Genomic DNA, 72,089 nt, shown 5'->3' with positions numbered 1-72,089 from the left:
AATATGAAAGCAGTAAAGTGACTGTGTGCATACAATTTAAAATAAACTGCATCTTTGCTTATGCTTAAATAAAACATTAGTGCCTTTATGAGTCTGAATTTCATAAACATGCTCATATATTCTTCTTCGAAGTTTGTGCTCAGTCTTACCGACATAAAATGCCTGACAATACTGACATATGACTAAGTAGACAAGGCCACTGGACTCACAATTACTGCATTCCTTACCCATGATCACTGTATTCCTACTTTCCAGATAAATACTCTCCTTATTTGATATATAACTACATGTTGTACTATTCTGCCCTATTTCTTTCTCTAATAAGCTTTTCAGACTCAATGAGTTTCTAAAAAACACTTTTAATTTGTTCTTAGATAACTTTTCGAGATCTGTAAGTGCAACAAAGCTATTCCATTCAGTGTCTAAGATAGACCTGATCAAATTAGAACTTCTGTTGTACTCTTATTGCCAAGGCATTTCCATATGAATCCTGTTTAACCTGATTCCCATCCTCGTGATTCTGGAGGCTAATACCCAAGATAGGCTTGAATTTGTCCAATCTCCTTTCGCATACCTCCTTTTCTACCTGATCAGTCAGCCAAGTAGGATATTTCCTAGCTGTAAAGAACTGCGTTAATAAAACCATCTCTTTAAAAAATTCCTCATTGTTTGACGTCACTCTACTCGATCTTATATATTGCCCTCTAATGATGTCACTGATCTCGAGCTATCTAAGCTGAAATTTCACGTTTATTACCATTTGTTTACTAAGTAAATTATACATAACCGAAAACCGATTGGATCAGACCAAGTTAACCTGGAAAGAATTTAAAAATGTAGCCCTCATATACATAACCTCACACAAATTGTATACAGGTCACATTAACAAGCAAAGGTATTATCAGAATTACTGGAAACATTTATTTGATCTCATTTTGGGACATTAAGTAAAGAATGAAGATCACAGTAAATTTTGTTTTTCACTGTAGATCCAGTACTACAGGATAAGAGTTGGATCTGCTAATCTGTGTCTCTGATTTTAAAAGATGCCAGCAGAAAAGGCCTTTTAGGGACCCAAATAAGTTCCTGTGGTAGGAAGTAGCAGCATTGTATTTGTATATACGTATATAGGTATAGAAAGATTGTTCATTTTTTTCTTATTTCTTTTTCTTTTCTTTGTATTTTTCATAATAATAAGGAAGATTCTGACTCATGTCATACTTCTGTAAATATACGGACATGTTTGCTTTCAACTAAACAAGGTACAATTTATTTCTGATTTTAAAAATAAAAATATATTTGAGAAAAAAAAGAGAGCATTTAAGAACAGGATTTACCAGCATCAATATGACATACATAGGATGAAAATATGCACTTAGTAAGCATGTAAAAGCACACCCTAGGCATTATTTTAAATATTGTATTATTGATATGTTGACATAGGTCCAAGTGATGATTATGTAGAGTACAAAGAATTTAAATGGCAGATTAAATGTAATGTCATGGAACTACCAGGTTTAAATGACAATGTTTCCCTAGCCAGATTGTTGAGGCTGAAGTCTGCCAATTATTTGTAATTATTTTTAGGAAGTTTAACCTTCATACATGGATGTGAATAATCATTACCACAACAAAAGTATGTAAGGTGTTCTGTTTTATGATAGATGTATTTCTGTCAGTATAGTTATGTGTTTATGTTAGTTTTTTATTTATTTTTTCTTATTGTCACTTTGATTTATAATGTGCCTATATATATATATATATATATATATATATATATATATATATATATATATATATATATATATATATATATATATATAGATGTTAAGAAAATGTATAACTGCAATGTGCAAGCCTAGATGCATTTAGGGTTAAAAAAGAAATTAATACATTTATTGTGTTTGCTCTGTGTGAAACATGTGCAGCTGTAGGAAACCTAGATAAAAGAACAATTGACGCTTGAAAGTTTACCATGGTCAGCAAAATGTGTATTTAGGCCAGGGTTATATCTTAACTCTAGACAAATGTGTCATATCAAGAACTGAACAGCTGAAATAATGTATGAAACAAAGAAGGGCTGAAATTAGCCCAAGGCCAGGTTGTTTTTCTCAAACATGTTTTTGCAAGACAGCAATTTCTTGACCATGTCGGCAATAAAACTAGCAATGTCTTCCTTCCTGACCATGAAATCAATAAATCTAACAATGTCTTTCTTTCTGACCACGTCAGCAGATAAACTAACAATATGTTCTTGTGTACATGCAGAGAACTGTATAAGAATAGCATGTTGAACCATGGAAAATCAGACAAACCTTGTACCTACATGCTTTGTCTCCTTGCTGCAAGTAATAAAGGTGCTTGGTTTGAACCTTACGTGCTTTGATCTTAATGTTTTCTTTGACAGATTGGTCCTTCGAGCCGGAACCCTCTCTTCACCATGGATCAGACGGCCAGGTGGACGAAACCGTACGGGGAAGAAACCAAATTGGTTCTTCTACAGTATAAAGACCTCCAACTGAATTGTTTTGAAAAGAGGCCAGTCACCTTCTGATCTGTGACTGAAGGACAGGTTTTCCAAATCAGCGATCAATCATGTGGGCTCAGGTAAGGTGAATCTACTTACTCTGTTTCAAGATCAGGGATTAGATGTGTATTGTTTCTGTTAGATTGTATTTTCTTACAGTCAGGGATAGAAAAAAGTACAGTCTTGTCATAGATCAGGTGAAACAGATCAGTAGGCTTTAGACAGTCATTCTGAAGAGACTATAACAAAATCCGTGGTACACGTAAAAATTTGAAGGTATCAGATAATATTTTCTGTACAGATTACGTAGTAAACAAAAATAAGGAAAAATGGGTAATAATTGTACAAAGACACCCGGAAATTCACCACTAACGGAAGATGCAAAATACATGCAGTCGCAGCGGGCAGACGTTAGATATTTTTTCAAAATGGGTTATTAAATATGACTTTGACGGGAAATTAGAAAAATCCTCACTTATCAAACTTATCAAACAACTCAAAACTGATTCTAAAGGTCAAGTAAAAAGGCAACGACAGGTAGGAATTCCCTAGGCACACAGGTGGCTAGAGGAAGCAAACCGTAGAGACCAGAGGAACAAAAAGATTCAAAGGCAATGTTTTTAGATAAGGAAGACAATAATTTGGTAATGGCATTAGCACCTCCGCCTCCCCCTCCTTCACCAGAATACGGAGCAAGTAGACGGGTTGAACCACCCCATCATATCCTACACTCACTGAAGACAGGGATAGCTTAAAACTGAAATTAACTAAAGATAGGGATCCCATTGGAACTAGGTCCCAGACAAAAGCAAATAATCAGGAAGAAGGCTCCGAGTTATGGCAGGTAGCTAGGGATATACGACCTGCAGAAGAAGAAATATGCCCACTCATAGAAGTTCCGAATCCTCAGGCAGGACAGGAAGATCAAACTCCAACTATCCTAGTATATAGACCGTGGACTCCGGAAGATATCCGGAAAGCTACAGAGGGGATTCCCCATCCAAAACTTAATTTCAGAAAATTTTCAGAAGATTTACAAGGAATGAGGCTGAGTTATAACTTGAATGGGGAAGAGATAGAAAAAGTAGTTTGACAGATTGTAGGACTAGATTGGTACATGATTTGTGGCAACTGGAATCCTTGTGACGCTGCACAAAAACCCCTCCCACATAGCAGCGCAGAATTAGACACTAGAGTGAAGGGACTTACAGACCGTATCTCTGAGAAATGGAAACCTAGGGCAGACTGGACTTGCATTAATCAATGTGTCCAGCAGGAGGGTGAATCAGTTGACGAATACTTTGCTAGACTGTTAGAATGTTTTAACAACCACTGTGGAATGCAGATTCCTGAAGATCAAAAACAAGATTCCCCATATGAACAGCAGCTGAATAATGCATTTCTAAAAGGTAGTAGTGCACCTATAAGCAGTTTCATTACAAAGCACACAGTCGATCATCGAACGAGCAGATTACACTCACTACTTGAATATGCTAGACATGCTGAAAGGCATTTTCATAGTAAAAAGAAGAAGAAAACTCAGGTATTTTCCGTAGAAGACAGAGCAGAAGTTTATGTAGTGCACACCGGGAAAAAGGGCAGAAAAAACACAGAGGGAGGTATGCAGTCTGATCAGCGATCAGAAGACTTTGAAGGATGTAAGAAAAGGGGAGAATGTTTTAAATGTGGTAAAAAGGGACATTTAGCAAGGGATTGCAGGAAAAATAAGAAGGTTGGAACAGAGGACAAGGAAGGTGAGGAATGACTATATGATAGCCAGGAATCACTAGAAGAAGCCGGTACAGAAAGGACAAACAAGGATGTGAAAAGGGAAATAGAGGAAGTACAGGAAATTAATGACAATACAGAAGAAGATGAAATACTAGACTTGGCTTTATTGAGCTTGGAGCTCTATTTAGCAGATACAAAACCAGAAATTACACTTTTGGTAGAAGGCAGTGAGGTTAAATTTTTGTGTGATTCAGGGGCATCACAGACCCTGATACACCCCTCCAAATTACCAAACGATTCAGAGTCATCTGATTACATATTGGTCAAAGCAGCAAATGGGCAGCTATACTGGGAGCCCCTCTCCCGTAATATCATCGTAACAGATCCTGTTTCAGGATTGACACAGAAAAGTAAAATTGTAGTTTCTGCAAAATGCCCAGTAAATCTCTTGGGCAGAGATCTCATGCAGTTATTTGGCATAGCGGTGGTTCCAACTATGTAGGATATGGAAGCGCAGTGACAAACTGACACCCTAATGGTTCACTCAGGGAGTGAAACATTTTATTGGTACAGTCAGGACCAAATTATGACTGGTCCAGGGACTGTGACCAAAGAACTGATGAACGTAGCCGTCAGTAAGTTTCCCTCCCAGGACATTGATAAACAGCACCTGCTGCCTTGCACCCTGTATTTTTGTAACACACCAGGGCCTGATAAGGAGTATGAAAAAGAGTTATTTAAGCATCGTACAAACAGGTTGGTACTGAGAAACTTGTACTGGGACACAGAAGGGAATAGCGTAGCAAGCTGTTCGCTGCCCCAGGAGTTTTTGACACATTATAAATCCAATCGACTACCACATGTAAGCTTAACCAAGAATAAAAACATACGATGGGCAGACCTAGGGGAGAAAGTTACAAGATGGGAAAAACAAACGGAACTGGAGTTGTCAGGACAAGGAATACAAGTACAGAAATTGAACTGGGTGACTCAAACTAACCCAGCTGTACATTTGCAGTCTCGCAGAGACAGCTGATGGATACTCCTACTAACAGAAGAAGAAAAAGCCTTACGAGATATACCAGAGACCCTCTGGTCAGCAGGGAAATCAGATGTAGGACTTATCCATACTGCAGGTCCAGTTAGTATTACACCTAAATCAGCGTTTAGACCACAAAAAAGACAGTATCCCTTAAGAAAGGATGCAGAGGCAGGAATAAAGCCCATTATAGCAGCATTACTCAAGAGAGGGGTGCTAGTAGAATCCCATGATTTTCCGTGTATTACACCTTTATTTCCATTCAAAAAAGCCAATGGAGAGTGGCGTATGGTTCAGGATTTGCAAGCTGTAAATGACGCAGTAATACCAAGGGCACCTATGGTGCCAGATCCACACACCTTGTTGAATGACGTAACACCTCAACAAGAATATTTCTCTGTGGTAGATATTAGTAATGCATTCTTTTCAATACCAATACACCCAGACAGCCAGTATTGGTTTTCATTCATGTTTCAGGGGAAAAGATACACATACACCCGATTACCACAGGGACATTGTGAGAGCCCTACTATATTTTCACAAGAAATGTCAAGTAATCTGGCAGGATTTAGCCCACCAAGGGGTAGTCAGATCTTACTTTATGTTGATGACATCCTATTAGCAGCCCCCACCCTGCAGGATTGCAGGGAAGACACAGTAGCACTTTTACGATTTCTAGCTGCTGAAGGACACAAAGTAAATAAGAACAAACTGCAACTTTGGAAAAAACAGGTAAAGTACCTGGGATATGTAATATCCAAGGGAGGTAGAACTTTAGATAAGGACAGGAAGGTGGCAATTTTGCAGGCACCAAAGCCCACCACCAAGAAGGAAATGATGTCCTTCTTGGGAATGACTAATTTTTGTCGGAGCTGGATTCCAAACTATGCTTTGGAATCTGTGCCTTTAACTGACCTTATTTACAAGACACCTATGGCAGCGCAGGACTTGCTACAGTGGACAATGGAGGCAGAATCTGCTTTCTGTAAGCTGAAGCAATTAATAGCCTCCTCACTAGTTTTGGGAATGCCAAACTATCATAAACGTTTTTTCCAGACTAGATTGCAAACAGGGTTATATGACATCAGTACTAACACAACAACATGGGGATAAGCAACGACCCGTAACTTACTATTCATCACAATTAGACCCAGAAGCATGATTCTTGCCACACTGTGTACAGGCAGTAGTTACGGCAGCAATGGCAGTGCAGGCTTCGGCTTCAGTAGTCTTATTTCACCCACTCACTCTAAGGGTACCTCATGCAGTCGCGATTATTTTATTACAAGAAAAAGTAGCATATCTCTCTCCTGCTAGGCATCTCTCCTGCATGACCAACCTCATATGACAATTGAACGATGTACGACTTTAAACCCTTCTACCCTGCTCCCAGCTCCTGCAGACAGAACACCACACTGCTGCCTGCAAATAATCAAGCAGAAGATATTACCTAGGAAAGACCTCACAGATGTCCCCATGGATAATGCTGAGGTGACATACTACATGGATGGCTCATGCAAAAGGGGCCCTGCAGGACAGAACCTAGTAGGATATGCAGTAGTCTCTGATACTGAAGTCATAGAAGCAAAATCTTTACCGTTTCGTTTATCTGCACAGGCAGCAGAATTGATTGCTCTGACACAAGCATGCACCTTAGCAAAGAATAAGTGTGTAAACATCTTCACTGATAGTCAGTACGCTTTTTCCCACTGTACATGTATTTGCAAACAGTAGAAGAACCGTGGAATGACAACATCTTCTGGCAAACATATAAATTATGCGCAGCTTATTTTAGATCTCTTAGAATCCATCCATTCAATTGCCTCAAAGGGTAGCTATTTGCAAATGTACAGCTCATACTAAGCAACAGGACATCATTTCAAAAGGTAATGCGAGAGCTGATGCAGCTGCAAAACAGGCAGCTGCAGAGGTATTATTTCTAGATAAGGAATTACAACCATCTGAAGCCTTGAATCTAGATATGTTAAAAACGATGCAGACACTCACTATGCAAGTAGAAAAACAGCGATGGATAAGACGAGGAGCAATCCTCGAGAAAGGGCTGTACACCTCTAAGGAGGGAAAACCAATATTACCCTCTAACTTGTTCCGCTATGCGGCATTGTTGAGCCATGGGCAGTGCCATGTCTCAACAGGGGGGATGGTACAGCTGGTGAACCAGGTGTTCACAACTTATGGATTTACAAACTATTCTAAAAAATTTGTTTAACGTGTAAAATCTGTAACAAACACCATGCACAGGGGGCAATGAAGCCTAAGCAAGGGAGTTTTCCCACACCACCATATCCATTCCATACTATCTGTATGGATTTTATAGAACTAAACAAATGTGAAAACAAGAAGTACTGCCTTGTCATTATAGATATGTTCTCCAGATGGGTGGAAGCTTTTCCAACCAAAAATCCAGATGCAGCTCCAGTAGCAAAGGTACTTGTTAAGGAAATCAATCCCAGGTTTGGCATTCCGGAGAGAATATATAGTGAAAACGGTACACACTTTGTAAATCAAACCATAAAGCAGCTGAGTAAGTTTTTTGGTATTTCTCTCAAAAATCATTGTGCATATCATCCGCAGTCTGCAGGGCTGGTTGAAAGGCATAATGGCATATTGAAAAGCAAACTAAGGAAATTGATAGCCGAAATGGAAAAAAACTTGGCTATACTGTTTACCTTTAGCATTGTTGAGCATGAGAACTGTCTGTACAGCAAAAGGACTGACTTCTTTTGAAAAGCTGTATGGAAGAGATTATTACACACCCCAATGGAAACCTCTCATTTCATCAGACCAGGAAGCTGATTTTACACTAGCTGAATATATGAAAAAGTTGTTAGGTTTTAAACATCTGTTGCAGTTTAATTCTGTTTCAGGTCAGAAGCAAGCCGAAGCCTCAGAAGTGACAGTGGCGCCAGGAGACTGGGCGTGGATTAAAATTGTGAAAAGAAAGAACTGGGCGTCACCGAAGTGGGAAGGTCCCTACCAGGTACTTCTGTCAACACCAACTGCAGTTAAAATCGCAGAGCGGGCTTCGTGGATCCATCTGACACACTGCAAGCTAGTAAAAGACTTTAAGCTGGGTAAAGATCTTACCTCTCCACCGGGACCCTAAGCACAAAGTCTGGCTACAAAGGGGGGTCAGATCAATAGGAACTGGCTCATCTCAACCCCAGTAAAGCAACCATTGGTGCTGAAGGTCCTATTAGGGAAGAGAGTAAGATCAGTGGAACCCAGAATGAAGACTGATTTCCATCCTTTAGGGAAGAATGGAGAAAATAAGGGCAATATGGAGCGACTATTCCCTCAGAAATATTGCACGACCATCCTATTGGCCATCATGGTAACAGTAATCTTTTTGTTATGGCTATTTCTCTTCCCTGCTACACAAGTAGAGCTAAGTAAACGTGCAGAGTGGCACCCAAACTTCAATACTTACCAGGCAATCAAATATGTGTATGCTGAAACCTTCAGTGTTTCGAATTGCTGGATCTGCACAGCTTTACCAACAGCATATGGGGATTACTGTTAACTTCGGTTCCCCTAGGAGCTAATAAGACCTGGGAAAACCTAATTCATGACACATCGAATGTTACATCAGTAGACAAAATAGCATTGCAATTGTCCATTCGTCAAATGGGAACTGTGTGTTTTTGTAAGAAGGATACAGTCAGGGTAGGATGGAGCCATTGCAATGTGACAGTTTCTTATAGATGCTACACCAAACCTCTTAACACCGGATCTTATTGTAATACAAACTATGATTCGTTTTTCGAATTGATGCATAAAACAATTGAGGAAGTAAAACGTGATCCTGTTCTATACAAACAACTGAATATAATTGACAAAAAAATGTTTCATGCAGGACAAATGTATGTTTATAAGAAAGTTACCACTAAAGTAGAAGACTGTTACTTTATATGTGGAAGAAAAGCATATAAATGTCTACCTGAAAACTGGTCCGGTAGCTGTTTTTTGGGGTACCTGGTTCCGGCCATACGACACACAGCAGTTTTACCTCAAGGAAAAATTCAGAATGCCTGAGAAATTAAGAAACCTACTAATCCAGTGGGACAAATCAATGCACCTTGGAAATACCATCATGACTTAGGCCCTGGAAATAATAAAGGACTATTGCACATGGATCTGGGTGATGACGTCATATCGTGGGCAGGCATATTGCCAGCATATGGAGCAACAAAATTGATCTGGGAGCTGAGAAAGCTGTATAAACTTCTTGAAATAATGAGTAATGCAACCTTTTCTGCCCTAGAATTGATAACCGATGAACTGACAGTCATGAGAACAGCGGTGCTTCAAAATCGCATGGCTCTTGGCTTCACCCTAGCGGCGAAAGGAGGTACGTGTGCTTTAATCTAGGAGGAGTGCTGTTCATACATTCCTGACAACAAACATGAGATGGACAATCATCTTGAAGTAATTCGGCAGGTGTCGGCCATGACCAAACCAGGACCAAACCCATTAATGGACATTTCCAAAAATGGTTTGGGGGTTGGGGCAGCATCCTGATGAACATTCTGATTGCCATCTGTGTAGGAATAGCCTTGCTAATGGTGTGTGGTTGTTGCTGCATCCCCTGTATGAAAGAACTAGTTAAGAAAGTAGTAGATGTTTCAGTTTCAGAAACTTTATACCAAGATACTGAACTTGAAGGATTACTCAAAACTGAAAAAATGCTTTCACAGGCCTAAACAAAATGACTCTCTAACTGCAAATCCTAAGTGGGAAATGGTTATGAGAAAAATAATTGTTTATGCTTGTTTTGAAGGTAGAATAAAGTATTAAAAGGGGGAAATGTTAAGAAAATGTATAACTGCAATGTTCAAGCCTAGATGTATTTAGGGTTAAAAAATAAATTAATAAATTTATTCTGCTTGCTCTGTGTGAAACATGCAGTTGTAGGAAACCTAGATAAAAGAACAATTGACGCTTGAAAGTTTACCATGGTCAGCAGAATGTGTATTTAGGCCAGGGTTATATCTTGACTCTGGACAAATGTGTCATATCAAGAACTGAACAACTGGAATAATGTATGAAACAAAGAAGGGCTGAAATTAGCCCAAGGCCAGGTTGTTTTTCTCAAACATGTTTTTGCAAGACAGCAATTTCCTGACCATGTCAGCAATAACTCTAACAATGTCTTCCTTCCTGACCATGACATCAATAAATCTAACAATGTCTTTCTTTCTGACCACGTCAGCAGATAAACTAACAATATTTTCTTGTGTACATGCAGAAAACTGTATAAGAATAGCATGCTAAACCATGGAAAATCAGACAAATCTTGTATCTACATGCTTTGTCTCTTTGCTGCAACTAATAAAGGTGCTTTGTTTGAACCGTATGTGCTTTGATCTTAATGTTTTCTTTGACATATATATATATATATATATATATATATATATATATATATATATATGTATTTACACCCACTTGTGAATTTCTGTATATTAACATGGCTGTAATGTTTAGAATATAGGTTGGGGGTTCATTCATGATTTTAAAAAGTTAAAAACAAACTGTGTAGGAATTGCTGTTCAAGTATTCATACTTTGTCAGTTATATTCTGTTAGCTAAACTTGTCCAATTTTTTGGATAACTATTATTATTAATTGAATAATAGTTTCCTGTTAGCCAAATAAAACAAGCCAATACAGTCAGTGGGTCAGAATACATTAAAATGCAATCATTTTTTAAATTTTAAGAATGAGTTTATACTAGGTGTCATTTGCTTTTTATGTCAAAAATATTTTATACATAATTAAAAGATATTGAAATAACTACATCTTTCAGTTTATAAGTATTAATTTTAACTGTAAAACAGTACAAGTATCTGCTTGATTTTGTCACCGTTCTTCCTCATCTGGAGAATTTTATAGGACAATTGAAGATCTGATCTTCCTTTGCGGACAGTTCTTGTTGCAGTAATTTTCACAGAAGCTAAACTTGAGTAGAGACTCTTCAACTCCTTGCCTTCAAATGTCTAAGAAATATCTATTTTCTAGTGAGAGCAGTAGCTTTGGCTCTTGTGCATGATGGTAGCTCTGTTCTCTGGGATAGATGGAAAACAGATATACTGCCCCATATGTTGTAGCATTGCATTGAGAAATTAGTGACAGATTCTTGAGACTGAGGCCTGTGACACCTCCAATGTGTCTCTTGTGAGTCTCTAAAAAGTATCTGTAGTTAGTATACATAATGCCACACATAACTTGGTTTCCACTGGCATGGGTTCTCTATGATTACCACAGGGCCTCAGGTGAGAGAAGCAGATATTGATTTGCTGTATGGTAGCCCTGTCCACCCTGTAGAGGTCTATTATTTCTATCTCATGAAGTTCATGATGGTGAAGCGTTGTTTAAACACTCTATGCTTTATAAACAGAGGTCTGGTAGCAGCAGCTTTTATTAAAGCCTGTTTCACATACAGATTTATGATGCAGCAGCAACCCTTACGATTTTCAAAGTGAATTTGTGGCTGCATTCCAACAAGTCTTGGAAATTCAAGGCTAAAGGGAGTGTGGCATGCAGGTGCTCATTTTATACATTTATTTATTTATTTAGTTACATTTGTTTACCGGGTATGTCCAACTGGTGGATGGCCCATTTTGAGCAGAAGCCCGGGAAGAAAAGCTCCACAGAATTATGCTATATATAAGCAGATGTTAAAAGTAATAAGCATACAATAAAAATATGCTATAATATACAATAATTACAGTGATCAATGTTTTGTCAGCACAAATCATTGATCACTGAATTGCTCTTATGTGATGATTTACTTCATTAGCATATAATGTGCTCTTTATTCCCTTATTAGCATATCCATCTGTTAACCCTTGTTTTGCACTTGGTCATGACGTGTAGCGCTGTTTACAAAAATGCTAACAGTTCACTCGTTACTGTTCATCACGCAAACAGGCTTAGTGCAAAGAGTAGGCATTCATGAATCCCAGCCTCTATCTTGGTCTCCCATGATGATAAAATGCAAACATTGTAAAAGTCAGGGGTGTATCAAGTTATGCTGTATATGGCACACCCTACACTTTTTAACATGCTTCACTTATTTATGTATTTATTTTGTTGAGTTCTGGGACTGGGATACAATAGGCTTAAATGTTACAAAGATAAAACCTGAACAAGTTTAATATTTTTCCTTTACTTAAATTTTGATCATCTGTCACATTTAAACTGCTTAAATAATGGTTAATGTCAGTAATGCAACACTAATTATGCTACAATAAAACTGTTGCACTGGCAATGTCCATGCAAGTTATTTCACTCTTGAAAGGCTACATTTAGGAAGCTAGAGAACATTTCCAAAAATCTTGCTTACCCCCATAGTTACAGGTCCACTTGGAAAACTATATTACCCTGTCTTCTTTTGGACAAATATTTATTGGACAACATGCACACATTACCCTTCAAATTAATAGAAACAATTCTAAAAGGCTTGCTCTCATTAACAGACTTGTGCTGAGAACAAGTCTTTCGAAATCTTGCCCTGGTAGCAAGCCTGCTTTATAGATTATACTGAAGTAAGTCACTTTCACTGAGAACAAGTCTTTTGGACTCAAGACTGGCTTACTATGGACTAAGTCAGTTACACTGAGAGTAAGTCCTTTTGGAATCTGACCTCATGTGCTCTTTTTCAAATTGGTTCATAGGTAGTTGTTAGGGATATTGTCAAAAAGAGCATCAAGGATCCAGGCCTAATTTCATTTAGCACTGAGGAAATCAGTCTGTGGAACATGGTAACCAGCTCATTAGCACTGAGGATATCAATCCATGGAACATGGTAACCAGCTCATTAGCACTGAGGATATCAATCCGTGGAACATGGTAACCAGCTCATTAGCACTGAGGAAATCAATCCGTGGAACACGATAAGCAGCTCATTAGCACTGAGGAAATCAATCCATGGAACACGGTAAGCAGCTCGTTAGCACTGAGGAAATCAATCCGTGGAACATGGTAACCAGCTCATTAGCACTGAGGATATCAATCCATGGAACATGGTAACCAGCTCATTAGCACTGAGGAAATCAATCCGTGGAACATGGTAACCAGCTCATTAGCACTGAGGAAATCAATCCGTGGAACATGGTAACCAGCTCATTAGCACTGAGGAAATCAATCCATGGAACATGGTAAGCAGCTCGTTAGCACTGAGGAAATCAATCCGTGGAACATGGTAACCAGCTCATTAGCACTGAGGAAATCAATCCGTGGAACATGGTAACCAGCTCATTAGCACTGAGGAAATCAATCCGTGGAACATGGTAACCAGCTCATTAGCACTGAGGAAATCAATCCGTGGAACATGGTAACCAGCTCATTAGCACTGAGGAAATCAGTCTGTGGAACATGGTAACCAGCTCATTAGCACTGAGGAAATCAATCCATGGAACATGGTAAGCAGCTCGTTAGCACTGAGGAAATCAATCCGTGGAACATGGTAACCAGCTCATTAGCACTGAGGAAATCAATCCATGGAACATGGTAAACAGCTCGTTAGCACTGAGGAAATCAATCCATGGAACATGGTAAACAGCTCGTTAGCACTGAGGAAATCAATCCGTGGAACACAGTAAGCAGCTTATTAGCACTGAGGAATTCAATCTGTGGAACACGGTGAGCAGCACATTAGCACTTCATAGCCTTAAGCCTCTGTTTTAACTGCCAGATTAATGAAAAATTGCCGAACTAGATAAAAAATTCAAAACATTTAAATATGGAACTGATTAATTATTTAAATAAAAAAGACATTTTGAAAAGGCCATATGAACTGGAAAATTGATCAGAATTAATGATCAACTAACCAAATTGGAAAATTGTCTGAATGTATTAAGTAAAACTATTTTAAAACACACTTAGATGAACCTTTTTAAACAAGTTCATACATCAGATTACCATTATTATCTCAAATAAATATTAGAAAACAGGTATTAGAAACCATACAAAATAGATGCTATCATGAGTCACTCATAAACTTACAAATATTGCTGATCAAAAAAAATTCTCTTATAACATTTTTCCGTTAAGTACAATTAATGTAGTTCAAAATACTTTCCCAAATACTAGCTTGAAACCCTAATGTTATTCAATCCCAATGGAAAAACAAGTGCTTTGTATAAATGGATGTTATACATTAACTGGGAAACTTGTCACATTACTACATGCTACACAACAGTCAGGGACAGCAGTTTACCATATGTGAAAAAGGTCAAATTCCATTTTGCAAATTTGGAACTGCAGTGTTTTATCCATTGGCAGAAGACAATTCTCCAGCTTTAAGCCTCTCAGTTTACTTCATTTTTATTCATAGATTATATTTTTGACTTCCACTCATCACCTTCATGATTCCGAAGGCCTTTTTTCCTAGCAAAAGCATATACACAGTATGTATCTACAATAAGACCACAAAGACATTTTATTATGCATATGCATTAAAAAAAGATCCACCGACCTGAGCAAGAAAGCAATTTATCTAGCAAATTATAAAATAATAACAGTTTATGTTTGTTGGGCTAATCATACCGCATAAAAAATATGGAGCATTGCAGGAATAGCAGCTTCTACCACATTAAAAATGGAGGTTGGACTGAAGACACAAAAATGTCTGGAAGTAATGCTCAGAGGAGTTGATAGGGGCTACAGTTAAACTATTCCAGGTACCATAAAGTGTGCTCTTCAAATTTTCCCTTAGAACTAAAGACATGCTTCTGGAGCATTTCTCCTCGGGCCTCCACTGAAAACAGGATCTGTGGAACCTAGTCGGACATTCCCGGTCAACAAATGTTAAAATAAAAAAAAAATAAAAAATAAAAAATAAGAACTAGCTGGTTTCTCAGTAGTATCACTAAAATCTGAACCCCTGTGACTAGCACTTGCTCTAGATTGAACCTGCTGGAAAGCACTAGGAAGCCTGAAACTGATACAAGCACTGAACTCTCCTTGTCAATAAAGAGAAATTAATTGTAGGCACTGAACAGCCTATAATTGCAAAATACCTTGCAAAGCTAAGGGAAAACAGCTCTTGTACTTTACAAAAAAAGCACTTAAACAGGCATGTCCAAAGGTCAGCTTCCGGTGATTTCTCCTGTCCACCTGGTGAATCTGGGCATACTGGGGCAATGCGGCAACTGCCTTATGTACACAGACAACCCTCTCCTCCTACCACCCAACACTACAACCTGCGAGAGATGCACTTACATAGTCAGACTGGAAGCAAAGCTCTCTCCGGCCAAGATTGTGCTAGACAGTCAAGAAGAGAAGGTTAACACCTGCACTACATCTCAAGCAACTCATAGCCCTTCAAAACCCACACCATCAACAACCACATATAGCAATGCTAAACCCACATATAACATTAACATTAACCTGGCCAAGTAACAAGGACCTCTGAAGCTGAAATGCAAACACCACACACAACCAAAGTGACACATAGCTCACAACACCAGTGTGCCACCCAACAACAGCCCCTAAGGCAAGACAATGTACCCAACACTTTAGTCATAGGTGACTCTATAGTCAGGCACACTGATGTCCCACTCACCAAGCTGAACAAGGAAAAAATTACAGTCAGCTGCATGTCAGGTGCCAGGATCCGCTACATAACGCATGCACTGAAGTCACTCCACAACAAGTACAAATATGACTCTGTTATTGTCCATGTTGGAGTGCATGATTTGAGACTTACCTCCCTAGACTACATGAAAAGAGACATGGAAGAGCTCTTGGATCATGTGGCCCAAGCAGGTATGACCCTAGCCCTGAGTAGCATCCTGCCTTCGCCCAGAATGATACCACAGTATAAGGACAAAATTATTGACTTCAACAATTGGCTAAGATTCTGGTGTCATTCAAAGGGGATACAATATCTGTCTGCCTGGGAAGACATGACCAACAGACCATGATGCTTTGCCAGAGATGGTCTGCACCTGTCACCCCTGGGATTCAGGTTACTGGCTAAAGCTCTTGCCACCCCTATAGTGCCTTTTTTACGCAATGTTCAAAGGACAAAACCACCACTGTAACAGATACAAGCATGCAATATCTGAAGGTAATGCTACTCAATGCTAGAAGTCTAAACCTCAAAATGCACTCTCTCGAGGCACTCCTAAAATTGGAGAACATCGATATCTGTGCAGTAACTGAGACCTGGTTCAAGGATCCAGAGAGCACCCCTGTAATACCAGGCTACACCTCTTACCACACTTTTTGGCCACAAAACCAAGACCAAAACATTAAAGGTGGAGGAGTGTCCATATTCACCAAGGATATTCACACCTCCAGGCTAGCTGCCCAACATAATGCATCTAAAATTCTCCAGGTGCAACTAACACTAGGTAAGACTGCAATCCAAATTGTAGTTTTCTACAGATCCCCCACCATGCCCCAATATTCTCACTACACCTTTCTAAACATACTAGAAAATATTAAGATACAACCAAACACCCTAATACTGGGTGATTTAAACTACCCTGCCATTAACTGGGAAAACTACTCGGGTACCAACACCTTTTACCAACTGTTCTTGGAATTCATAAATTCCAATGCCCTGGATCAACTAATCCATTGTCCCACCAGGGGCTCCAATATCTTAGACCTGGTCATTACCAACATGGGAGATAGATGCTCCAGACCAATGGTCACGCCCTCATTGGTCAGGTCTGACCATAAGCAAATCACCCTTGACATCCACATCCCACCCCCCAGCCCCCAGTAAGGAAACCTCCGTAAAAAACTTCTACAAAGCCAGCTTCATGCTACTGAAGTCAGAATTAACAAACTTCATGACACCCATGCAGACGGGATCTGAAACTTTGACTGCTGAATCCTACACTAAGGCACTGTATGAGCACATCCACTCTTCCATGAATCATGCCATCCCATATAGAACCAAGATGCTCTCCTCCAAAAAAAGGAAATCAATCTGGTGGTCCCCTGCTATAAACAAACTATACAACAGAAGGAATAAACTGTTGCAGAAAAAAGGAAAATCCCAGGATGCAAAAAACTCCCTCACCAGCCTCAGTAAGAAGCTGAGATCCCTTATAAAATCCTCAAAAGCTAGTTACAAAAATAAAATTGCCAAAGATTCCAAGGACAACCACAAGGCATTCTATAGTTATGTCAAGAATCTAAATGGCAATGCACAGATCTGCTCTGAGCTATAACAGAATGGCATTAAATATACTGATCCTAAGGACACTGCCAATATCCTGGCAGATCGATTTAGTGCCAACTTCACCCCCCTCTCACCCCCTAAAGGGCCCATCTCAATACCAAAAGATTGCCAAATTACAGTACTCACGTCCACACAGGTAGAAACTGCACTCTCCAAAGTTAAGAATACAGCATCCATGAGGCCAGATGACATCCCGGGCTGTGTACTACATTAACTACAAAATGAACTGGCACCTCACCTAAGTGTCATGTTTAATCATAGCCTCACCTCAGGCTTCATGCCCACTGAGTGGCACACAGCTACAGTTATCCCACTCCACAAGGGAGGATCCACCTTGGATCCCGGGAACTACTGTCCCATCAGTCTAACAAGCCTGATCTGCAAGGGCATGGAACGCATTATCATGGAACTTATAAACAAAGACATTGGCAACGTTCAAACACTGGACCACACCCAGCTTGGGTTTGTGAAGGGCCTGTCTTGTCTTCTGAACCTGATTGACTTCTTTGAATCAGTCTCCATAGTTCTGGACAAAGGTAAGGTGGTCCACACAGCCTATCTGGACCTCGTCAAGGCCTTCGACACCATTACCCACTCTGGAATCATAGACAAACTTACTAAGCTGGGCATAAATCCCTACATCACTTGATGGGTTACCAACTGGCTTACTGACAGAACCCAGACTGTAAAAGTAGCTGACTCCAAATCCAGCTCCAGACAAGTGACAAGTGGAGTAGCTCAGGGTTCAGTCCTGGGACCACTCTTGTTTGACATCTACTTCTCTGAAGTACAGGACAACACTAAGGGACTCTGGCTAACAAAGTTCGCAGATGACTGCAAACTGGGGGCCATTATTGAATCCCCAAATTATGTGGATATTCTACAAAAGGGCCTTACAGAAACAGATGCCTGGTGTCAGAGCCATGGGCACAAGCTTAATGCCAAGAAATGTATAGTTAACCCCTTTGGAAAAAAAACATGTACCCATGAATTACCACATAGGTTGCAGTACACTAAACATCGAAAGTGTGATGATAGACTTAGGGACACAGGTGAACAGTGGTCTCATTTTCGATAACCACATCGCCACAACAGTCAGGAAATCCTTCTGTGTGGCACACCTCATCACTAAGGGCTTTTCATCCAGAAAAGAGGAGGTCATTGTCCCACTGTACTCAGCCCTCATTAGACCCATTTTAGAGTATACCAGCCCATTTGGTATGTACCTAACAAGATATCTGCAACAGCTGGAAAGGCTGCAGAAAAACCTCACTAAAAGAATCACAGGCCTAAAGCAGATGCCATATGCTGACCATCTAAAAAAAACTCTAGCTATACTCTGTGGCATATCGCCTACTCAGAGGCGATCTCTGCTTAACATACAAGGCCATGTCAAATCCTGAGTTGTTGGACATGCTCCACTTAAAGAAATCCCAATCCCTCAGTGCCACATGCTCCAGGGATTTAAACTTTGTCATCACAATGAACAAAACATGCTGGAGGGATAGGTTCCTGACCCAGAGACTCCCCAGACTCTGGAATAGACTGCTCATACATGTCAAGCAGAGTGCCTCCTTGGCCCTCTTCAAAAGGAACCTTGATGATTGGATGGGAGATAGGTAATTTACCCCAGGGTTCATGTCAGTGGCCCTGCTAGACAGGGGTCCAGGGAAGTAAATACTGTGGTAAGAAATATCCAGGGAATTGTTATGGCTAGGCTTGTATAGGCCCTAGTACTTATAGCCTAGTTCCAACCTATGAACCTATGAACAACATTGCTGGCATAGTGATATGACAACTCATTTTATTCTTCTGTCTTATCCTTACAACTGTAGAACTGCTGGAAGGCAACACTAAACAGCCCTGACAAGATGATAGTGGGCTGCATTAGTAGTTGTGATCATGAATTGCACATTTATAATGACTTGTGCTTTGCTTCACTAAATAATGCATAAGGACACTTTCTGGCCAAGGAGGCTGTCAAAGGTTTAATCAATAAGCTCCCTTTAGGTTAAAATATTCACTACAAGGCAGATACCACAATGGCTTTTCTGTTCAGCAGAGGCTATCAGTAGCCCAGCAGGGAGACACTGTATAAAACAGCTCTTCCAGAAGGCCCTGCCGCTGAGAAACAGTAAGTAGCGTATTCAGGAAAGAGTTGATATTGGTTCTACATTAAATGTCATGTAAATGTTAGTGCCAAACTAATATGAGAAATGAGATCCATCAGAACTGCAGCTGCTATTTTAGAATATTAAGCTTAGAGCTTCACTTAACTTACTGGATTTCATGAAGGACTTATGAGTATAGGCAAGTTATATAATGTGGTACAAAGCTATAAAACAGTCTTACACTGAGCATATGCTTAGAGTACTTACTTTGAATCCCAAAGCAAATACTTTTGAGTCAAGTGACCTTTATGATCATAACGGACGAGCCTTAAATATTGTGAGTAACCACCATACCACAGACAAAATAATTTATAAGTTGTATTTGTCAGGCAAAAACTGTGAACATGTAATTCAAAACAAATGTGCTTATGATGAGATGTAACAGTGTCTTTTATGTAATGAACATATCATTGCTCTTACCTGTAACAGAAAAAAAAATCTTTTATGCCCAAAAAAGCTGGACATGTAAAGAATATTTTAACTTCTGAATCTGTAATATGTCACCACACAATTAATACTCTAGACATTAGACAGGGGAAGTAAACTGATTAATACCTGCATGAAAGATAAATTCCTTGTGGCATACCCTTCTTACCTGTACTTTATACAGGGAAGCTGTTTTTAACCAATATACAAATATCAACAGAACTACACTAAAATGCAAATACATTTTAAGGCATATAGAACAGGTGCAAAGTATAGGTTCATAGGTTCATAGGTTCATACTAGGCTATCTGCCCGAGGGCATTTACAAGCCTAGCCCATAGTTTTGTGGCTTACGCCACCCCTTTAGTATGGGGAACTATACCCATTATTTTGCTGTGCCTCTGTCGAGCAGTGACACTGAGGTAATCCCTGGGGTATATCTGCAATCTCCCATCCATTGGTCAAGATTTCTCTTGAACAAGGCCAGCGAGGTGCTCTGCCTCACATATACCGGGATTTTATTCCACAGCATAGGGAGTCTTTGGGTGATGAATCTATCCCTCCAGCACGTCCTATTAATAGCCGTGTCGAGGTTTAAGTCTCCCGCCCTTGTGGCTCTGACGGATCTAGATTTTTTAAGGTGCAGCATATTCATTAAATCTGGGTTTGACATGGCCTTGTATGTTAGGCAAAGGTCACCTCTGAGCAAGCGGTGGCGACTGAATAGAGCTGGAGTTCTTTCAGTCGGGCAGCATAGGACAGATGTTTGAGACCCTTTATCCTTTTGGTGAAGAACTTTTGTGGCCTCTCCAGCTGCTGCAAGTGTCGGGTCAGATACATTCCGAATGGGGCATTGTACTCAATCATTGGTCTGATGAGTGATGAGTATAGGGAGACTATGACCTCCCTTGATCTAGATGAGAATCCTTCATGATAAGGTGGGCAATGTAGAAGGTCTTCCTAACTACTTTAGCTACATGGGTGTCGAATGACAGACTACTATCAACCTGGGTCCCCAGGTCCCTGATAACTTCTTCTGTGCTCAGTGGATTGCCACCTATTTGGTAGCTAGGGGTAACCTTGTTTTTCCCGAAGGGTATGACTATGCATTTTTTGGCATTTAACTTTAGGCCATGGCTCTGGCACCAGTTATCCGTTTCTGTGAGACCCTTCTGAAGGATATCTGTCTCAGATGTGTTTTCTACTATGGCGCCCAGTTTGCAGTCATCTGCAAACTTTGTCAGCCATAACCCTCCTGTGTCTGCTTGTACTTTGGAAAAGTAGATGCCAAACAAGAGTGGGCCCAGGACTGAGCCCTGTGGTACACCACTTGTGACAGGCTTTGAGTCTGACATGGCGCCAGCAACTCTGACCCTGTGGGTTCTGTCACTCAGCCAGTTTGCAACCCATCTTGTGATGTATGGGTTAACATTTAAGCTGATGAGTTTTTCAATGATACCCGAGTGGGGTATTGTATCGAAGGCCTTCGCCAGATCGAGGTAGGCTGTATGGACTGCCTTTTCCTCATCAATGGCTTTGGTGACTGTTTCGAAAAAGTCAACCAAGTTTAGAAGGCATCACTGGAAAAGATCTTCAGAATAAAATTTTGATTGAGGTGATGTTGTTTATGACCTATTTGCAGATTTATTATTAAGTCTCCATTTCTCAAGATTTCAAAACAAGATGTTTTTTTAACAAACTCAGGACATGCCATTATCAGATTAGTACTACATTCCTGATGTGTTTATTTTTAACCACTAAGCCATCACAAAATGTTATTTTAATTAATGATACCCTATTTTGTCACAGAGCATTTTGCCTAATGTCTAATAACATATATTGCTACAGTCATTCCACTCTTTTTGTAAATATTCTTTAAGAAAAAAAGAGACACAGGGCACAGAGTTAGAATAATTGTTTTTCTTATGCCAACACTAGGGCACAGAGACATTGCTTATCCCACCCAATAGTTCTCCCATACCTACCATGGCAAGATTTCTTCCAAAACAGAGTGACATCAACCTCTGATTAGAAGACTTACTAACTCAATATCACATTAGCAATATGGTCAGAGCACTTTAAATTGGAACAACTCTTAAAAGAAGAACCCCGTGAACTTTACTTTTAGTTTTATAATCGTTGTTGTAAAACAGCTTCTCTAGTTTCCCTGTGAGGCCAATGAAAAACGTCTCATTAGAAGGACTTGAACTTTTATTGCAGGGACAGTGTATATATTTTTTATTTTAGATACATATTCAGAGTTGTTCACCTTCACATAAGAAAACAGTAGTTAGTATTATACAAAGACATCTTGTCAGGAAAATCTGAAAGAACAAAAATAGCTTGGTAATTGACTTTATATTCTTTCTAACAGAAATACTCTTTTGGTCATACTTATAGGTTTTCTAGCAATGCACTTGGTTGTGTTATTTCACTTTGTGGACTATCTGTCTTTCCTACCACAAAGTAATGACCATCCAGACACCATATCAAAAGCAGTAAAATGTCTAAGTGTGTATCTAGAACATGTGCACTTTTCTAGCATGAATGTCATCAATCACTAACTAGAGGAAAAACGTAATGATAGGAAGAAGAACAATTCAGCTAGACTGACCTCTTACTTCTTGTGGGAGTAGTCAAACAGTTAAGATTAAGTAATCCAGCAGGCACATAAAGAATTTACATGAGCATTCCCATCCTGCTTGTTGTTGTTGGTGTGAAGCACCCACCTGTGTTGCAGATGACCAGCAGACGCAAATAAAACTAGATTGCTGGAAGACAGGGTGAAAGGAACATACCATATGGAGTTCAGCTCTTCTTTGCTGTGAGGAGGGGCTACTAACAACAAGGCCCGATCATCTTCTAATGGAGACCAGAGCTGGATATAGTGGTCACTGATCTCTGTCTGGTGGAATCATGACGATGTGTACATTGTACAGAACAGCCTGTGGCTAGCAGACATCACTGAATATGCATATTCATGTAAAGTACTAAGGAAAATGTAATGACTTTAAAAAATAAAAATGATCAGCCAGAATCTGTTGGAGTTTGATCTTGTCAGAGACTATGGCAGGAGTTGGTGAGGGGGCGTGCTTCCGGGTGCAGCTGTGAGGCATTTTGGAGTCCAGGGTCTTAGTTGGACACTTCGTAAAAGACCACAACAACTGGGTGCTGCGGGGCCAGTACCAGGGGTCAGAGTATAAATCGGAGGCCTGGGACCGGCTGGCACAGAATCTCACCGGTCAGACTTTTATCCCTCACATAAGTGAGCAGGTGCATCACTATTATGACAACCTGATGTGTAGGAAGGGGGATCTCTCGGCCACATGGATCCAAGATGCTCAGGAGGACAATGCCCCACAAGTTTGTAAGTATTGTTTAACCAAATTCTGGTATGAATATCTGATAGACAGGTGTACACAATGGTGTGTTTCTCTCCCCATACCTGCAGAGGAAAGAGCTCCGAACCTGGAAGCCCATGCAGGGCGCCTGGCCAGGTTGCGCCATGAGTGTGGTGAGTACAGATATATCTTGCAATCTATAGTCATATAAAAAGAAAGAATATAGTAGTAACTGTCAGTAGGTATATTTTGGTTTGAGTATAATGCCAGGTACAGTTCAATCCAGATGAAAGCATGAAACCTGATAATGTCAAGAAAATAAATTTTCTACTGCATTACTAATGTTAAGGAAATAAAAGTGTCTACTGTATTAGTAACATTAATGAAATAAAGCTCAATTGCATTAAAAATGTAAGGAAATAAAGTTTAATTGCATTCATAATGTTAAGGAAATAAAATATCCACTGCATTAATTGTGGAATTACAGCTTTCTTGCAACACCTCCATTATATGAACTATCCATCAGTAGGGACTGTTTGATTTATAGCAATTTCTGCATGATGTCACCCCTAATAAAGCTGTATTCTTCAATATCTGTGTATTTAGGCTGGTCATGAACATGAGTATTAGAAGTGCTGTGAATGAGAAACAGTAATAATACCACTAAGTGACCGAAGGTTAGCTAATAAAGAATGTTTTGCTAAACTGTAGCTGTGGAGCTGTACAACAAAATATAATGCATTATGATATTTGTTCTGCACTAAGATCTGAAGCAATAATAGGAACAGCCAAGCTGCCAAGGTATGTTGTGCATATCAGGATTGTCTTGTGTTAACCATGGCATTTCAGCTATATGCATTCCTGATCTACGTTACGGTGCTGCAAGCAAGTATGAAACTGTAATAGCTGTAGACTGCAACTATACCATCTGCAAATGTATATGGGGCAGGTAGCCAACCCAGCACCCTGATATGGTCTGTACACGTCACATATATTTTCACCCACTAGGGGTTTATTGTCTACACCTGCATTCCATCTATTAATGCACAGCTCACCTACTATCTCTCTTATGCATGAATTCCATGCATGTGTGTTCAAGCATCACTGCAGTCTTGTGTAACACTCTACCTCTATTACCAGCTCAAAGTTTGTTACCAGGTGAGCTCCAGGCACATGTCAAGCAACCAATAATCAACAGTGGCTCAGTAGCTCAGTTTGATAAACGCTAGGTATGATGTGCATTTTGTCACACACAGACCGGGGTTTGAATCCAGGGACAAGTACTACTAAATATTTATAGAAACAGTTATGTCTTGTTAACAGATGTTCTCCCCACACTAATTACAGGTAAATAAATGGCTGAAGTAGCTGTTTGAATGGGTTAGTAATTTGTGTGCCCAGATGTACCAGTGTGTAAACTATGTGATCAACGTAAAAAATAACTTATATCAGATAAGGACAAACAACATTAATAAATATAGTGCCTCAGAGGTCTATCTATTAAAAATGGTTTAAGTGAAACTTTATCTTTCAATCCATATGCTTTATTACATAGTTATCCATGATACTATATTTATTTATTTATCTATGTGAATTTGATAGTTCATTTTAAATTTTTATTTTTTATGCATGTGTGCGTTGTCGCCTCACAGTTAGATGTTGCCCGTTCGATTCTCAGTTAGAGCGTCTTCTGTGTGGCGACATGCATGAACGGGCATTCCTTCGTTGAAGGTTATGTGTTAGGCCTGGCAAGCAAGCACGTAAAACTCTACTGCCAATCATTAGCGGACCGGAGTTCCGCTGTGGAGACCCCTAACCCGGAAAAAGCCGAAAGACACAAACATGCATGTAGGAGCATATGTTCACTGTAGGCAGTCAATGGTTGTAATTTTTTTAGTAAATATTTATTAGAATAGGAGCTTTTGACTCTAGGGTGCTGTATGTTGCCATCTGCTGGTTATTTGAATTAGTTATATGAATATTTACTAGTCAGTATGTTTTAATTATACTTTAGCTTTGATTAATAGAAATACTGTATTTTTACATATTCATTTATCAATGTGAATTTGATAGATAGGTTATTTTACATAGAGATTTTTATGCATGTAGGAGTGTATATTTGCTGTAGACAGTTAATGGTTATAATCTGCTCAGTGTATATCAATTAGAATAGGAGCATTTGACTGTAGGGTGCTGTATGTTGTCATCTTCTGGACATTTGAATTAGTTACATGAATATTTATTAGTTTATATGTTTAAATTATGTTTTCGCTCTGTTTTATTGTAATATTATATTTTTATATCTTTCCTAGATATACAGTACATAGCTTTTGATTTATTTATTTGTTTATGTTAAGGAAATGAAGTTTTAGAATTTCATATAAATGGTACATAAGTTTCTTACACATTTCATTTAATTGAATGATGACAGAGATTATTTCCTGTATATAAATGATGACTGCGATATTTGTGATTAAGTCTGATGAAGTGTCAGCATTGGATGTGAAAGCACTCACTTTGTTTTATCTTTTATTTTTCTTAATAAAGTTTGCATTTCATTGTTCTGACATCATGTCTGTTACCTCTCTGTTGCTGACTCTTAGGCATATATGTTCCCCTGGCATGTAATAGTTCCCTGTAGTTGTGTACCTGTAGGTGCTACAGCTTGGCCCATACTGTCCCATTTGGATAGCTTGAGAGATATGCATATGCTACAGAAGCTATAGGGCACCCCTAGTCATAAAGTAATGGTAGACCTGTACAGTATAGAAGAGTACTGTTGCAAACAATATAGCCTATCTGGTAGTAATGGAATGTTTTTTTCTCTCCCCTCACCCCTTATCTGCATCACAATTTATTATTGTTATACATCGGGTATGGTTTACTTTTAACATATGTTGTTCTCAAAACATTACGTTGGGCCTTGTGTTTTATTATTGTTATATATTACAATGGTTGCACACTAACATAATTTGTTGAATTATCTATGTTGTTGGCCTTTTGCCATAACTGTTACTGGCATGCTGTTACAATACTGACTGTTATCTCATTTATTGTTGTGTCCCATATGCTATGCAATGTTATCTTATTATTATTATTGTTATTTGCAACAACCTTGCATGCTGTCATAACTAACGATTAAATGTTCTGTTCATTACTAACCTATACACTTCAAAAAAAAACTCAACACCATAGCACAACTGGGTAGGCTGTTTCTACCCCATCTCAACTGGTCTTGGCACCAGGTCCCAACACATCTGGGACCCAACTTGGTGCTGCCCCCTCTGCCAGTCCTGCCCCACCTATGGGTGGAACCCCCCAGAGGACAGGGCCTGCCCCCCCTCCCAAAGCAGGCATGGAGAAGGAGTTGTCACCCAGCAACAACTACCAGGGATGGTGTGCAGGATTGTCCACCAAGGGTTCAATGCTTGGCTGCACCAGATTGAGGGCAGAATGGCCAACCTGGAGGGGGAAGCTGGCCCTGGTGCCCAGGCCCCAGCACAGCCACTTTTGGGACAGAGAAGTAGCAGTGATGTCTGCCTATGGGTGGGGAGCTCAGTCCCACTGTAGCCATTTGGGGGGGCATGGCTCTCTGATTCCACAATACCCTCCCTATCCAAGGTGTTTACCCCCTCATGTGTCATACACTGACCCTGTCTGCTGTCTTGTTTTCCTTGGCTGTTTGGAAATGCAACCTCTGCTACCCAACTTACCTCTCCAAATGTACCTATAACCCTTCCCTAATATTCCACTCTCACCTTAAAAAAAGGGGCATCTGTTCCACAAAATAATATCGCCCCATACATAGTTCTCAATTTCCCCCACACCTAGAATGCCCAAAATCAATCATTATAACAATTAATCAGAAAAGTTATGTCACCCACACCCATCTCTCTGGGATGTGAGGCTCCAAATTCCAAATTCTCTACAACTTGCAAAGCTGTTGCTGTACAAGTAATGAAGAGCTATGGTCCTTTTCTACACCCATCCTGCACATCCCTACCTACCTTTCACATTGTTTTTCCCCCTGCTTGCCCCCATTTCACCACTTTCCTATCATCTCCTTTTTTCTTTTGTTATAAATAGCGCAGATGTAAGCAGAGCTAAGCTTGCCATGCAAACTCGCATAAACTCGCTTAAAACTGATTTAATCATCTTATCTGTTTCTGGCACTGTTATGCACATCAGCAAAATAAGCACCACTGCCAAGTCTTGGATCCAGGACCCTGTCAACTACAACATAGTGCATTATCCCACTAGACCACTCAGCTTTGAAGAATAACAAGTGTTTCCGTAAACATATCCTGATTGCCAGTGAAATTGTGTTCCTTGGTGGTGTTTATAGATGGGTGTCTGTGTACATGAGGCAGTTGCTACACTGTGCCAGAATGTTCATATCAAGCAGAGTGGCAAGGGAAACTGTAGGACATTGCCCAGCCATATTTGTCAGAATTTGAGGGAGAAACGCCAGGGAGACCTAAGGGGTGGGCCTACTGCCCAGGTGCTTAAACCAAAAGTAGGAGGCTGAAACTACTGCATACAATGTAGACAGGCTATAAACAAGCAGTAATAGGTGCAGCAGAAATGATGCAGTTGAATACCTTAGAGAACATGCAGCAAGTAGCAGGTAACAGCAAGATCAGGTGGTAAACGCATGATGTATTGCCACTATGTTGCTGATAGCCACATACATAATGTGGTGATAGATGGTGGAGTATGATGTAGGAGTTAGCAAAAGAAATGCAGCCAAATGTAGATGTGCAGGGTGTGTACATAATGGAGAGTAATGTATGTGGTCCCATTATGTGTTCCCCTCTTCTTGTCTTTCAGGAGTGCTGTACAGATAGAGGAACCCACCATTTTCAGCAACGGAGAATGAAGTCATAGTTGATGGACTGAGACTCCACCATGAGATCCTGCTGTCAAGGAGTCACCAGAATCAGCAACAATGTGCTGCACTGTGGACAGGCCTTGTGGCATCAGTAAATAATGCAGGGCTACAGGACAGAAGCTATGAGTAGGTCCAACACTGGGCCACAGATATGAAAAATAACGCACGACAAAGAGCCACAGCTGTGGCCAGGTACTATGCTGGCACTGGTGGAGAGCCTGCAACACAACAACCACTCTTGGCCACAGAAGAGTTCCTGGCCAACCTGGGTTCAGTCACCAGCTCGCAAGCATCCATGACCCCATATGTCGTGGAGGTGAGTGGCACAGCTTCCACAGCAGAGTAGCATCCAGGTAAGCCTCCTGTGGTCATCAGTTTAATACTATAGCAGTCATAGTGGCAGCCTCTGCATTCCTGTACACAGATGTCATGTCAATCTGTATTTGGGGGGGGGTTGTAATGCACAGATGTGCACAAATAGTCTAAATGTCAGCAATGTGAGCAGTATCACAGTTCATACTGTACATGTTGATATCTACACCTATTATCCTGTACGGGTGCCAGGATCCGCCACATACTGCATGCACTGAAGTCACTCTACAACAAGTACAAATATGACTCTGTCATTGTCCATGTTGGAGTGAATGACTTGAGACATACCTCCCTAGACTACATAGAAAGAGACATGGAAGAGCTCTCGGACCATGTGGCCCAGGCAGGTATGACCCTAGCCCTGAGTAGCATCCTGCCTTTGCCCAGAATGATACCACAATATAAGGACAAAATGATTGCCTTCAACAATTGGCTAAGCTTCTGGTGTCATTCAAAGGGGATCCAGTATCTGTCTGCTTGGGACGACATGATCGACAGACCACGATGCTTTGCCAGAGATGGTTCTGCACCTGTCACCCCTGGGATTCAGGTTACTGGCTAAGGTTCTTGCCACCCCTATAGTGTCTTTTTTAGGCAAAGTTCAAAGGACAAAACCACCACCGTAACAGGTACAAGCATGAAAAATCTGAAGGTAATGCTACTCAATGCTAGAAGTCTAAACCTCAAAATGCACTCTCTCGAGGCACTCCTAAAAATGGAGAACATCGATATCAGTGCAGTAACTGAGACCTGGTTCAAAGCTCCAGAGAGCACCCCTGCAATACCAGGCTACAACTCTTAACATACTTTTTGACTACAAAACCAAGACCAAAACACTAAAGGTGGAGGAGTGTCCATATTCACCAAGGATAGTCACACCTCCAGGCTAGTTGCCCAACACAATGCATCTGAAATTCTCAAGGTACAACTAACACTAGGTAAGACTGCAATCCAAACTGTAGCTTGCTATAGATCCTCCACCATGCCCAAGATTCTCACTACACCTTTCTAAACATACTGGAAAATATTAAGATAGAACTAAACACCCTAATACTGGGTGATTTTAACTACCCTGCCATTAACTGGGAAAACTAATCATGTACCAACACCTTTACCCAATGGTTCTTGTAATTCACAAATTCCAATGCCCTGGATCAACTAATCCATAGTCCCACCAGGGGCTCCAATATCCTAGACCTGGTCATTACCAACATGAAAAATCGATGCACCACACCTATGGTCACCCCCTCGTTAGTCAGGTCTGACCATAAGCTAATTACCCTTAACATCCTCATCCCACTCCTCAGTAAGGGAACCTCCATAAAGAAACTTCTCCAAAGCCAACTTCATGCTACTCAAGTCAGATGTGACAAACGTCATGACACCCATGCAGACGGAAACTGAAAGTTCAATTGCTGAATCCTACACTAAGGCACTGTACGAGCACATCCACTCATGCATGAATTGTATCATCCCAAATAGAACCAAGATGCTCTCATCCAAAAAAGGAAGCCAATCTGGTGGTCCCCTGCCATAAACAAACTTTACAACAAAAGGATGAAACTGTTGCAGAAAAGAGGAAAATCCCAGGATGCAAAAAACTCCCTTACCAGCCTCAGTACGAAACTGAGATCCCTCATAAAATCCTCCATAGCTAGTTACAAAAATAAAATTGCCAAAGATTCCAAAGACAACCAGAAGGCATTCCATAACTATGTCAAGAATCTAAATGGCAATGCTCAGATCTGCTCTGAGCTAAAACAGAATGGCATTAAATATACTGATCCGAAGGATATTGCCAGTATCCTGGCAGATCGATTCAGTGCCAACTTCACCCCCCTCTCACCCCCTAAATGGCCCATCTCAATACCAGAAGATTGCCAAATTCTGGTAATAACGGCCACACAAGTAAAAAATGCACTCTCCAAAGCTAAGAATACAGCATCCATGGGACCAGATGACATCCCGGGCTGTGTACTACCTGAACTACAACATGAACTGGCACCTCACCTAAGTGTCATGTTTAATCATAGCCTCACCTCAGGTTTCATGCCCACTGAGTGGCGCAGAGCTACAGTTATCCCACTCCACAAGGGGGGATCCACCTTGGATCCCTGAAACTGCCATCCCATCAGTCTGACAAGCCTTATCTGCAAGGCCATGGAGCATATTATCATGGAACTTATAAACAAAGATATTGGCAACCTTCAAACACTGGACCCCACCCAGGTTGGGTTCGTGAAGGGCCGATCTTGTCTCCTGAACCTGATTGACTTCTTCAAATCAGTCTCAAGAGCCATGGACAAGGGTAAGGTGGTCCACACAGCCTATCTAGACCTTGCCAAGGCCTTTGCCACCACCCCCCACTCTGGAATCATAGATAAACGTACTAAACTGGGCATTAATCCCTACATCACCCAATGGGTTACTAACTGGCTTACTGATAGAACCCACACTGTAAAAGTAGCCAACTCCAAATCCAGCTCCAGACAAGTGAGAAGTGAGTACCTCAGGGTTCAGTCCTGGGACCGCTCTTGTATGGCATCTATGTCTCTGAAGTATAGGCCAACACTAAGGGACTCTGGCTAACAAAGTTCACAGATGACTGCAAACTGGGAGCCATCATTGAATCCCCAAATTATGTGGATACTCTACAAAAGGGCTTTACAGAAACAGATGCTTGGTGCCAGAGCCATGGGCTCAAGCTCAATGCCAAGAAATATATAGTTATCCTCTTTGGGAAAAACATGAATTACCATATAGGTGGAAGTACACTAAACACCGAAAGTGTGATAAGAGACTTAGGGACACAGGTGGACGGTGGTCTCACCTTCGATAACCACATCGCCACAACAGTCAGGAAATCCATCTATGTAGCACACCTCATCACTAAGGGCTTTTCATTCAGGAAAAAATCAGGTCATTGTCCCACTGTACTCATCCCTCATTAGACCCATTATAGAATACAATGCCCCGTTTGGTATGTACCTCTCAAGACATCTGCAACAACTGAAAAGGCCGCAGAAATACCTCACTAAAAGAATCACAGGCCTAAAGCAGATGCCCTATGCTGACCACCTTATTATGTTATCACATGCTTACAAAAGCGAATGATAATTACTCGACCCTATGTAAGCGAAAGCTTACAATGTTGAAACCTCAGAACAGTGATTTCTTTCCAAGGGAAAACAAATTGCTGCTCCAAAAAAAATAAATAAATAAAACTTAAAAACATTAAATAACGTGGGGGGGCTTTGCCTCCCCCACCCCAACTACTTAAATATACCAACTCCGAGATCGCACTACAGTACCAAAAATGGCAAAGTATCGAAAGCGGCCAAATTAATTCTTTCCCAGGGAAAGAATTTGCTTAAAAGCCGCTTCACTATTTTGCCTTTTCCTTCTTTTACGTTCGATCAAGATGCATTTGACAAAATGCATCTGCAATCATGTAATAGGAACCCAGGTCGATATCTAGTAGCCAGTGGTGGCAGTCACCCCCCCAGCTGTGTGAAGAAAAGAAAAGAACATTTAAGTGTGTAAAATAAAATATTTATAAGTTAAACTAGCTGATTAGTGCTGTAAATGAGTCTGACTGACTCACAAAGTCCCGGAACTCGAACTGAGCATGCTTGTTGCTCAGCGAGTTCCGGGTTTTTGTTTTTTTTTTTTTTTAGTTTCTGAAAGTCAGGACTGTCTCAGACTGCTGTAAAGGCAGTCCAGATTATGGAGTGTACTGCATCAGTGTGATCTGCTCAGAAGTCTGTGCAGTTAACTGCACAGTAAAGTGGAAGGGGATTGGACTGCCACGTCTGCAGTCACATACGTAACGCAGATGGCTAGATGGCTGCTGATTGGTTTTCGGCTCTCATTCTCTTCCCACACTTTGTGTGCTGGGAAAAAGAGAGCAAAAAACAGTCAGCAGCAGTACTTAGCTTTTGGAGTTCAGTTCATTCGATCAGACAGAGTAGTGCAGACAGTGCACCTTCAACTTGTATTGGAAAAAAACAGAAACAACACATTTCAAGTGAGTGCAGTATCTGCAAACCAACATTACTTAAGGTACGGTAGACTCAGATTGCAAGATTTAGCATCAAGCAAATATATATATTTTTTCTGATTAAGAAGGTTTCTTAACTATATAAGGCATGTTCTATTCGTAATGTGTGTAAGTAGAGTCATACTGAAAGTTAAACAGAATGTTGCTTAAGTAAGCTGGAAATGTACTGACACGACTTGTATGCTGCCAAAAGCATCATGGGATTGATTACTTAAGGTCTTTCGGCGGTTACACGATCCCCGGGATTCATGAACCTTGCGCCAGGCGCACGCATAGCGTAGGCGTTACAACGCCAGATATGGCCGCCGAGCGATTCAGGTACGATCCAATTCCACGTGCACTACCGGCATGCGCCGGATTTGCGCCGCCTCCGGCGTAGGTATGTTAAACACCCCATGTGCGGTGTTGCACCATGCAAATGAAGGCATATAGCGATCCACGAAGTGGCGCAGGCGTAGCATAAGGGCACGGCAATGTAAACCAAAAAAAAACGGTTTACATTTACCCAAACATGACATAGGAGTAACGGAAGGCTGTCAACGTCAGGTATCACACTGTTGCCACATGCCAATGGCGAAAGACACAGAGAATGTCAAAAGAAAACATGCACAACATGTAAATAATGACATAAATGGTATGTCCGCAGAAACTCACAGCAGAACCCCAGGACATGTCCGCGGAAGGTGCTAAACATTGAAATAATATGACAATGTCATAAAAGAGCAGTGTAATACACATCAGCTTCACAGCCACAATACACCATGGTATGCATGGAAAGCCACATCCACGGCGCAAGGGTTGCCAAGGAGTCGCGGCAGTGTTCGGCGCCGTAACTATGAATTAGTAGTCAATGCCATGCAAATGAGGCAGATAATACTGAATCACAAAACCCCCGCCGGCGTAAGGCTGTACCAAACGGCGCAGCGGTAATACACCGAGGAGTGGCTCAGAGGGAATACATGTCAACCGCAGAGGGGTGTGCCACTGTAGGAGGAAGCACATTGGAGCCCAGCAAACATGGGCTGTACATTGCACATCACAGCAGCAGGACCGGCGTGTGGGGAAATAGTTGAGCTGAGAGCACACAATGTGCGCAGAGATGCTTGTGCACAAGTATGACTACGTTCCCCTAACCCAGTCATGTGACGCCCGCCCCGTCAACAACAACGGATACAGGAAGGTGATGCTGAGAATATGAGGAAATGCGGAAGCAGTGTAATTGGAGTAGTAATGAGCAATCAACACTAATCAACCCACGAAGGCCAATTGGCGGCAGCTGACAACTCTGCATACAGAAACCCGCAAAACGGGATAGGGGAGGCATATGAATGCAAAGAAAGTAGGGGAGGTAGCAGATTGCAAAGAGTGAAGAACTGACACAGGAGAGCCAAGTAGACAGGCAGCATAACGGCGGCGGCAGACAAAACGCACGATATGCCATGTCCCAGAAACTACACATGACAGGGCTCTGCAGGATGCAAGCCAGGAAATAGTAGGCGCAACGTGCAGAAACAGTAAGGTAAGGTCGAAAGCTAAACCAATGCAGGCAAGAGTAATGCAACACCTAAGACAACAGCGTTGCAGTGCCAAGGGGTAAAACATGGAAGATAATCCACAGATACGGCCACACAGACACACCCTATGACATCACCGGGTGTACAGCACAACAGTATAAAGTGTGAATGCACACAACACACAGCCGTGTATTCCCAAATGCCGCACTCTAGGTGTAAACACACGGGGAACTTTTAAAATGTACATGTTGGGTGACGCCATGATCGTGATCCATCAGCATGTGTTAGAGACAGACGGAGTTGTGGAGGAGGGTGCCGACAACTACCGTAGGCCTCAGAGGAGAAGGAGAGTGTTCAGACCAAGGGTAACCTACCAGGGGCTACAAGACCTGGAGATAGTAGAGCGTTACAGGGTGGATAGGGACATGTTACAGCAAATAGCGGAGCTGTGCCGGCCACACCTGAGAACAAGAAACAACAGAGGGGATCCCATCCCAGTGGACACAAAGGTATGTGTAAGCTTGCGAATACTGGCCACTGGTACCTTTCAAAGGCCAACTGGGGATATAATGGGCATCTCACAGGCATCAGCATCCAGGGTACTACACCAGTTTCTGGATGCCATGTTACGACATGCCAATGAGCATATATACTTCCCCAGATCTCAGGAGGAGTTGGCTAGCAATATGCGCCACTTCCACCGTGTGGCACAATACCCGGAGGTACTGGGTGCGATAGACAGTACGCACATACAAATCAAGTCACCACCTGGGGAGCAGGGTAGACGCTACATAAACCGCAAGGGATTCCCCTCCATCAATTGCCAGGTCGTGTGCAATGCGCAGGGCATTATCATGGATGTGTGTGCTGGCAGCCCTGGAAGCTACCACGACTTCCATATCTGGCATGCCTCACAGCTGTATCAGGTATTCGCCATGGGGGACATCACACAAGGCCACCTTGTGGGGGATGCTGGCTATGCACTGGAGCCGTGGATGATGACTCCCATCAGAAATGCACACACACACATGCAAGAATGCCATAATGAGGCACACGCACAAACCAGAATAATCATAGAGCGTGTGTTTGGGATGCTGAAATCACGGTTCCGGTGCTTGGATACATCTGGTGGAGCCCTGCAGTACTCTCCAGGCACATGTGCCCACATATTCATAGTATGTGCCATGCTACATAATATGATCCTGCGGAAGCAGCTGCTGCAGGGACATAATGGTGAATGGCCACAAAGCCCACCACAACTGCCAAGGCCAGTACAGGCACAGAGGGTTCAGGACCATGAACACACTGTGCAAGCCCCAGTAGGCAGACGGAGGCGTACCCAATATACCTATGCCCTGGCAAAGAGGGAACATATAGCACATACTCTGACAGCATAAGCCCCATGGACTGACACCTCCCTACCTGCACACACAGTGAAATGGACGGCACACAAACATGGCCACCCATAAAGTGTACCGTATGGGTGGCCCCAAGTGTGACTTCAACATAGGCAGCACCCAAACACTGCACACCCAACAGCCAGCGGAGCATGGAACGCCAACACCTGAACCGTACGTGGGTCCTACAGCAGACGGCGTTGCTGTATGCTGCCATGTTCGCCGCAAGGTGTATACATATAGACATGTACATATGTGCATATACAGATATGGAGATAGATATAATTACACACATAGAAATATATGTACACATATACATATAAAGTACAACAGGTAAGACAGGGAATCAGAGGGATGCAAGGTGACGGAGAAGTAACAAGTGATATCTGTACATAGTAAACATAGTGAACGACAACCTGAGTATCCGGGAGGTTTAGCAGAACAGGAAACCGCCACCCATGGAAAGGTCAACATACCGAAATGCATAATCGCGAGTCAGGATGTTCGCCAGGCCACAGTACAGTAACAGTACATGTGCGGGTAATACTATGATGATATGAGGGGGGAGGTAGACACTGCCGCCGGTGATGCGGGCCACGCAGGTACTGTGTGCAACCATCTCTGTGACTGCCGCAGTATGTGTATGTGTGCGGTGAGGGTGCTGTGTGTTTCGCTGTGCGAGTGTAATGTGTGTGCCACTGTAAAATGTGTATGTTGGTGCCATGTGACAGGCGGAGTGGAACAACATGTGTAGGCATACAGTATAGGAACCACAGGCGTATGTACAGCAGTACTCCCAAAGTACTACTGAGAGCCCCTCCCTGGCTAGGCGTGTGGCGACGTATAATGATGCAAAGTGAAAATGTCCCAGAATGTACCACAGGAATATAGCCAACATGAAATGCAAAGGACGTATGTACAAATCATGACCGTATGCATGACACCGATATGTTAATTGCAAAACGATACGTAGGCAAAGCTACACAGTAATAGGTATGTACCGCGGAAATACGCATGTGCTACCCCGGTACTGATCGTGGTCACGTATCGGCCCGTAAACACCCCTGTGTGTTCTACAAGTGTCAAACAAGCAAACGCCACCTGAATAGGTGGCAACCACTAGCAAACAGGCCGTCCCAAGTACAGGACCACAATGACTGTAAATATCCGGGACAAAATGACAAGGGATAGTCTTCACGTACAAACAACCGCAGATATACTACCGATGTGACGGAGGAATACATGCAGAAAGCACACACGCAGGTGATACTGACACCACACGACAACAACACAACCTACACTCCCAGAACAACAGACAAGTAACTGCCAACTCCCCAGGCAGGGATGGAGCACACACACAAGCATACCGTGTATGTAGAGATGCAAGGCCCACAACCCGTATCCGACACCTACAACCTCCGATATTCCCCATCGCACATATCAAAGGGATACAAGCCGTAATAGCAGCACAAACATACAGGCAGTCAATGACAGCTGCATAACCGCAACATCTCGCGTGGGAAACACTATCAACAGCGGATGCATACCTGCATCCATTGTTTAAAGGAATACAACAGCTATGTTACACATCCGAATGCAAAACGCCATCAACAGACACCGCCAGGACAGGGACACCCACATGTCGAACATAATACCATACCCAACACACACAATCCACGGCTAACACCACTGCGAAATGTACCTGACGCCACACATAGCGGCTGCAGTTACACATAACATAACACAATACAGACCATCTCCACGAAGGTAGGGCAAATAACCAACGCCCAGGTGAGGAATGCAACCATGCCCTAGTTACGACGCGTAATGTACGAATGGAATAGATGCACAGGTGATATGCGCACAAGTACATACTGAGGAACAGCTATTGGTGTGATGAATCCACATGTCGCAGGTAATGACAGATATAAGGATGACTCCCAGGATATTCAAACCGTATGCTCATACCGAACTACAACTCAAAAACGGATAGAGTGAGACAACGCAAAAGCGAGACATGCAACGAAAAATGGAAGGAAACACAGAAAAGGTATGTAGAACCCACGAATGTAGAATGTACGAATGGAATAGATGCACAGGTGATATGCGCACAAGTACATACTGAGGAACAGCTATTGGTGTGATGAATCCACATGTCGCAGGTAATGACAGATATAAGGATGACTCCCAGGATATTCAAACCGTATGCTCATACCGAACTACAACTCAAAAACGGATAGAGTGAGACAACGCAAAAGCGAGACATGCAACGAAAAATGGAAGGAAACACAGAAAAGGTATGTAGAACCCACGATATGCACTGGTGTGTAACGCATGATGTGTATGACGAAGCTGCACTGTATGCGAACGGTGTTTGTAAGTAAGGATACTTGTCCATAATGCAGAGAGTGGTGAAAGGTGGTTATGTCATGCTATCCCGCTGAGCATACCAACGACTGTGGACACCGTGTGCACAGCAGTGGGACATCATGTACACAGCCGGGATAACACAAGGGCTGCCACAGGGGAGCATAACACAGAACAATGCCACACCACACGCCGATGCTGGCAGTGGATGTCCAACAAGGAAGTGCCACAGCAGGGGATAGGACATGTATGTATACTGTCACAGCACACATGTGTATGGGCATATACCGTCGATGTCATACGTAATGTGCACACGATGTGCACGTATGCCTCGCAGTAGGGGATACCATGTCAACTATGTGTAATGTAAAGCTGTCATGGTGGATATGACAGACATCATACACAGTATCACAGGCATATCATGCATAATGGAGTTATGGCCTATTGGTATGTACAATAACAGGATACGTATGGCCTGTACATATGGGACAGAGTAGTAGCATAACAGCCATCCGAAATGGAAGGAACACCAAGTAACCATGGGCAAACGATCTGTAGCAGGTGCAATGTGGGCAACAATGAAGTCCGGCAGGTCCATGTGTAAACACATGTGCAGTGTACACAATAGTGTCACCTCCCCATGGTAGTGTCCAGTGAACAGCAGATGTGGGTGTCAACTGCATGTCTACACAGTACTGCTGCTGTGGTGGTACCATGACTACGTGTCACTCAAACAGCAAGGGAGCTATCACATGAACAGTGCCACTGTGTGTCCCTGTGGGATGTGCACAGGACCTATGTTCCACAGCATGGTGTGTGTTGTGTCTGCGGAAGTAACACAGAAGCCCAGCCCATGCAATGTGGTATGTGTGCACATATGCATGAGTGCTCCATTCATACTGCCCACTGCAATTGCCATGTATGAGTACTACATGCATCAGTAATGCGGAGGACATCGTCCATGTCAGAGCAGAAGACACCCCTGTGTATGTGGTATGCAGATGTGTACAGATGTGTTACCCGTCTGTCAGCCGCATATGTAAACTGTCTGAGCCTGGTACACATCATGGCATGATAATGCTGTGCCATGTAAAGTCGTAGCCGTTGTGGAAGGTACACCATGAATGTGTTATTGTAACCCTGCCCGTGTGTAGATGTGTGTATGCCACAGGTACAATGGCTACCTATGTACCAGCATCACACACAGTACAGATAGGTGTGGCCCTGCAGATGTGTACCCACAGTGGAATACGGCAACCACAGCACCATGTGGGGCATGTGTGTGTACAGCAACCATGTACAATTTGATATGCATGTACGGGGACAGTATCCATGTGATACTCAGTGGATGAATGTTGCTATGCAAAGGTGATGTGTATGCACCATGTGTGATGCATCCTGATGCCATGATACCCACATGATGTATCTGCCACACCGACACCCATATGGTTGTTATCAGTATGAGATGGTGGAGCTACAATGGTGCCAGGTATGTAGATGTGGTATATCTAGGCATGGACAGTACACTGTGCCAGCATGTTGTGTATGTAAGCAAATAGTGAACATGAGGGGCCCCATGACTGAGGACTGTGTAATGCCACATGTACCTGACATGTAGTAGGTAACATGATATGCTTGCACCACTGTGTGTCCTGTCCAGGAGTCATATAGCCTAACATCCTGAGACACAGGGTATGATGTGATGGTGGATGTGTACATTGCCAATACCAGAATGTGGAATGGTGCTGAAGGGCAATGTGAGGACAATGTCTGATCTGTTGCCCTCTGTACCACACCAACCACCCATGCAATGGTATGACAGGTGGCCAGCATGTGTATGTGGCGTGCTGTGGCACACAGAAGCCCATCAAGGGTGCCAGTAAAGGCATGGAGGTCATCAATGAGTGTGTGAAGCAAGTTTGTGAGGATGTGCCCCAGTGCCATACAGAATGGTCCAGTCATGGGTGTACGAATGCAGTCCCACACGTGCAATGCAGTGCCACCCATGTGTAGTGCGATAGATGCGGCAGTGTGACGGTCAAGGTACACAATGTCCGACAACAGGCTAGCAGTGAATTCAGTGGGCTGGTGTGGAGACACATACCAAACAGGTTGTCGGGACATAACAGCTAGGGGGATCGGAAGGTGACATTGGGACAGTGTCTTAGGACATAACGTGTGCATGGCAGTACCATGTATGTGTCCACAGGGACACTACGATGTCCATGTATGGATTGCAACCCTGTAGTGAGTGAGAGTGTGTATTGTTGGTAGGTACACCATTGCCTGGCATGTTGCCAACATTATCTCAGTCAGCAATGCCTGGGTGACTGTTGTACGTGACATCGAATGTGGATGTAGCCAAACAACACAGACATACCACCACACTGCCTGAGGACCCACACTGCAATGCGGCAGTCATGTGTAGGTAGCTAGCCTTGAGCATGTGATGGGCCACGAGGACCCACCATGGCTGTCAAGTGATGCACCCCACACATGTGAATATACCCACCGTGCAACAGCCTGCACATGTGCCCATACAGCAGATGTGCATGGAACATGACCACCACCGTGGCATCTGTGAAAAGGCCAGTACCGCCATATCTCTGTGTGGAATAGCATGGTCCCTACCATTGCGTACATGCTACGGAAGTGCACTGTGATATGTGTCAGCATAGTCATGTACACTGTCCATCTGCCGGGGTGCCATGCCATTAACAACCCCCGTCAGCAGACGTCAGTAGTACCGGCTGTAGAGCACATGTACCATGTATGCTGCGATGGGTGTGTGTCCAGGGTGTGGCTAGCAGGGCCGTGAAGCATATATGTTCATCTACCAGAGGGGGGAATATCCCCAGGTTTAACACACCAGATACATGGAGGTATTGTGCATGCTGAGGGTAGTGTAGGTATGGTATGTGTTGTGTAATGTGTCACCCAGCTAGGTGGAGTGCATGGCCAAGCATGTGTGGGTACATGGGAGTCCATTCTAGGGAAGTGTGGGTTGCTGTCAGCACATGGCAGTAGTAGCTGTCCGAGGCCCAATGTACAGTATGACAACACAGCCAGCATGTAACCTGTGGTGTACAGTGTAATCTCTGTTGCGTGTTACAATGTGTCTAGTGGTCACAAACATGGGTATCTGAACATGGAGCACCTACGATGCATTGTGTTCGGCAAATATCCAGTATGTGTGCAAAACATTGTGTGATGTGGGATCCCCTCACCTGTGTGTGTTGCAGTCCAGGTATGTGCCTGGGAGGTATGATCCGTGTACAATCTGTACTTACAGGTGTGCTGTACAGAGCATGGAGGCAGGTCCCAGGCACTGCAGATAAATGTGAGGCGTGCACTAGTGTGTGTGCCTTGCTTGTGTGCAGCACAGTGGAAGGTGCAAGCATTGTCCCACATGACCGCATGCCATGCCTGCCTGTTACAGCCCTGCTGGAGACAGTCATGTGACACCGCCGCAGAGGCAGTAGAGCATGTGAAGATGTACATGTGTGCTCCACACCCCAGGCAGATGTCCGCAGGTCATGTGTGCCACAGTAGTGTGGTCGACCAGGACTGTCATAGTGGTCAGATACCACATGCCTGTATAAGTACAGTATGAGCATAGTCAACAGTTGCAGTGACAGAGTGGGCCAATGTACAGTGTCCCTGTGTTCAGACCACTGCCTACTGTACACTTGGCTAGACACACACCCGGAGGGTGAATATACCAGTGAGCCATCACATGTCCCAGTACACGTAGCCTGTATAATGCCATCACAGGGTGGTCACAATAACTTGTGGTAAGACAGACATGTTGTACCAGGTGATGTGTCATGTGTGCATATGTTGAGTTGCACAGCCGTTCACATGTCCGCAACATATCAGTGCATGATGTATAGTGTAACATGATGTGTGGAACTGCACTGTGATCCACAACAGGGTCATCTGAGACAGGTGTGTTGTGAATGGTGTAACCCATGGTTCCACAGGATATACACTGGTGCTGTTGGCTGCCATGCTGGGGGCCACCAGTGGTGCCTGCAGTGGTTATACAGACATACTGCACACATTGTTCTGGCAGGAATGTCCATTGTTGTGGATGATGTGTTGCTACGTGAAGGTAGGTGTGTGTTGTGAATGTTACCCATCCAGATGTGACCATCAGGCGCAGTCATGGTTGTCGACAGCATCACACACATCCACAGCAGTCAGAACCCTGTCCCCAGAATGGGTGTCAGCCGCCCTCGTACTGTGTGACGTATGTGCAGATGGCAGAACACCTCCTACTGGCTGGATAACAGTGTCATCTAGGAAGGCTATGTGATGGCTGGAATACGCCGTTATAATGTACAATGCTGGTATCCCAATGAAGTACATGGAATCACACACAGTACGCCATGGCTGGCATGTAAACCATATACAACAATGACTGTGTGACAGACACAAATAATACGGAGCCATGTTGAACATGCACCCATGAGAACACCAAATGAGGTATGTTGCACATATCGATGTACAACTGTCATCTATGGCCATAGCATGGATGCAGACGCATATCCCCCACAGGCAGTACCACGCCATGTAGGTAGGGGGGCATTGCACGTGTACATGTGGCAGTTGCTGTACCGCCACATGTCCTGCATATCCGTCATGTAGGGGTAGCAGTGGTACGTGACTGTTGGACATGCCTGTACATATGACCATGTCCCACAGGATATGTGTTACGTGTGTACAACACGTGTTGTGCCGTCATCATGCTCTGAAGTGTATGGCTGCCAGTGTACCTGTGTGACATGTTCTGCAATGGGTGCAAAGGTACGCAGTACTGCATTGCATGCCCACATGCCCCACACAGGTGCATAGCCTGAACATACAATACAAAGAGGGTGTTGGATGATAGCAACCCACAAGAGGAGATGGGTACGGGTGGCAACCCACTACCACCTGTTCAGGTAAGGTGTGCATGTCCATGACACATTAGCACCCGAGAAGCTAGCAGTACAGCAGTACAGGGTGGCATGCATATATGTTCACTAATACCCCTGTGTGTCCCACCACTGGCCCGTGGACAGACAGACACCAACACAATGTGCAGAATTGACATGTGCACAGCACATCACCGCTGGCTACTGTAGAACAGGCTTACTGTGTAGACATGTGCACAGAAGGTCTGCGCCAGCCACACTCAAACATGTTATGTGTCGAACCACACCAGTATTTTAGCCCATGCCACAGACAGATGTTCACGCATTTGTGTATGTACATCTGGGAATGTCCCCGGCCTAGCAGTATAGCTGTGTCAGTGTTGCGAACAACATACTGAATGGGCTGTGTGTGTGAGGTGTGCGTCATACGTGTATGGTCCGATCGACGATACCATCAGTGCCCCTGCTATGTGAACATCCCTGTCCCCATACATGGATACCTATGCTGTGCCCAACACCACGCTCCCCGTGGGAGGGATGGTGCTGTGCGGTGCACCAGCTGACATGGGGTGGCAGCAGGCACTGGATGTAGACATATGTGGTACCCATGTCAGGCCAGGCAACCATCCATGTGCACGGGATAGCAGTGTGTGGGCACATACAGCACTGTGTTGAACAATATCGCAGCACATAGCACCTGTCTGGGGTAATGTGTATGCATGGATGTGCGATACCTGCATGCACCATACACACCCCCACCAAGCAGCATGCAGCCTACCTTGCAGAAGGCCAGTGTCCACACCATGATGACAGACATGTGTAATGTCCATATACACATAGCAATGACATATGGAATGGACAGCCACCCTGCCAATATCAGTACCCCCAGGTGGGTCACATCCCAGTGCCATGTATGTGACATACCCTGCCATACCATGCAGCCCTGCCCAGCAAGGCTGCACATGCTATCACAGTCCTACATGGTGCGATGGACAAATGGCACTTTCACTATCAACCGTCCACAGCAGTAATGTGGCACTGATGCACCCTGTGGTGTCACAGGTGCTGTGTGTTGGTGTGGACAACGTGCGTGCGCACATACTATGCATGACCTTTCCTGCTAATGTCACATGGTTACACATTGTCCCATGTGTATCACATGTGCAATACAGGTGAGCCGTGGCAGGTTGGCCAACACCCGTACAGTGCTGTGTAGATGTACATGGCACAACACATGCATGTACAGGTGTCCATGTGTATGTGTGCAGTGCCACCGCTGACATTCATAATGGCCGTGTACGTGATGCCTAGTGACATATACACAGCATCCAGGTGAACAGTAGAACTGTTGTCACATGGGGACACTTGCCAACTGATATGAACACAGGTGCAGGCAGGTACACATGTCCACAGCAGGCTACCATCAACATGGTGTGTGTACAGTGTGATGAGTTGACACACAGATATGATATGAAACCCACTGCTCAATGGTGTGACGGCAACACGTCAGCTGTGTCACTGCCATGATGCATCACAGAGATTACTGTGCAGATGTTGTACATGTCATAGCAATGTATGTCAAGCAGTATGCCAGTACATCAGTGTAAATGTGACCTGTCACCATCATTATGTCTTACAGATAATGCCACGTTCCCGGCTGCCAGCCTTCAGCCGCCAGGAGGATGACGTGAGTATACCGTTGCTCCACGACAACTACGATATACTATTCAGCCATGTGCCACAACAAGCACAGCAGCGGGACGACGTGTGGCAGGATATGCGCAGGAGGGTGAACAACGTGGGTGGCAACAACCGCACCTACCAGCAGATCCGCCGACACTGCACAGACCTAATTCGGCATGTGAAACAGCGTGCCGCCGGAATCGCCAGACAACAAGGTGGGGCAGGTGGTGTGCCACCAACCCAGCCCCCACTCACACACACGGAGGAGCTCCTGGCCAGTCTGGGGACACCCAGGGAACAACATGCAGAAACACTCGCTGCCATCGTGGAGGTGGGTGTCTCCCAACCAACGAGCCTGGAGCTGCCTGGTAAGTCAGTCTTGCATGTGTGTATGATAACTGACGTAGTTGTGGGTGTCATAGTACACCACATAATGTACCAACACATGCCAGGTATATGGCCACACAAGCTGCATACTACAGTATGCTATGTTGTGTTTGCAGACATGTGCATAACACATGCTACCACACAGGTACATGATGTGACATGCACAGTGCTTACTGTGGCTACAGTAATGGATAATGTGTATACTGTTGTGTCGCCCCTATACAGGTACCTCTGGCGTGTCGCACAGACATGGGTCCGTCGCAGATGAGACTGTTGCTAGTAATAGGCATGTTACAGTGTATAGATATTCCCCATGTGTCCAGGTATGACATGCACACCTGGGTCTGCTCCAGTCACGGTATACAGGTTGCACCACCGACACACACGCCACCCATGTACAGTAGATACAACTGTTAGTATACACCGGCATGACACCACATAACCCATCGGTGTGATATGTGCAGTCAGCTATGCATACAATGGTGGAGGTGTTCTACAATGGCTGCATGTGTAGTATGCATCGGAATGCCTTTGCTGTATGCACACAGTACCACATAGTGAGCTGTGATCTGGCCAGCACACAGGTGTTACCACTGTGACCTATGCCCCTGCATTGTGTGCACACGTTGTGACATGGCACATGACATGTCCCATGCACGTGGTGTTCTGTCTGCAACATTGTTACACCATGACATGACCTACGCATGACATAGCAGACATCCACAATGTCTGCATAGCCTTCGGGAATGTGACACCTCAGACTAGTACGGGTGTATGTCACATGGGCCACCAGAGGGATGTGTACACGATGCCCATCACACACAATTGTCCATGACCCAGTCAAACATGGCCATGGGTGATACCCACAGGCATGTTGCCACACAGTACATCTGCAGTGGGTAGTCACTGTTGCACCCTGTCCACACATAGTGCGATCATAGCTGTAGTGGACCCCCTGTACATCTGATGCGGTACACCAGACAAACGAAATGCCTGTCTGCAGCCACTGGAGGTGCCACCAATGTCTACCATATACGTGCTGTGGAACAGCATGACTGTGTTGCAGACATGGCAATGCAATGCGTCCATGTTACGCATCACACAGAAACATACCTGTGTCTTGCTGCCATGCAGTGGCACAGTGCCCGTACTCCCCACTGTACAGCTATGTACACAGCTCACACCAACCACACCTGCACAGACATCCTTGTTACACATGCATTCTATCTGTAGCCTGTACACATAACACTGCACTGTGACGTCCAGTTTGATGTGGTGCATGTGGTGGGACACCATTGTCACATGTCCACATGTTATCGCACATGTTTGCGGTGTACATGACAAAGTGACGCCAGCCATGTGTACTGTTAACCCACCTGTGGCCACACGGTGTATCACGGTGATGCATGCAAACTACCATGAATGTGTGTACTGCAAGCCTACTGAAATGACACCTGCTTGATGTAGTGTGTACCCCAGGGCAGTATGCATACTACCACTATTAATGTCTGGCCTGCATTCACTGAGCTGTGGTGTGGGAATGCTGCATGCCATCTGCAATATCACATGCATGATGTGTCTGCATGTGTGTGTGTCTGCGTGTGTGTGTCAGAGTGTGTGTGTGTGTGTGTGTGTCTGCGTGTGTGTGTGTGTGTGTGTGTGTCTGCGTGTGTGTAATGTATCTTACAGTATGTCTTTGTATTCACAGGTGCTGTAGGTGCGTTCCCCTCCTGCGGTCCATCTGATGCTAGTGTCCCCACAGATACTAGCGGTGATGACCATATGCATGAGGCACAGGCCGGGTCGTCACGGGCAGAAGCTGTGCCATTGGTTAACATCCCACCTATGTCCCCTTCATCTCCGCACACGGTTCAGATGCCGACACATACCACATCACCATTGCCCATAGAGGAAGGACAGTCAGCGTCTGTTGGTACTGAGCAGGAATGTGTGGTGGCTACAGAAGGTGCGGGTACACACCATGTTGCCAGTGTAATGACTGGTGATGTGCCACACAGGCATGTGGCTGGTGCTGCTCGTAGTAGGAGCTCTGGTAGACATGCACCTGCCGTACAGGGTGCAGAAGCTGGTATCACCAGACGCATGTTTCAGACTGTAATGGCGGCACAGGCACGTGCCGAACGGCAGAACCAAGAAGGGCAGAGGCTGCAGAGGGCCGCAATCCATTCCTTAAATGAGAACATCCAGTCATTGGCGAATGCTCAACAGCAGCTTGCCAATGTTCTGGATAGGAGATTAGGTGAGATGGTTGGAATCCTCGACCGAGGCATGTCAATCCGCGAGCGTGAGCTGTCTGTGCTGGAACACCTGGTAGGGGTGAGGTGTAGGACACGTGGCCATAGGCCAGCAAAACCACCTAGTGCAGGTCGACGTGTGCGTGCCACCTCTCATGCCCACTCACACAGTGCTGGTAGCAGCAGCAGTGCAGCTGGTGCTACACCAACCACACCAGGACACAGCAGGCCATGTGGACGTGGCCCTGGCCGGTCCCATCGTGGACACGGTTCCAGCGGACATGTGTCATCGGACAGTGGCCACTCCATACCTCCACCCGGTAGTGCCCATGCGACCCCAGGCAGGCACGGGTCACGTGGCCACAGGCGGACACAGTGAGCCGTACAACCTGCACTGTACAATCTGGGGCTGCCAAGTATACCCCGTGTAGGCATCACAGATGGCTGAACTGTGTACACACATACCCACACACAGCAGACACAACTGTAGGGCTCCACCACATCCACATGCATTCTGCACAGTCATGCCCAGTAAATGCACCGGCCCTTACACACACACATGATGTCATCCATTGGTACAGCCTATGCCCCTGGCACACATATCACCCTGTGCATATGATGAAGCCTCTGCCGCAGCACCGTGATCCACACCATCGGTGCACGGTTATGCAAACATATTCTGATGCACAGGGTGGACAAGATAGTGAGAGGTGTATGTGATACCTGTGTCCGCATAGTGCGCGATGTGTATGTTGCAGTGGTTGTGTATGACAGGTGACAGGTGCGTATGTGATGTGGGTTGTGCACTGACATCCTGCATCAGACATACCATGTAGTGCAGGTGCAGCATACATTGACCTGTGTACACGGTATGCGTGGCGGTTACATGTGTAGCACCATGTTGGTTCTGTTAACCTGTATGCCAAATATGGTGTACTTGCATGTGCCTACTGGGAGCACTGTTATCAGTCCCCCACGTGTAGCTGTGGGTTACCCACAGGCACATCTGGCAATATCAGCATACCACAGGTACCCGCAACCTGCATGGACCCCTACATAGGTACATAGGCGCATAGGTACATACCAGGCTATGTGCCCTACGGCATGTGTAAGCCTAGCCAGAGTGTGTGCGGCTGTCACCACTCCTTAGGATGAGGATACTACATCCATCGGTCCGCTGTCCCTCTGTCCAGCAGTGACACAGAGATGATGCCTGGCGCATACCTACGATCACACTGCCACACGCCAGGATTACTCTTGGACAAAGTCAGTCAGGGGCTCTGCTTCACATGGGCTGGGAATCCTTTCCATGTTGTAGGGGGTCTCTGGGCGATGACCCTGTCCCCCCAGCACATCCTATTTATGTCCGTGTTGAGGTTTCTGTCAGTTGCTTCTGTGCCCGTGTTTGCTTGGAGCCTAGGAGGTGGAACATGTCCATGTCACCCATGTCGGACATGGCCGTGTATGTCAGGCACAGATCACCACAGAGCAGACGGGCTGAGAAGGTATACAGCCGGAGTCCCCTCGGTCGGGCAGCGTGTGACACATGTCTCAGCACCTTTATCCCTGTGTTGTGGAATGTTTGTGGTCCTTCCGAGTGCTGCAGGTGTCAGGTTAGGTACATCCCAGATGTGGCGTTATGCAATCATTGGTCTGATGTGTGAAGAATACAGGGGTACAATGAACTCCCCTGATGTGGATGTGAATCCCTTCATGACCAGGTGGCCACAGTGGAATGTCTTCCCAACCACATTGGCAATGTGATTGTCGACAGAGGTTACCGACAGGTTTGGTACCCATGTCCCTGATCACGTCCACCATGTTTAATGGATTACCACCTATATGGTAAGTCGGGGTGAACATGTCTTTCCCACTGGGTAGGTCTACACCTTCCCTGGTATGTAGCATCAGGCCATGGCTCTGGCACCAGTTATCCATTTCTATGAGACCCCAGGTGGATGTCCGTGTCTGATGGGGTGTTGAGTATGGTGGCCGGTGTGCAGTCATCTGCATACCTTGTCTGCCACAATCCCCCTATGTTTGCATGCAAATTGGAAGGTTGAATGCCGAACAGGAGGGGGCCCAGGACTGAGCCCTGTGGGCCACCACTCGAGACCAGCTTGGAGTCTGACATGGCACCAGGAACACAAACCCTGTGTGGTGTGACCTCCATCCAGTTGGCAAACCATCGTGTGACATATGTCTCCACATGTACACATGTACGCTGGTGAGCCTTTCCATGATGCCCACGTGGAGTGTGGTTTGAACGCTCCCGCCAGGTCATGGTAGTCTGTGCAAACTGACGTACCCCCATCAATGGCCTCAGTGACCCCTCCAGACAGGTCGAGCAGGTTTGGGAGGCAGGATCTGCCCTTGACTAAGTCGATGTGGGTATGTTCCGGTATTGGCTGTACACCAATGTCTTTATTTATGGGCTCCAGTATGGACCTCCCCACAGCTTTGCAGACAAGGCTTGTCAAGCTGATAGGGCAGGGATGTCTACAGTCCATAAGAGCACTACCCTGGTGTAGTGGGACCACAGTTGCCGTATGCCATCCATCGGGGACGTAGTCCGTAGTAAGCCTAAGATGAAACAGCGGCCTTATGTGCGGGGTGAGGGCCTCAGTGAGGTTGTGTAGCACACAGCCAGGGACACCATCTGGTCCCATTGATGCTGTGTTCACCGCTTAACAGATATCAGCTCTCTCCTGGGCATACGGGATGTTTGGGAGGCTAGACTCTGGTGGGATGGATACGTCCCCTCTTGGGGGGGGGGGTAGATGTATGCATGGAACATGTCCGCTGGTTTGTTGACAATGTCTGTGGATTCAGTGATCATTGTACCATTCTGGAGTAATTCCGGGCATGACTGTGTGATCCCACCCATGTTCCTACCACAGCTAAGGAAGGCCCTATGGTTGTCTTATGTGTCCTTTGCAGTACCACTCCCACAGGCGGACTTGGATGATTGTATGAGTGATCGTATGTTAACGCCGGTATTAATCAGTGATGCCTTCCCTGGTACTGATATTGCTCTGTCATGTATTAGCTCCAACTCTTGTTGTACGGTTTGTCAATGGCTGGGGTCCACCAGACCATGTGCCTGATGTGCCTGCCTTCGGTGGACAAGGTCCTGATGTTATCAGGATCGCTTGGTGCAGACATTCCTGGGGGAGCTCATAGAAGGCATTTGTAAGGGTTTCAGCAGTGTGGCCTGTGTTTACCACTGGCATGGAGGCCTTGTAGGGTACCACACCGGTCGTATGACGTGTGTGGTTCGCTGTGGAGAGGTCGTCACTGTGGTCTCCCATGCCGGTGTTGGGTGCAGGATGCGGATCTCCAGTGGGTTCATTATATGGTCTGACATCACCATTGAGGGATGTACATCCTGTGTGGAGCATATTGTCCCCATGTGTGATGATGAGAACTAGTATACGTCCCCCCCTTGTGGGTATGGTGCATGGTTGTTCCACAGCATTCAGGTGTATGAACACCTGGGACCTTTGGCGTAGGGTGTTGTGTCCTGGGTAATGTTCCCGGTCTATGTATGGGTGGTTGATGTCACCCAATATGACGGTGTTGTGAGAGCATTCACACTCACCAGTGTTTTCAGAAAGGCTGTGCAGGTATCCTGGGTTTGGGAGGGTGGTCTGTAGCATGCAACAAACTGTAGGGCAGTCCTACCCATGGTTAATTGCACCTGGATATTCCCCGCTGCTACGTGCATCTCTGCCAACATGGAGGTGTGTGTATCCTTCATGGAAATGGAGACTCCCCCTCCTTCTGTGTTAGGTCCGGGTTATGCTCCTGAACGCATGATATGGGGTATGACCCGATAGTGCTGGTGTGCTCTCAGCAGCTCTGATCAATGTTTCAGTCACAGCACTGACATCGATGTCCTCCATATTGAGGAGGGCATTTGAGGGTGTACAGCTTGGCCATAGACCACTGGCAGTGAGCAATATTATCCTGTGTGTTCTCCAGGTTTGTAGTGTAGGGTGGTAGGTTTATCATTCCAGCCGTGCCTGCAGTGAGCACTGTGGGGGTGGCAGGTGCTTTCGCCAAACCCTTGAAGACCAGGGGCGACAGGTGCGAGCCATACCATGCGAAGGGGCGTGGCGTGCCAAGCATGTCATCCCAGGTATGAGGAATCTGGATCCCCTCAGACTGACACCGGTAACCAGGCACATTATCAAGGGTGACCACTTTGAGCCAGTATAGTGGCATCATACTTGATGAGGGTGGGATACTGCCCAGGGTCAGGGACATGCCGGCCTGGGCTACACAATCTGAGTGGCCCTCTATGTCTCCTTTAATGTATCCCAGGGTGGTATGTCTCCAGTCGTTGACACCAGCATGGGCAATGACCGCGTCATACCTGTACATGCTGCGGAGTGACCTGAGTGCATGTGTTATGTGACGTATTCCAGCGCCCGGCAGGCAGCCTACTGTGATCATTCCCTTGTTCAGTCTGGTGGGTGGGACGTCGGTGTGTCTGACAGTGGCGTCAGCCACTACAGGTGTGTCTGGCAGTGTGTGTGTTGCCTTTGGGGCTCTGACAGTTTAGCACACTGGCATTGAGAACTATGTGTTGCATGTCCTATGTCTTGTGGAGGCAGTTGCTTGTGTGTCTGCTTCAGCGGGCTCGTTAGGTTTGTGACATGTCTTAACAGTGCCTCCAGGTATGTCTTAGTGTGTACATGTGTGATTAGCATTTGCGATAGTCACATGTGACACTGGGTATGTGGTGTGCATGGTGTCCTTCCCCTCCCGCATGGTCTTGCCGGTCATGGTTTGAGAGAGCACATCCCCCTGTCTGGCTATATAGTTGCGTCTGTCACATGTATTATGTTCATTGGGGGAGGTGCAGCTTGTCCGTGTCCATGAGGCACCTGTAACAGTGGCCAGGATGCCCAGATTCACCATCTGAACAGGAGAGGTCGCTAGCAATTGACCCTTCGACATGCCAGAGAACGTGAATGCATTTGCTGTGTAACTGGGTCAGAAGGCACCTATAGGGAAGTGGGTACACAAGGGGATTCTAGGCCAGTGTAGTACTCCATTTAGTATACATGTACTTTATCTATGTAGGAATACTATGGGAGCAGGTGCAGAGCTTTTGTGATATAGAGAACAGACAGTCGGGATTGCAAGAAGAGAGGTCATACACATAAACCTGCGGAGCACGGAGCCGGATACAGTGTAACGTTGCATACACGGTACATGACGCACATGTCCACACATATACTGCACCTGACACCTGTGGTCGGTGCCACAGGCTACGGTGGACAGAGACATCACATACATGGCATGACACAGTACAGGTATGGTTACATTCTGCAGGTGCCGTACGCAGTGTGCTGGCTACTGACCACAGGTGTCACCTGTCAGCTGTGGTGCACAGTGTTCGACAGTCGGATGCTGTACCGGTACAGGAATATGCCCGCATTCGCGGTGCGTACACCTCTATGGCACACACACCATTGTATGCAGATGGGGACACCTGTCTGTGTGGTCAGCACCCTCACAAGACAATGCACCGATGCGCCATGTCACAGGGGGTGGTCTTGCACAGGTGGCCAGTAAGGCTCACAGGTATGGCAATGACAGGGCTGTACAATGCAGCACCAGTACGGGATGGTCACCCTGTGTGGTCAGTGTCCAGTCACAACACTATATCTGCATACACCCTCTCAACAGGCAGCAGACATACACACATGTTGACACACTGACATGGTGGTGGCCACATATGTCTACACGGAGGGATGACGTGTTGCATGTTCTACACCATCCACATTGATGCACCCCACACTAAGGTAGGTACAGATCTCTACCATGGTGTACAGTGATGTGTGGCACATGGCACATAGTCCCCCCGATCAGTGGCATACATGGGCACACATTCCTGCACACATGTTGGTGCTAGGAATGCCACACCCGCTATATGGGATTTGTGCAGGCGTGCAGCGGTATGTAGTGCATCCTGCGTACTACCACTGTATCTGGCAGCTGTGCCAATATCTGCACTTGGGAGGTGGTAGGGGTTACAGTGGCAATGTGACATATGGTCGGTCACGCATGGCCGATGGGTATGTATCATGGCAGCGCTGTCATGTAAAGGTGACATAGCAGACTGTATGCACATGGCAGGGTAGGATGGTGTGTGACACACCTGTGACCAGCACCTGCACACATGCATGTGGACAGGTGTTTAAACAAATGGTGTACACACAGACTGCCATGCGTGCTGTTACTATGCCACCATATGACGGACCCCATGATGGATATGCATGTGGGAGGGGGTTGCAACTGTGTTACGGACACCGGACACCGCTCCTGCACGGCTGCACTGTGCACAGTACACGTGTCACATGTATCCCCTGTTGCCATGTGTGTATGCATTGCTACATTGTGACATGTGTGTCAACATACATGGAACATGGACTGTGGATTGGTATCACAGCTGTCACAGGCAAACTGTACAAGGGTATGTGTCCCAGTGAACACCGCTACACCCTGTAGGGGGTGCATACCACAGACATGTGTCGTCTTCCCTTCGTGTGTGTATTACCGCGTACGCCTGTGTTATGCATGTGGTACATCACAGGCTTCGTATGTGTCCTGCGTGCAGTCCATGCACACAGCCAGGAAATCACATATGTGACATATCCGGACATTGTTTCACTGTGGTACAGCTGCAGTCATGTGTCATACCTGTGTCAGGCCCGTGGTATGTGTGGAGCACGCCTGTCCGTGTATACCGGTACGGGTGGACTACATCACACCTGTGGGATCATTGATAGTACATGTGTACTCTGCACGACGGACGTACACCACCACATAGTCTTCTGGACATATGTCACATGCAGTTGCTGGACCGTGAGGCATACTGCTGCACCGATGACATGGTGCTGGCATAGCAGCTACAGTGTTCACTACGGTGTGTACATGTTCAGCCTGCACCCGTGACGCCTGTGCTGTCATCTGTGTGTGTACGTGTGACTGCATGTGTGTCCACCCTGTGCGTGTGTACGGGTTTACCTGGCCATGACTTGCGGTGTGTGCACTCCATCTACATGCCGGACGGCGCGTAGCACATACTACGTGTGTGAGCATGGCCGGGTCGCTGTTGTGTGGGTGGACACACACGACGGTCCACATTCTGCCTCCCATGCCATCGCCGTATGTGTATTCATGTCTGCACTGTGCCTATTCTAAGTGTCTGCGCATGCCCAGTAAGCAGCTGTGTAGATGGACACACAGTACAGTGCACACAGCGCCCGTCTGCATTGATACCCCGTGTGCATGCCTGTTTCCCCTTCGCAACTGCCACGTCTGTGGCATGGCCGGGTTGCTGTTGTGTGGGTGGACACACATGACGGTCCACATTCTGCCTCCCATGCCGTCGCCCCATGTGTATGCATGTCTGCACTGTGCCGATTCTAAGTGTCTGAGCATGCCCAGTAATGTGTAGATGGACACACAGTACAGTGCACACCGCGCCCGTCTGCATTGATACCCCGTGTGCATGCCTGTTTCCCCTTCGCAACTGCCACGTCTGTGGCATGGCCGGGTTGCTGTTGTGTGGGTGGACACACGACGGTCCACATTCTGCCTCCCATGCCGTCACCCCATGTGTATGCATGTCTGCACTGTGCTGATTCTAAGTGTCTGAGCATGCCCAGTAAGCAGCTGTGTAGATGGACACACAGTACAGTGCACACTGCGCCCGTCTGCATTGATACCCCGTGTGCATGCCTGTTTCCCCTTCGCAACTGCCATGTCTGTGGTATGGCCGGGTTGCTGTTGTGTGGGTGGACACACACGACGGTCCACATTCTGCCTCCCATGCCATCGCCCCATGTGTATGCATGTCTGCACTGTGACGATTCTAAGTGTCTGAGCATGCCCAGTAAGCAGCTGTGTAGATGGACACACAGTACAGTGCACACCACGGCCATCTGCGTTAATACCCCGTGAGCATGTCTGTCTCCCCTTCGCAACCGCTAAGTGTGAGAGGCATGGCCAGTACACCATTCGGGGGTACACACTACAGTCGGCACCGATGTCTGCTACTAGGCGTGTAGCCATGGCCAATGACATCCTGCATAGCCATGGTGACCATCCAGGTGACTCATATGTGGCTGTTATGCCACAATGGCTGCCTACATCCTGCACGCCGGATGCCCTCTCATAGGGTATACTGTATGTGGTGCATCCTGTTTTCATGTCGTGATGTACTGCTCCGTAGTTAGTTGGTATTCCCGACTGCAGCACTACCGTGTTACTGTACGGCCACCTTGGGATGGTAACAGGCTGTGTGACTGTGCACTCTGTCTTCATTCCCTATCGGCCGCCTTGCCTCTGCAGATGATACCACCCACCTAGGGGTATGCCTCCTGACAGTGCTGTGCTCAGTAATCTCGGTAGCACGTTCTGTAAATGCATCATGCTGTAGTGAGTTCATGTAGGTAGGCGTAGGTTCGACTCCCGGCCCTTCCCTGTGTGTGTGTGTGTGTGTGTGTGTGTGTGTTTCCAGCTTCCTCTGCAGTTGAACTTGCTTTTAGACGCTTCGCAACGCATACCTTGGCTATTGTCAGCTATTCCCTTACGGGTGATGTCACCCGCCTAGAAGTATGCCTCTGACAGCACTGTGCTCAGTAATCTCGGTAGCGTGTTCTGTAAATGCATCATGCTGTAGTGAGTTCATGTAGGTAGGCGTAGGTTCGACTCTCGGCCCTTCCCTGTGTGTGTGTGTTTTCAGCAGCCTCTCCAGATGAACATGCTTTTAGACGCTTTGCAACACATACCTTGGCTATTGTCAGCTATTCCCTTACGGGTGATGTCACCCACCTAGAAGTATGCCTCTGACAGCGCTGTGCTCAGTAATCTCGGTAGCGCGTTCTGTAAATGCATCATGCTGTAGTGAGTTCATGTAGGTAGGCGTAGGTTCGACTCTCGGCCCTTCCCTGTGTGTGTGTGTGTGTGTGTTTCCAGCTGCCTCTGCAGATGAACATGCTTTTAGACGCTTCGCAACACATACCTTGGCTATTGTCAGCTATTCCCTTACGGGTGATGTCACCCGCCTAGAAGTATGCCTCTTACAGCGCTGTGCTCAGTAATCTCGGTAGCGCGTTCTGTAAATGCATCATGCTGTAATGAATTCATGTAGGTAGGCGTAGGTTCGACTCCCGACCCTCCCCTGTGTGTGTGTGTGTTTCCAGCTGCCTCTGCAGATGAACATGCTTTTAGATGCTTCGCAACACATACCTTGGCTATTGTCAGCTATTCCCTTACGGGTGATGCCACCCGCCTAGAAGTATGCCTCTGACAGCGCTGTGCTCAGTAATCTTGGTAGCGCATTCTGTAAATGCATCATGCTGTAGTGAATTTATGTAGGTAGGCATAGGTTCGACTCCCGACCCTTCCCTGTGTGTGTGTGTGTGTGTGTGTGTGTTTCCAGCTGCCTCTGCAGATGAACATGCTTTTAGATGCTTCGCAACACATACCTTGGCTATTGTCAGCTATTCCCTTACGGGTGATGTCACCCGCCTAGAAGTATGCCTCTGACAGCGCTGTGCTCAGTAATCTCGGTAGCGCGTTCTGTAAATGCATCATGCTGTAGTGAATTCATGTAGGTAGGCGTAGGTTCGACTCCCGACCATTCCCTGTGTGTGTGTGTGTGTGTTTCCAGCTGCCTCTGCAGATGAACATGCTTTTAGACGCTTCACAACACATACCTTGGCTATTGTCAGCTATTCCCTTACGGGTGATGTCACCCACCTAGAAGTATGCCTCTGACAGCGCTGTGCTCAGTAATCTCGGTAGCGCGTTCTGTAAATGCATCATGCTGTAGTGAGTTCATGTAGGTAGGCGTAGGTTCGACTCTCGGCCCTTCCCTGTGTGTGTGTGTGTGTGTGTTTCCAGCTGCCTCTGCAGATGAACATGCTTTTAGATGCTTCGCAACACATACCTTGGCTATTGTCAGCTATTCCCTTACGGGTGATGTCACCCGCCTAGAATTATGCCTCTGACAGCGCTGTGCTCAGTAATCTCGGTAGCGCGTTCTGTAAATGCATCATGCTGTAGTGAATTCATGTAGGTAGGCGTAGGTTCAACTCCCGGCCCTTCCCTGTGTGTGTGTGTTCACAGCTTCCCTAGTAGAGTGTAGTTATTTTAGACGCTTGGCAACACATACCTTTGCTATCGGCGGCTATTCCTTTATGGATGTTGTCACCCACCTGGACATGTGCCTCTGACGGTGCTGTGTTCGGTGGTCCACGTAGCGTGTTCCATACCTGTGTCATACTGTTGTGCAGTTGGGTATGTGGGGGTGTGGTCAATCACCATGCCTGCCACATGTGTGTGTGTGTCTATGCTCCCAGCTGCATGGGTTCATAGGGTATGGCTTTAGAGTTTCCGCAGAACACTCATATCCTGCCGCCATCCCTGTGTTTGTGGATGGTGAGACGCAGCTCGTGGACTGCCTGTGTGCCTGCTGTGGTTGGCGACCTCCGTAGCGTGTTCTCCACGTGCACCCTGCTATGGTGTGGTGGGGTGGTGCTGTACGTTACACTCACGGCCTTGCCACATGTGTCCGTCTGTATCTCTGTCGTTGTATATCTACATACCTATGTTCTGCCCATACATCTGCTCTTGCATGGACAGCTGTCTGTCCCATGTATCGCATATTTGCACGGCTGACACATAGAACTGTGGTATGATGCATATCCACTCATTGTCCATGCAACGTCCGTATTCCAGAACACCCTAGAGACATCTGCTGGATATCGTGGCAGACAGCTATCCTTGCTGTACTGACACTGTACCCATACACGCCATAAACCTTGTGTGTAATTGCCTATTTATGGTGTGTGTATGTCTAACTGTGCTGTATGCATGGTCGTGTGTGTACCCCGCTATAGCCATCTGTGCAGGTGTCGCCACTATGGGTAATCCTTGTGGACCGCTGTTTCATGTGCATGTCTGCACATACCTGCAGACCGTACTACCCCTCCTACGGCAGCGGCCTTAGATCGACCGCTGCCCTAGGCTATAGGGCTCCATGGCGCCCACCACCACAACACATGGTGCCCCCATCCTGGTATACCTACATGACATACCTACTAGACAGGTGGCCCTACTAGTGCGGCGCCCTAGGCAGCCGCAGGATTGGTGTATGCCTACGGCCGGCTATGAGCACATCACAAGGCATACGTCTACATTCAGTGTTTTACGAAGGCTAGGTTATAATACCAGAGGGGGGACCTCATCAACTATGCTTTAGAATGCGGATTTAGATGGATTATTAGGTGTAGGGTTGACCACACACCAGGGCTGACCGATGAAACACTGATGAAGCCTCTTTTGGGAAGCAGGTGGCTTAAACCCCCGTAACAGGAATGTAGTTTAGGTACAGATATACAGTTAACACTCATTAGTCCACTCTTTCAGTTGTGTACCACTGTATTACATTGATATGATGTGCATATCTTCTATATATATTGTTAGATCTTTGATTGATGAGTATTAGGCATAGTACAATATCATATAATACATGTGTTAATAGGATGTTTTTGGAGATGTTAATATATGTGTGTGTAGTTAACATTGCATCTGTGCTTTATATGCTGTGGTTACATGTTCATTGTTTGCTGAGAAATTAACCAATGAAAGTGTGAGGGGGGATATTTAAAGCCTGGATGCTTTTATGTTATGTGTAAGTCGGACGGAGCCTACGGGTGAAAGCGCTTACATGTCTATGAAGGAACCTTTGTATACCATTTGTGACCTGTCCTGGACAATGTCTACGTTGACTGTTTCATCTACCTATGTGTGTTTTGGATTGTGTGCCATAAGGTGCCAGCGGTTCTTTGATGTTGATTAGGTGTATTCCATGGTCAATTGACATTAATCCTATTAATTCACTGAAGGATGTTCTTCATAAGTGGGAACGCCATAGTTTGACCATCCTATGACCTTCCTAGCTGACGTTGTTATTGTGCCATTGGTATGTGTTCCACAGGTCGCCCATTTGTTCCGCGGTATGGAAGCGAGTGATCCCCATTTTGGTGCTGGCAGATTGAGTGCTGTGTATGCCGGTATTCACACAGCGGTCTGGCTTTGTATGGGGAGTGTCTACTGTAGTCCCTATCTGTATTTCCTGTGTTATGCCTCACTGCAGCTGTGTGATTCCACCAGGTTTGCAGTTATGGGTGCCATCTTGGTCGTACGCTTGTCCATCCATGGCAATTGACTACTGGACACTGGTATGGGGCAGTACACATTTCACACCTGCATTTAGCATTATCCGGTGGATGCTTTGCACAAGTAGTGGGGAGTAAGGCATGTGCTACTCCCACATCCCTCCCACGGTGCGGGACAACGGATTATCTGCCAAACAACACCGAGCCCCATTTCTGCATACTCAGGATCCCATGGCTGCAACCCTCGACGGTACCCATTACACATCCGTCATGTGTGCGGGAATGGGATGTGGACACACTTCTATGGACTCTACAATCTGGGGATTTCTGTTCATATGTCCTGCATTTCATGGACAGTTGTCATCAACCTTGAACAAGCTGGTGGTGCATATGTCTGGCTGTGCCGTAGTCACGGCTGTCAGTTCTTCTGGGTCTCTCGATCGCAGCTGGTTGACATTGCGTACGGATGAATCTTTGGGGTCCTACAATGGACACCAATGTGCATATGTAAAGTGTAGAACTTGTTGGACTGTGTCCATCTGGCCAGTGGGTTTGACTGCTGCTGTATGTTCCCCAATCGCGGATGTCTGTTTGACTACCCATATTATGTAGTGCTACGTTAACCAGGTTTGTCTAAACTGAACCCAAATGGTGTAAATCCAATCATGCAGGCTAACAAATGCTTTAACTAATCCTCAGATGTCCCATTAGGAAATTTCCGCCACTGTATTGTCAAAATAACACAACCAAAACATGTAGATCCTATTAATTCATTGAAGGATGTTCTTTATAAGTGTGAACGCCATAGTTTAAAGATCCTATGACCTTCCTAGTTGACGTTGTTGGTGTGCCATTAGTATGTGTTCCGCAGGTCGCCCATTTGTTCCGCAGTATGGTAGCGAGTGATCCCCATTTTCTTGCTGGCAGATTGAGTGCTGTGTACGCGGTATTCGCACGCGGTCTGACTTTGTATGGGGAGTGTGTACTGTAGTCCCTATCTGTATTTCCTGTGTTATGCCTTACTGCAGCTGTGTAATTCCACCAGGTTTGCAGTTATGGGTGCCATCTTGGTCGTACGTTTGTCCATCCATGGGAATTGCCTACTGGACACTGGTATAGGGCTGTACTCATTTCACAGCTGCATTTAGCATTCTCCGGTGGATGATTTGCATTATTGGTGGGGAGTAAGGCATGTGCTATACCCACATCCCTCCCACGGGGCGGGACAACGGATTATCTGCCAAACAACACCGAGCCCCATTTCTGCATACCCACGATCCCATGGCTGCAGCCCTCGACGGTACCCATTACACATTCTTCATGTGTGCGGGACTGGGATGTGGACGCACTTCTATGGACTCGACCATCTGGGTATTTCTGCTCATATGTCCTGCATTTCATGGACACTTGTCATCAACCTTAAACACGCTGGTGGTGCATATGTCTAGCTGTGCCATAGTCACGGCTGTTACTCCTTCAGCGTCGCTCGCTCCATCTCGTATCTATTGCATTTTTGGGTCCTACAATGGACACCAATGTGCATATAGGTTCATAGGTTCATAGGTTCATACTAGGCTATCTGCCCGAGGGCATTTATAAGCCTAGCCCATAGTTTTGTGGCTTACGCCACCCCTTTTGTATGGGGAACTATACCCATTATTTTGCTGTGCCTCTGTCTAGCAGTGACACTGAGGTAATCCCTGGAGTATATCTGCGATCTCCCATCCATTGGTCAAGATTTCTCTTGAACAAGGCCAGCGAGGTGCTCTGCCTCACATATACCGGGATTTTGTTCCACAGCATAGGGAGTCTTTGGGTGATAAATCTATCCCTCCAGCACGTCCTATTAATAGCCATGTCGAGATTTAAGTCTCCCGCCCTTGTGGCTCTGATGGATCTAGATTTTTTGAGGTGAAGCATATTCATCAAATCTGGGTTAGACATGGCCTTGTATGTCAGGCAAAGGTCACCTCTGAGCAAGCGGTAAGCGACTGAATAGAGCTGGAGTTCTTTCAGTCGGGCAGCATAGGACAGATTTTTGAGACCCTTTATCCTTTTGGTGAGGAACTTTTGTGGCCTCTCCAGCTGCTGCAAGTGTCCGGTCAGATACATTCCGAATGGGGCATTGTACTCAATCATTGGTCTGATGAGTGATGAGTATAGGGAGACTATGACCTCCCTTGATCTAGATGTGAATCCCTTCATGATAAGGTGGGCAATGTAAAAGGTCTTCCTAACTACCTTAGCTACATGGGTGTCGAATGACAGGCTACTGTCAACCTGGGTCCCCAGGTCCCTGATAACTTCTTCTGTGCTCAGAGGATTACCACCTATATGGTAGCTAGGGGTAACCTTGTTTTTCCCGAAGGGTATGACTATGCATTTTTTGGCATTTAACTTTAGGCCATGGCTCTGGCACCAGTCATCCATTTCTGTGAGACCCTTCTGAAGGATATCTGTGTCAGATGTGTTTTGACTACGGCCAGTTTGCAGTCATCTGCAAACTTTGTCAGCCATAACCCTCCTGTGTTTGCTTGTACTTGAAAGTAGATGCCAAACAAGAGTGGCCCAGGACTGAGCCCTGTGGGACACCACTTGTGACAGGCTTTGAGTCTGACATGGCGCCAGCAACTCTGACCCTGTGGGTTCTGTCACTCAGCCAGTTTGCAACCCATCTTGTGATGTATGGGTTAACATTTAAGCTGATGAGTTTTTCAATGATACCCGAGTGGGATATTGTGTCGAAGGCCTTCGCCAGATCGAGGTAGGCTGTATGGACTGCCTTTCCCTCATCAATGGCTTTGGTGACTGTTTCGAAAAAGTCAACCAAGTTTAAAAGGCATGATCTGCCTTTGACAAAGCCAAACTGGGTTGAATCCAAAGTCTGCAAATTCCCTATGTCTTTATTTATGAGGTCCATTATGATCCTCTCCATAGCTTTGCAGATAAGGCTTGTCAAGCTAATGGGGCGGTAATTTCCAGGGTCTGTGGAGGCACCGCCTTTGTGAAGTGGGACCACAGTCGCAGTGCACCACTCCCTGGGTACGTATCCAGAGGTGAGACTATGATTAAACAGCTGTCCTAGCTGTGGGTTTAATTCCTCGTTGAGTTCGTGGAGCACACAGCCTGGGACACCATCAGGTCCCATGGATGCTGTGTTTTTTGCTTTGGAGAGAGCAGTTCTCACTTGGGCGTTTGAGATGTTTGGGGGGCTGCAACCATTTGGTATAGATATCTCTCCTTTTGGGGGGGAGGGGGGGGGAGTTTGCACTGAACCTGTCAGCCAGTATGTTGGCAATGTCTGTAGGATCAGTAATCTTCACATCATTTTGAACTAGTTCTGAGCATATCTGGGAGTGTAGAACTTGTTGGACTGTGTCCATCTGGCCTGTGGGTTTGACTGCTGCTGTATGTTCCCCAATTGCGGTTGTCTGTTTGACTACCCATATTATGTAGTGCTACGACATCCAGGTTTTTCAAACCTAAAACCAAATGGTGTACATCCAAAGATGCAGGTTAGCAACTGCTTTACATAATCCTCAGAAGTCACAATAGGAAATATCCACCACTGTATTGTCAAAATAACACCATCATAACATGTAGATCCTATTAATTCATTGAAGGATGTTCTTTATATGCGGGTACGCCATAGTTTAACCATCCTATAACCTTCCTAGTTGACGTTGTTGGTGTGCCATTAGTATGTGTTCCGCAGGTCGCCCATTTGTTCCGCAGTATGGAAGCGAGTGATCCCCATTTTCTTGCTGGCAGATTGAGTGCTGTGTATGCCGGTATTCGCACGCCGGTCTGATTTTGTATGGGGGGTGTGTACTGTGGTCCCTATCTGTATTTCCTGTGTTATGCCTTACTGCAGCTGTGGAATTCCACCGGGTTTGCAGTTATGGGTGCCATCTTGGTCGTACGTTTGTCCGTCCATGGGAATTGCCTACTGGACACTGGTATAGGGCTGTACACATTTCACAGCTCCATTTAGCATTCTCCGGTGGATGATTTGCATTATTAGTGGGGAGTAAGGCATGTGCTACACCCACATCCCTCCCACGGGGTGGGACAACGGATTATCTGCCAAACAACACCGAGCCCCATTTCTGCATACCCAGGATCCCATGGCTGCAACCCTCGACGGTACCCATTACACATCCTTCATGTGTGCGGGAATTGGATGTGGACGCACGTCTATGGACTCGGCAATCTGGGGATTTCTATTCATATGTCCTGCATTTCATGGACACTTGTCATCAACCTTAAACACGCTGGTGGTGCATATATCTAGCTGTGCCATAGTCACGGCTGTCAGTTCTTCTGGGTCTCTCGATCGCAGCCGGTTGACATTGCGTATGGATAAATTTTTGGGGTCCTACAATGGACACCAATGTGCATATGTAAAGTGTAGAACTTGTTGGACTGTGTCCATCTGGCCAGTGGATTTGACTGCTGCTGTATGTTCCCCAATCACAGATGTCTGTTTGACTACCCATATTATGTAGTGCTACGTAAACCGGGTTTTTCTAAACTGAACCCAAATGGTGTAAATCCAATGATGCAGGCTAACAAATGCTTTAACTAATCCGCAGATGTCCCATTAGGAAATTTCCGCCTCTGTATTGTCAAAATAACACAACCAAAACATGTAGATCCTATTAATTCATTGAAGGATGTTCTTTATAAGTGGGAACGCCATAGTTTAAACATCCTATGACCTTCCTAGTAGACGTTGTTGGTGTGCCATTAGTATGTGTTCTGCAGGTCGCCCATTTGTTCCGCGGTATGGAAGCGAGTGATCCCCATTTTCCTGCTGGCAGATTGAGTGCTGTGTACGCCGGTATTCGCATGGCGGTCTGACTTTGTATGGGGAGTGTCTACTGTAGTCCCTATCTGTATTCCCTGTGTTATGCCTTACTGCAGCTGTGTAATTCCACCAGGTTTGCAGTTATGGGTGCCATCTTGGTCGTACATTTGTCCATCCATGGGAATTGCCTACTGGACACTGGTATAGGGCTATACACATTTCACAGCTGCATTTAGCATTCTCCGGTGGATGATTTGCATTATTAGTGGGGGGTAAGGCATGTGCTATACCCACATCCCTCCCACGGGGCGGGACAATGGCTTATCTGCCAAACAACACTGAGCCCCATTTCTGTATACCCAGGATCCCATGGCTGCAACCCTCGATGGTACCCATTACACATCCTTCATGTGTGCGGGACTGGGATGTGGACGCACTTCTATGGACTCGACAATCTGGGGATTTCTGTTCATATGTCCTGCATTTCCTGGACACTTGTCATCAGCCTTAAACACGCTGGTGGTGCATATGTCTAGCTGTGCAGTAGTCATGGCTATTCACTCCTTTTAGGTCTCTCGATCGCAGCTGGTAGATGTGGCGTACGGATCAATTTTTGGGGTCCTACAATGGACACCGATGTGTATATGTAAAGTGTAGAACTTGTTGGACTGTGTCCATCTGGCCAGTGGGTTTAACTGCTGCTGTATGTTCCCCAATCGTGGATGACTGTATGACTACACATATTATGTAGTGCTACGAAAACCAGTTTATTCTGAAATGAACCCAAATGGTGTAAATCCGATGATGCAGGTTAGCAACTGGTTTAAATAAACCTCAGAAGTCCCAATGTGAAATATCCGCCACTGTATTGTCAAAACTAACACCACCAAAACATGTAGATCCTACTAATTCATTGAAGGATGTTCTTTATAAGTGGGAACGCCATAGTTTAACCATCCTATGACCTTCCTAGTTGACGCTGTTGGTGTGCCATTAATATGTGTTCCACAGGTCGCCCATATGTTCCGCGGTATGGAAGCGAGTGATCCCCATATTCTTGCTAGCAGATTGGGTGCTGTGTACGCCGGTATTCGCACGGCGGTCTGACTTTGTATGGGGAGTGTCTACTGTAGCCCCTATGTGTATTTCCTGTGTTATGCCTTACTGCAGCTGTGTAATCCCACCGGCTTTGCAGTTATGGGTGCCATCTTGGTCGTACGCTTGTCCATCCATGGGAATTGCCAAATGGACACTGGTATAGGGCTGTACACATTTCACAGCTGCATTTAGCATTCTCCGGCGGATGATTTGCATTATTAGTGGGGGGTAAGGCATGTGCTATACCCACATCCCTCCCACGGGGCGGGACAACGGCTTATCTGCCAAACAACACTGAGCCCCATTTCTGTATACCCAGGATCCCATGGCTGCAACCCTCGACGGTACCCATTACACATCCTTCATGTGTGCTGGACTGGGATGTAGACGCACTTCTATGGACTCGACAATCTGGGGATTTCTGTTCATATGTCCTGCATTTCCTGGACACTTGTCATCAGCCTTAAACACGCTGGTGGTGCATATGTCTAGCTGTGCCGTAGTCACGGCTATTCACTCCTTTTAGGTCTCTCGATCGCAGCTGGTAGATGTGGTGTACGGATCAATTTTTGGGGTCCTACAATGGACACCGATGTGTATATGTAAAGTGTAGAACTTGTTGGACTGTGTCCATCTGGCCAGTGGGTTTAACTGCTGCTGTATGTTCCCCAATCGTGGATGACTGTATGACTACACATATTATGTAGTGCTACGAAAACCAGTTTATTCTGAAATGAACCCAAATGGTGTAAATCCGATGATGCAGGTTAGCAACTGGTTTAAATAAACCTCAGAAGTCCCAATGTGAAATATCCGCCACTGTATTGTCAAAACTAACACCACCAAAACATGTAGATCCTACTAATTCATTGAAGGATGTTCTTTATAAGTGGGAACGCCATAGTTTAACCATCCTATGACCTTCCTAGTTGACGCTGTTGGTGTGCCATTAATATGTGTTCCACAGGTCGCCCATATGTTCCGCGGTATGGAAGCGAGTGATCCCCATATTCTTGCTAGCAGATTGGGTGCTGTGTACGCCGGTATTCGCACGGTGGTCTGACTTTGCATGGGGAGTGTCTACTGTAGCCCCTATGTGTATTTCCTGTGTTATGCCTTACTGCAGCTGTGTAATTCCACCGGCTTTGCAGTTATGGGTGCCATCTTGGTCGTACGCTTGTCCATCCATGGGAATTGCCTAATGGACACTGGTATAGGGCTGTACACATTTCACAGCTGCATTTAGCATTATCCAATGGATGCTTTGCATTATTAGTGGGGAGTAAGGCATATGCTACACCCACATCCCTCCCACGGGGCGGGACAACGGATTATCTGCCAAACAACACCGAGCCCTGTTTCTGCATACCCAGGATCCCATGGCTGCAACCCTCGACGGTACCCATTACACATCCTTCATGTGTGCGGGACTGGGATGTGGACGCACTTCTATGGACTCGGAACTCTGGGGATTTCTGTCCATATGTCCTGCATTTCATGGACACTTGTCATCAACCTTAAACACGCTGGTGGTGCATATGTCTAGCTGTGCCGTAGTCATGGCTGTCGCTTCTTCTGGTTGAACGATAACAGCTGTATGATGTTCCATAAGTATCAATTTTTGGGTCCTACAATGGACACCAATGTGCATATGTAAAGTGTAGAACTTGTTGGACTGTGTCCATCTGGAGGGTGGTTTTGACTGACCTTCCTAGTTGACGTTGTTGGTGTGCCATTAGTATGTGTTCCACAGGTCGCCCATTTGTTCCGCAGCATGGCAGCGAGTAATCCCCAGTTTGGTGCTGGCAGATTGAGTGCTGCGTACGCCGGTATTCACACGGTGGTCTGACTTTGTATGGGGAGTGTCTACTGTAGTTCCCATCTGTATTTCCTGTGTTATGCCTTACTGCAGCTGTGTAATTCCACCGGGTTTGCAGGTATGGGTGCCATCTTGGTCGTACGCTTGTCCATCCATGGGAATTGTCTACTGGACACTGGTATAGGGCTGTACACGTTTCACACCTGCATTTAGCATTATCCGGTGGATGCTTTGCATTATTAGTGGGGAGTAAGGCATGTGCTATACCCACATCCCTCCCACGGGGCGGGACAACGGATTATCTGCCAAACAACACCGAGCCCCATTTCTGCATACCCAGGATCCCATGGCTGCAACCCTCGACGGTACCCATTACACATCCTTCATGTGTGCGGGACTGGGATGTGGACGCACTTCTATGGACTCGACAATCTGGGGATTTCTGTTCATATGTCCTGCATTTCATGGACACTTGTCATCAACCTTAAACACGCTGGTGATGCATATGTCTAGCTGTGCCGTAGTCACGGCTGTCGCTTCTTCTGGGTGGAATGGTAGCAGCTGGATGATATAGCGTACGGATCAATTTTTGGGGTCCTACAATGGACACCAATGTGCATATGTAAAGTGTAGAACTTGTTGTACTGTGTCCATCTGGACAATGGTTTTGACTGCAGCTGTATGTTCCCCAATCGCGGTTGTCAGTTTGACTACCCATATTATGTAGTGCTACGGAAACCAGGTGTTTCATAACTGAATACAAATGGTGTACATCCACAGATGCAGGTTAGTGACTGCTTTCAATAATCCTCAGAAGGCCCAATAGGAAATATCCGCCACTATATTGTCAAAATAACACCACCAAAACATGTAGATCCTAGTTATTCATTGACAGATGTTCTTTATCAGTGGGAACGCCATAGTTTAACCATCCTATGACCTTCCTAGTTGATGTTGTTGGTGTGCCATTAATATGTGTTCCACAGGTCGCCCATATGTTCCGCGATATGGACGCGAGTGATCCCCATTTTCTTGCCGGCAGATTGGGTGCTGTGTATGCCAGTATTCGCACGGCGTTCTGACTTTGTATGGGGAGTGTCTACTGTAGTCCCTATGTGTATTTCCTGTGTTATGCCTTACTGCAGCTGTGTAATTCCACCAGGTTTGCAGTTATGGGTGCCATCTTGGTCGTACGCTTGTCCATCCATGGGAATTGCCTACTGGACACTGGTATGGGCTGTAAACATTTCACACCTGCATTTAGCATTATCCGGTGGATGCTTTGCATTATTAGTGAGGAGTAGGTCATGTGCTACACCCACATCCCTCCCACGGGCGGGACAACGGATTATCTGCCAAACAACACCGAGCCCCATTTCTGCATAACCACGATCCCATGGCTGCGACCCTCAACGGTACCCATTACACATCCTTCATGTGTGCGGGACTGGGATGTGGACGCACTTCTATGGACTCATCGATCTGGGGATTTCTGTTCATATGTCCTGCATTTCATGGACTCTTGTCATCAACCTTAAACACGCTGGTGGTGCATATGTCTAGCTGTGCCGTACTCACGGCTGTCGTGTCATCTGGTGGAATGGTAACGGCTGGATGTAATTCTGTATGGATCAATTTTTGGGTCCTACAATGGACACCAATGTGCATATGTAAAGTTAGATGTTGCTGGACTGTGTCCAACTGGCCAGTGGTTTTGACTGCTGCTGTATGTTCCCCAATCGCGGATGTCTGTTTGACTACCCATATTATGTAGTGCTACGAAAACCAGGTTTTTAAAAACTGAAACCAAATGGTGTACATCCAAAGATGCAGGTTAACAACTGCTTTAAATAATCCCCAGAAGTCCCAATAGGGAAGTATCGCCACTTTATTGTCAGAATTACACCACCATAACAGGTAGATCACGAGCACTTTCGCCCGGTCTTACCGGGCATTTTCAAGTGTAATTAGCAGAAACATATCACTAAATAAATAATAATACATATTTTAATAATAAAGTTAATCTATTTTATTTGGACAATAGCTTCTGCTATTGACATACGATGCTGTGGGTGGTGCCGGTTACCATACATATGGCTTTCTCAAAAGCCGACTTCACAGGCCCCTGAGCCAGTGGTGAACATTACTCAAGCCACTGAATCACTTACATATGCCTTCTACCAGCACCTACAGGACTGCATGGATCAGGCATTCCCTTACCCAACTGTGGGTCTTTGTACCAATGCCAAGCATCCAGTGTGGTGTACCCCAGCCATACACAAGTTCTACAATGAGAGGAGGTAGCTACTACAAGATAGAGCAGACTCCTTGTGAGGTATGACACCCTTGCTCATTATATGTGAAGAGCTACAAGCTCTCATGACATCATCCGGGGCAGGTTCCACAGATATATCACCAAGGACTCGACAGACAACCATACGGCCTTCTTTAGCTATGTTGGACACCTGGGAGGTAACTCCCAGATATGCTCTGACTGGGTTCACAATGATGTGAAGTTTACTGAACATACACACATTGCCAACATACTGGCTGACAGGTTCGGTGAAGACATCTCCACCCCCTCCCCCCCACATGGAGAGATGTCTGTAACAGCAGATTGTGGCCCCTGAATGTTCTGTAACGCACAGGTGGGACATGCTCTCTCCAAGGTAGTGAACACAGCATCCATGGGACCAGATTGTGTCCCGGCTGTGTACTCCGTGATCTCATTGAGGAATTAGACCCACAGTTAGGACAGCTGTTTAATCTTAGCCTCACCTCAGGTAACGTACCCAAGTTGTGGCGCACGGCGACTGTAGTCCCACTTCACAGGGGCAGTGCCTCCACTGACCCTGGTTATTACCGTCCCATTAGCTTGAGAAGCCTTATCTGCAAAGACATTGGAAAGGATCATACTGGAGCCCATAGATGACGACATAGGGGACCTGCATACTTTGCATCCAACCCAGTTTGGCTTGGTCAGGGGCAGATCATGCATTTAAAACTTGGTTGACGTTTTAGGAACAGTCACCGAGGCCATTGATGAGGGTCATGCAGTCCATACAGCCTACCTCGACCTGGCAAAGGCCTTCAACACAATACCCCCCTCGGGTATCATTGATAAACCCATCGGCTTGGATGTGAACCCGTACATTGCAGGATGGGTTGCAAACTGGCTAGGTGACACAACCCACGCGGTCATAGTTGCTGGCACCATGTCAGACTTACTGCCTGTCACAGGCGGTGTCCCACGGGGCTCTGTCCTGGGTCCACTCTTTTTCTGCATCTACATTTCCAAAGTACAAGCACACACAGGGGGGTTATGGCTGACATTGTTTGTAGATGACTGCGAACCGGGTGCCATAGTGGGACGGACATCTGACACAGATATCCTTCAAAGGGGCCTCACAGATATGGATATCTGCTGTCAGGGACATGGCCTACAGCTAAATGCCGGGTAATGCATAGTCATACCCATCGGGAAGAACAAGGTCACCCCAGCCGCCATATGGGTGGCAGTCCACTGAGCACAGGGGGAATTACCAGGGATCTGGGGACCCAGGTTGTCAGTCACCATTCGTTCGACACACACGTTGCTAACGTGGTTGGGTAGAACTTTTACATTGCCCACCTGATCGTGCAGGGATTCACATCTAGATCAGGGTAGGTCATCATCTCCTTGTACTCATTACTCATTAGACCTATGATTGAGTACATTGCCACGTTCGGAAGGTATCTGACCCGACACCTGCAGCAGCTGGGAAGGCCACATAGGTTCATCGTCAGATGGATGCAGGGTGTCAGGGATATGTGTTATGCTGCCCCACTGTAAGGACTCCTGCTCCATTCAGTCACATACCACTTGTTCAGTGGTGACCTGTGCCTGACATACGAGGCCATGTCGACCCATATTTGATGACTATGCTTCACCTACTGGATCTACATCCCTCAGAACCACAGGGGCAGGTGACGTGAATGGAGTAGTGACTCATTACTTCACTAAAACAAATTTTGTAAATATGACTAAAAAATTAGCCTTCTAGTTGAAGTTGTCAGCAAGTGTTCCATGTTTTACCAATTTGTTCCACATTCAAAGACGTTCCAAATTTTGAAAAGGAAAGTTTCATACCAAAAGTCCACAATTTAGAGTGGTGTTATAAACTGCTTACTTACTTGTAAGTTAAATATGTAAGGGCAAGTCCTCTTTGCCAACATTGCTTTTCTTAGTGTGTTTTTAAAGGTGCTTTAAGGCTAAAAAAATCTTTCTACTAGAATTCTGCAATTTTTAGCAAAACACATAACACACAGATCATTATGCTCATCATTGCTGGTTCTGTTTTACACATTCTGTGTAATTTAATAGGCTTATTTCATTAGATGCAACCATGCTAATACTTTTATCTTTAGATCATTGCTGTGATAGGCTGTAAGGAAATCCATATTGAGACAATTGGAATGGGTTTGCTTATTTCTCACTGTGATACAGAATCCATCTTAGTATGGTGACTTACTTGGTGCCTTTGAGTAAAGCAAAGGTCTGCCCCCTCCCCAATTTTTGATTTAGTACACTGGCTTACATGAGCTATGCTTAGTTATTCCTGTGCCTTCCTGAAATTTGTAGGCAAAATGCTTCTCCCTTGTATGAAGAGCTTATTCTGGTAAGCATGTGTAGTAACATTTTAATCATCAAGTTCTATCTATTTGTAAGAAAAAAAAGTGTTCACATATTTTATTTCCTTGTTTCATTTGGTTTCAGTGTCTGCAGAAATCCTTTGTTGGAAGATCAAAAGGCTGTGGGTTTGATGCCCACTCTAGACAGAATATATACATTTGCACCCTTACCTGCACTGCTCA

This window comes from Protopterus annectens, chromosome 2.part1, assembly GCF_019279795.1.
Source record: "Protopterus annectens isolate FY-2018-M chromosome 2.part1, PAN1.0, whole genome shotgun sequence".
Lineage (NCBI taxonomy): Eukaryota > Metazoa > Chordata > Ceratodontiformes > Protopteridae > Protopterus > Protopterus annectens.
The sequence above is the reverse complement of the archived record's forward strand: the minus strand, read 5'-3'. Positions refer to the sequence as shown.